The sequence below is a fragment of the Phaseolus vulgaris genome, chromosome 4, assembly GCF_000499845.2.
Source record: "Phaseolus vulgaris cultivar G19833 chromosome 4, P. vulgaris v2.0, whole genome shotgun sequence".
Taxonomy (NCBI): Eukaryota; Viridiplantae; Streptophyta; class Magnoliopsida; order Fabales; family Fabaceae; genus Phaseolus; species Phaseolus vulgaris.
This window is the reverse complement of record NC_023756.2, coordinates 5043044-5115132: the sequence shown is the minus strand read 5'-3', so window position 1 is coordinate 5115132 and position 72089 is coordinate 5043044. Positions and strand designations below refer to the sequence as shown.

Sequence of the window (72089 nt, the reverse complement as noted above, 5' to 3'; positions counted from 1 at the left end):
TCCACAATTAGTTTGGTTCTGACAGATATACACTTGCCCCCTAGGCTCGAAAGGTGCCAACCTGAAGAGTGTAAATGTGATGGTTGTACTTACCGATGTTGGATGTGACATCGACGACGCCGAAATCTCGACAAGACGATTGCCATGATTACTTAAATTTTTTGGCGCTAAGAAATAATGATCGTTGGATTGAGCGAGATCTAACAGTTGAGATCAAAGAGATGTTTACTATTCCTCTTCTCAAGCGCCTATAAATAGTGGTCCCCACCACTCGTCCATCACTTGCTTCGCTTCGACCTTTGAAACCCCCAACAATCTAGCGAGGTATTTTCCCTTCATTTTAAGAGGTTAGTCATGTCTTCCTCTAACTCTTCTACCTCCAAATTGTCTTTTTCTTCTTCTTCCTCTTCTGGTTCATCCTCAACCGAACCTTGTCGGTCAGGACGCTTGAAATGTTGCCCCCCATGCCTCAACATGAGGAGGTCGTGCCTTCTAGTTTTAACTCAGTTAGGGCTAACGATTCAAACACTGTTGTTGACCGATCGAACCCTACTCGGGAGTCATCCCATTCGGGATTTGATTGGGTTGATCCCAAAGTCACTAGTTATTTTTCCCTATTTAGGGATTCCTTTTCTATCACTTCTTTCCTAGATAGAGTGTGCCTTTTGAAACCTGATGTCGTTAACGACATCCTTGCTATTGACTTGTGTCATTCGGTCGATACCGTTTGTATCGGTCGGGCTCCTTCTGAACTCCCCTTTTTCTTCACATACTTATACTTCTTTTTTTATCTCCATATAGCCTTTTCCTTTGACGAGTTTATGATGGGTGTCCTTCGTACGCTTAATGTTGTTCCTTCTCAACTTCATCCCAACTCTTTGGCTTTCCCTTAGGCCTTTGGGCTTACTCTTCATTGTTTTCTTTTAATAAGAATAAGTATAAATTAAAATTGAAAAATAATTTAAATCATTAATTTATTAAATAAAAATAATATTAAAAAATTATTTAATTTTTTAAATTAAAAATATATAAATAATTAATTACAAATGATATTCAATTTTTTTTTCTCAAATATGAATTTTAAAAAAAGTGAAATATAAAAAATCCAAATTGAAAAGTGGTATTAGTAAATTAAATTTAAACATGTAAAAATTAAAACAATAATATGACAATAGAATTAATACACATGCAACTATTTACTTACATCATTACAAACCCTAAAAATACAATTTAAAATAACATTTAACATAGATTATTATGTATATATCTGACTGCCATTATAAATATAAAATAAAAATCACATAAAATCAAGGACACATATTACTCATACATAATCTATTATATAATTATTACACGTAATCTCATATATAATCAATTATATAAGTAAACATAATACCTTATCTGGAACATATGCACCACCACGTGAACATAAATGCTCTGAAAATTAATTTGATTTGCAAAGAAGAAAACTAATCTATGCAACAATGTTTCCATTATGGGAATGTTAAAAATTCTGTACTAAGAAAGTGCCCTTTGGCTTTATGCTTGGCATATGAAAAACAGAACATCATAGTTAACATTAGTTGCTGAACATAAACATTAAATGGACATGCTTTTCCTTATCCATATTTCATTCTACAAACCATTATTGCTTCATCCCAGTTAAAAGCACATGCTTGTCCATATTATATCTCATTCTCCAAACACTCTCCTCACACTACAAGAAAAAAATGCAGATGAGTAATCCTGCAGAGAAAAAGCCACACGCTGTGTTGATCCCATATTCAGTTCAAGGCCATATCAATCCTTTGTTCGGATTAGCAAAGTTGCTTCATCATAGAGGCTTTCACATCACCTTTGTCCACACCGAATACAACTACAAACGCTTGTTCAATTCAAGGGGTCTTAAAGCCTTTGATGGTTCTCCAGATTTTCATTTTGAGACAATCCCAGATGGTCTTCCCCTCACAGATGAAGTTGTTAATGTCACTCAAGACTTAGCGCCCCTTTCTAAATCAGTGAGAGAGAACTTTCTCCTACCCTTTCGTGAACTTCTTGCTAGACTCCATGATTCTGCCATTGCTGGCCATATACCTCCAGTTACTGGCTTGGTTTCTGATTATTCCTTGACTTTTACTACACAAGCTGCTCAAGAAATAACACTCCCTATTCTTCTATTTTCAACAGCCAGTGCCAGCTCCTTATTGTCTATTTTGCAAATCCGTATTCTTTCTGATAAAGGTCTAATATCACTCAAAGGTATGCTTTAAAGCTCTTTCTTTTAAGAAAGTGCATGAATAACACGAGTAATTCGGTTCTGGTTTCTCGAAATGAAGTAATATATTAACAATTGATATTGTGTATATGTGCCTTTAAAATAATGTCTTTGCTGAGATATCATATCAGTTGTCGATTTTCCTTGATAGATTGATCTACTAAATATATTACTTTACTTTATCTTTTCTTTCTGTAGAAAAGTTTTATGGCATTAGTTATAGCATCCATTAGGTAGGACCATTGACAATCTTAATCTGAATTGAAATAATAACTGAAGGTAACAAAATCCTCGGAAAACTTATTTCAATGTTAGCCCTTTTTACTATTTGTAACTAATGGATACATGCAAATGAAGAAAATTTTCATATGTAATTATGTGGAACTTGTAATTATTGGCTTTGTAAACATGATTGCATATGAGAGTTATTTGGACACCAAACTAGACAGGATTCCAACCATGAAAAACTTTAGACCGAATCACTTTATAAGGACAACAGATCCAAACAACTTTATAGTAAAATCTATCATTGATATGGCTGATAGTGTGCTCAAAGCCCCTACAACTGTTATAAATACTTATGAAGAACTTGAGACTGAGGCATTCAAGGCTCTCTCTTCTATGCTCCCTTCTGTTTGCCCCATTGGCCCTTTCCCTTCATTTTTAAATCAAAGTCCACAGAATCATTTGGAATCTTTAGCTTCCAATCTCTGGAAGGAAGATACTGAGTGCCTTGAATGGCTTAAGTCCAAGGAACCTAATTCTGTTGTTTATGTGAATTTTGGTAGCATCACAGTTATGTCTCCAGAGAAACTTTTGGAGTTTGCTTGGGGTTTGGCCAACAGCAAAAGACCTTTTTTATGGATCATTAGGCCTGACCTTGTGATTGGTGGCTCAGTGATTTTGTCATCTGAGTTTGTGAATGAAATATCTGATAGAAGTCTAATTGCAAGCTGGTGTTCACAAGAGCAAGTGCTGAATCACCCTTCAATTGGTGGATTCTTGACTCATTGTGGATGGAACTCAACAATTGAAAGCATTTGTGCTGGTGTGCCAATGGTGTGTTGGCCATTTTTTGCTGATCAGCCAACAAACTGCAGAAATATTTGCAATGAATGAGGCATTGGAATTGAAATTGACACTGATGTGAAGAGAAAGGAGGTGGAGAAACATGTTAATGAATTGATGGTGGGAGAGAAAGGAAAGAAGATGAGACAAAAGGTGATGCAGTTGAAGAAGAAGGCAGAGGAGGACACTAGATGTGGTGGTCTTTCATTCATGAACTTGGACAAAGTGATTAGTGAAGTGTTGTTTAAACAAAATTAGATTAAACAACTTTTCTTTTTCCTCTAAATCTGAACTGTGATGAGTCATTTATCTTGGATCTGTTGCTTTGTGAAGCAAAAATAAGTTGGCTTCATCACAACAATAAAAGAAAAGTTTAGTAAAGTAAATTAAAAATTATGCACAACCATCATTTTTTAAAGTTTTGTTTTAAAATACAATTTATTTATTTTTCCTTTTTTTGTGAGTTTCTTAAAAAAATTATTTATAAAACTAATTTTTTTTCTCAAATTAAACTATAATTTCTTATTTTTTATGTGTATAAGTTTATATTATTAGTGTTACTTATGTTTTCTAGAACTATTGTGCATAAAATTTACACAATATATACTTATTTCTTTAATTAAAATCATTAAAGAGCATTAACTTTCAAATTTGATAATATTGTTTATAATTACAATATGGTTTAATTTTCAGATAGTTGATTTTATACAATGCTTAATTTATTCTTTAGAATATATACTACAATAAATCTCGTATTCCAATAAATATAGTTCGCAATTTATCTATTTAAATATCTATAATAAAATTTCAACATATGTGTAGTTTAGTAAAATGTAATCTTAATGTTAACTTCTAATTGATAAATACCAAAGTGTTTTGGCAAGGTTATAAACAACTTTGCACAATTAATTTGTTTACAAGAGGATTAAAATCCTCTTTGATTTTGCATATAAGAGAAAAATTAACTATTTTTGTTCTAGTACATAAATGATTAAGAGAATTATTACTTTTTTCTTCGATCGGTCGATCTTTTTTTCCCTCCACTTCACTTGACAACTCTACTTCTCTTTGAATCACCCTTGCTACTCCTCCTCCCCTGGCCTCCACTCCTTCGTATGCTCTTGGTCGGGATGGTACCTACAAAAGGTATTCCAACACTTAAGTAAGTTCTCGGTATTCGATATAGTTAATATGTGATAATGACATGCTTTTTTCTCAAAACTTGTGACTTTATATGATTATCATGAGCCCATTTTTATTGGGTGGGATTAATGTTTGGATCATAATTAAGAGCACATTACCTAATTCTTAATCACTGTTTTAGACGTGTTAATCTTCTATCGAGTTTGACGGGGATTTACTCATGTCGGTTGACATAAACTGGGTACTGAATCCTCCATGATTCGTCCGGTTCTAACCGATACACTTGCCCTCAGGCTGGAAAGGTGCCAACTTGAAGAGTCTAAATGTGCTGATTGTACTTACCGATGTTGGATGTGACATCGATGACGTCGAAATCCTGACAAGACGTGTGTCAAGATTACTTGAAATGTTTGGCGCTAAGCAATATGATCGTTGTATTGAGCGAGATCTAACGGTTGACATCAAAGAGACCTTTACTATTCCTCTTCTCCAATGCCTATAAATAGTGGTCCTCTAGCACTTGTCCATCATTTGCTTCACTCTGACCTCCGAAACCCCTTACAATCTAGCGAGGTGTTTTCCCTTCATTCTGAGAGGTTAATCATGTCTTCCTCTAGCTCTTCTACCTCCATATCGTCTCTTTCTTCTTCTTCCTCTTTTGGGGCGCTTGAAATGTTGCCCCCCATGCCTCAACATGAGGAGGTTGTGCCCTCTAGTGTTAACTCAGTTAGAGTTAATGATTTGGACACTATTGTCGACTGATCAAACTCTAATGGAGTGTTATCCCATCGTTTGGAATTTGACTGGGTTGATCCGAAATTCACTAGGTATTTTTTCCAATTTAGGATTCCTTTTCTATCACTTATTTCATAGATAGAGTGTGCCTTTTGAAACCTGATGTTGTTGATGACATCCTTGCTATCAACTCGTGTCATCCGGCTGATAGCATTTGTATCGATCAGGCTCCTTCTGAACTCCCCTTTTATACTTATGCTTCTTTTCTTATATGCATATAGCCTTTTCCTTTGACGTGTTCACGATGGGTGTCATCCAAACGCTTAATGTTGTTCCTAAGAAAATCCCAACTCTTTGGCTTCCCTTTAGGTCTTTGGGCTTACCCTTCATTGTATTCTTTTAATAAGAATAAGTATAAATTAAAATTGAAAAATAATTTAAATCATTAACTTATTAAATAAAAATAATATTAAAAAATTAATTAATTTTTGAAATTGAAAATATATAAATAATTAATTACAAATGATATTCAATTTTATTTTCTCAAATATGAATTTTAAAAAAGTGAAATATAAAAAAACCAAATTGAAAAGTGGTATTTGTAAATTAAATTTAAACATGTAAAAATTAAAACAATAATATGATAATAGAATTAATTATACATGCAATTATTTACTTACATAATTACAAACCCTAAAAATACAATTTAAAATTACATTTAATATGGATTATTACGTATATATCCGACTTCCATTATAAATATAAAATAAAAATCACATAAAATCAAGGACACATATTACTCATACATAATCTATTATATAATTATTACACGTAGTGTATGCAACATGTTTCCATTATGGGAAAGTTCAAAGTGCCATTGGCTTTATGTTTGGCACATGAAAAACAGAACATCATAGTTAACACATTAGGTGCGGAACATAATTATCCCATTTAAATGCACATGCTTTTCCATATCGATATCTCATTATCCAAAGCATTATTGGTTCATCCCAGTTAAAAGCACTTGCCTATCTATATTGTATCTCATTCTCCAAAGCACTCTCTTCACACTACAAGAAAAAATTGTAGATGGGTAACCCTGCAGAGAGAAAGCCACACGCAGTGTTGATCCCATATCCAGCTCAAGACCATATCAATCTTTTGTTCGGATTAGCAAAGTTGCTTCATCTTAGAGGCTTTCACATCACCTTTGTCCACACTGAATACAACTACAAACGCTTGCTCAATTCAAGGGGTCTGAAAGCCTTTGATGGTTCTCCAGATTTTCATTTAGAAACAATCCCAGATGGTCTTCCTCTCACAGATGAAGTTGTTAATGTCACTCAAGACTCAGTGTCCCTTTGTAAATCAGTGAGAGAGAACTTTTTCCTACCCTTTCGTGAACTTCTTGCTAGACTCAATGATTCTGCCATTGCTGGTCATATGCCGTAAGTTACTTGCTTGGTTTCTGATTTTTCCTTGACTTTTACTACACAAGCTGCTCAAGAACTAGAACTCCCTATTGTTCTATTTTCACCAGCCAGTGCCGGGTCCTTATTGTCTATTATGCACTTTCGTACTCTTTCTGATAAAGCTCTAATACCACTCAAAGGTATGCATTAAGGCTCTCTCTTTTAAGAAAGTGCATGAACAACACGAGTAATTCGAATCTGGTTCCTCTAAATGAAGTAATATCAACAACTGATATTATGTATGTGAATAACAAATAATGTCTTTTGCTAAGATATCAGTTGTTGGTTTTCCCCGATAGACTGAACTAAAAATATTACTTTACTTTATCTTTTCTTTCTGTAGAAAAGTTTTATAGCATTAGTTATAGCATCCATAAGGTAAGACCAGTGAGAATCTTAATCTGAATTGAAATAATAACTGAAGGTAACAAAATCCTCGGAAAAGTTATTTCAATCTGCCCTTTTTACTATTTAACTAATGGATACATGCTAATGAAGAAAATGTTCATCTGTAATTATGTGGAACTTGTAACTATTGACTTTGTAATCATGATTGCAGATGAGAGTTATTTGACAAATGGGTATTTGGACACCAAACTAGACTGGATTCCAGGTTTGAAAAACTTTAGACTGGAGGACCTACCTGACTATATAAGGACAACAGATGCAAATAACTTTATGTTAGAATATCTCATTGATATGGTTGATAATGTGCTCAAAGCCCCTGCAACTGTTATAAATACTTCTGAAGAACTTGAGAGTGAGGCATTGAAGGCTCTCTCTTCTATGCTCCCTTCTATTTACCCCATTGGCCCTTTCCCATCATTTTTAAATCAAAGTCCACAGAATCATTTGGAATCTTTAGCTTCCAAACTCTGGAAGGAAGATACTGAGTGCCTTGAATGGCTTAAGTCCAAGGAACCTAATTCTGTTGTTTATGTGAATTTTGGTAGCATCACGATTATGTCTCCAGAGAAACTTTTGGAGTTTGCTTGGGGTTTGGCCAACAGCAAGAGACCCTTATTATGGATCATTAGGCCTGACCTTGTGATTGGTGGCTCAGTGATTTTGTCATTTGAGTTTGTGAATGAAATATCTGATAGAGGTCTAATTGCAAGCTGGTGTCCACAAGAGCAAGTGCTGAATCACCCTTCAATTGGTGGATTCTTGACTCATTGTGGATGGAACTCAACAATTGAAAGCATTTGTGCTGGTGTGCCAATGGTGTGTTGGCCATTTTTTGCTGATCAACCAACAAACTACAGAAATATTTGCAATGAATGGGGCATTTGAATTGAAATTGACACTGATGTGAAGAGAAAGGAGGTGGAGAAACATGTTAATGAATTGATGGTGGGAGAGAAAGGAAAGAAGATGAGGCAAAAGGTGATGCAGTTGAAGAAGAAGGCAGAGGAGGACACTAGATCTGGTGGTCTTTCATTCATGAACTTGGACAAAGTGATTAGTGAAGTGTTTTTCAAACAAAATTAGATTAAACAACTTTTCTTTTTCCTCTGAATCTGAACTGTGATGAGTCATGTATCTTGGATCTGTTGCTCTGTGAAGCAAAAATGATGGCTCAAGTGTTAGTGAAACTTATGTTTACAACATATTTAAGCTATCTATATTACTTTTGTCTTTGAAAATCACATTAGTGCTTTCTTAGACTTCTTATTTGCAGTTAAGATTTATGAAATGGAAAAATTGCTTAAGCACAAGTTTGTTTTATGTCTATTCAGGAATTTTAAACAAATACGGTAAGATATTCTTTGATGCGTGTTCTATTATACTGAGTATTAGAAAGTTAGATTGATCATATATATTAAGTTCACTTATGTCCCACATCAGTTACAATCCATATTTAAAATAAATATTTTTTTATTGACTTAATCAATGAATAAGTTAAAAAAAACTTTAGTCTATAAAGTTTTCATATAAAGTGGATTAGAGTTACACTGAAGAGTCGAAATAGTCAAAATGAGTTTGGTTTATCACAACAATAAAAGAAAAGTTTAGTAAAATAAATTAAAAAATAATGCACAACCATCTTTTTTTAAAGTTTGGTTTTAAAATACAATTTATTTGTTTTGTTTAAAAAAATTATTTCTAAAATTTATTTTTTTCTCAAATTAAACTATAATTTTTTTATTTTATGTGTATAAGTTTATATTATTAGTGTTACTTACGTTTTCTATAACTATTGTGCATAAAATTTACACAATACTTATTTTTTCAATTAAAATTATTAAATAAAATTAATTTAAAAATTTGATAATATTGTTTATAATTATTGTACTATTAGGGATCAGACCATCACAAAACCGACCATTATAAAAAAATTATATTACGATAAATGAATCATTAACTTAGGATAAGTCATATGGAAGATTAGATAATACACCCTTTAATCGTTATGCATATCTTAACTTCGGCCAGACAGTAAAAGGGTCCATCGAGACTGTATAAATAAACACAACAATCAAGACAAAAATACATTATTATTGTATTTATTGCATTTGAATACCGAACACTTACGTAAACAATAAATAACCTTTTGCTAGGACATTTCGGACCGGTCAAGAGTTAAAGCACGATTGCTAGGAGAGAAAGTTGAAGGAAAGTACTACAATCGAGAAGAAGGAATTAATTGTTCATTGGGTAGAGTTACAATTTCAGTCCCTTTTACAAGAACAATTATAATATTTTTTAATTTTCTTTTCAGTTCAACATCTTTTACAAAACAATTACAATATGATATAATTTTCTCAAAATTTATTTATTTAAATATGTATAATAAAATTTTAACACATGTGTACTGTAGTAAAATGTAATGTTAATGTTAATTGATAAATACCAAAGTATTTTGGAAAAGTTATAAAGAATTGTGCACCATTAATTTGTCTTTTCACAAGACGATCAAAAACAGGTAAATCAATCAAGCAAACAAATGAAAACCAATATCAAAACAAAACCTTGGCAGCGTGATCATCAGAACCAGTGATTAGATACGGTTTGTCACCATCCTTGGCCACGTTAGACTGACACAGAGGGTGTTAACAAAACTTTCTCTAAGTTTAAGTATCGTACAAGTATCATTCTCCAATTAAAAACAGAATATCATAGTTAACACGTTCGGTGCTGAACAACATTGGTTCATCCCAGTTAAATGGACATGTTTTTCCTTCTCCATATCTCATTCTCCAAAGCATAATTGCTTCATCCCCGTTGAAAGCATATGCTTATGCATATTGTATCTCATTCTCCAAACACTCTTCACACTACAAGAAAAAAATGCAGATGAGTAACCCTGTAGAGAAAAAGCCACATGCTGTGTTGATCCCATATCCAGTTCAAGGCCATATCAATCCTTTGTTCGGATTAGCAAAGTTACTTCATCTTAGAGGCTTTCACATCACCTTTGTCCACACTGAATACAACTACAAACGCTTGCTCAATTCAAGGGGTCTTAAAGCCTTTGATGGTTCTCCAGATTTTCATTTTGAGACAATCCCAGATGGTCTTCCCCTCACAGATGAAGTTGTTAATGTCACTCAAGACTTAGTGCCCCTTTCTAAATCAGTGAGAGAGAACTTTCTCTTACCCTTTCGTGAACTTCTTGCTAGACTCCATGATTCTGCCATTGCTGGCCATATACCTCCAGTTACTTGTTTGGTTTCTGATTATTCCTTGACTTTTACTACACAAGCTGCTCAAGAACTAGCACTCCCTATTCTTCTATTTTCACCAGCCAGTGCCAGCTCCTTATTGTCTATTTTGCAAATGCGTATTCTTTCTGATAGAGGTCTAATACCACTCAAAGGTATGCTTTAAAGCTCTTTCTTTTAAGAACGTGCACGAATAACACGAGTAATTCGGATATGGTTCCTCGAAATGAAGTAATATATTAACAATTGATATTGTGTATATGTGCGTAAAAAATAATGTCTTTGCTGAGATATCATATCAGTTGTCGGTTTTCCCTGATAGACTGATGTACTAAATATATTACTTTACTTTATCTTTTCTTTCTGTAAAAAGTTTTATAGCATTAGTTATAGCATCCATTAGGTAAGACCAGTGACAATCTTAATCTGAATTGAAATAATAACTGAAGGTAACAAAATCCTCTGAAAAGTTATTTCAATGTTAGCCCTTTCTACTATTTGTAACTAATGGATACATGCAAATGAAGAAAATGTTCATATGTAATTATGTGGAACTTGTAACTATAGGCTTTGTAATCATGATTGCAGATGAAAGTTATTTGGACACCAAACTAGACAGGATTCCAGCCATGAAAAACTTTAGACCGAATGACTTTATAAGGACAGCAGATCCAAACAACTTTATAGTAAAATCTATCATTGATATGGCTGATAGTGTGCTCAAAGCCCCTGCAACTGTTATAAATACTTATGAAGAACTTGAGACTGAGGCATTGAAGGCTCTCTCTTCTATGCTCCCTTCTGTTTACCCCATTGGCCCTTTCCCATCATTTTTAAATCAAAGTCCACAGAATCATTTGGAATCTTTAGCTTCCAATCTCTGGAAGGAAGATACTGAGTGCCTTGAATGGCTTAAGTCCAAGGAACCTAATTCTGTTGTTTATGTGAATTTTGGTAGCATCACGGTTATGTCTCCAGAACAACTTTTGGAGTTTGCTTGGGGTTTGGCCAACAGCAAGAGACCCTTTTTATGGATCATTAGGCCTGATCTTGTGAGTGGTGGCTCAGTGATTTTTTCATCTGAGTTTGTGAATGAAATATCTGATAGAGGTCTAATTGCAAGCTGGTGTCCACAAGAGCAAGTGCTGAATCACCCTTCAATTGGTGGATTCTTGACTCATTGTGGATGGAACTCAACAATTGAAAGCATTTGTGCTGGTGTGTCAATGGTGTGTTGGCCATTTTTTGCTGATCAGTCAAGAAACTGTAGAAATATTTGCAATGAATGGGGCATTGGGATTGAAATTGACACTGATGTGAAGAGAAAGGAGGTCGAGAAACATGTGAATGAATTGATGGTGGGAGAGAAAGGAAAGAAGATGAGACAAAAGGTGATGCAGTTGAAGCAGAAGGCAGAGGAGGACACTAGATCTAGTGGTCTTTCATACATGAACTTGGACAAAATGATCAGTGAAATATTGTTGAAACAAAATTAGATTAAGCAAGTGAAATGTTGTTCAAACAAAATTAGATTAAGCAAGTGAAATGTTGTTCAAACAAAATTAGATTAAACAGCTTTTTTTTTTCTTCCAAATCTGTACTGTGAAGAGTAATTGATACTCTCTTGGATTTGTTGCTTTGTGAAACAAATATGATGCCTCAGGTGTATGTGATGTGACACTTGTATTTACAACATGTTTAATATACTAAGATATATTTTTACCACAATAGAGCAAATACAATAATAAGTATAAATACATTTATTTTAATGAATTAAATATTCAATTTCTTTACTACCATGATGTACATCTTAATTTTTGCTCAATTAGTTCTTTATGATTGCAGTAACTTATCTTCGTAAATTCCTTTAATATTATTACTTTTTTTTTAATTCTTGATCATTATATTAAAAATATGTAAAGATAATATCAACATTTGCTTTTATAATTTTTGTTGTTCCTGGTAGAAATATAAGTTTTTCTTTTTTATAATTTTGAAACCCACAATTAAATTATGTTTAACCATGATATTAATATTAACAATTTACACATTTAAACTAGATTATACTGTGAATTGTTAAAATTGAGAGTAATATTTTCTATATGTATAAATTTTTTTTGAAGTAAATATTTGTTGGAAATCTCTTATTTTTTAAAGAATATCTCTTCCTTTAAAAAAAAACTCACAAATTGACTATTGGAAGTAGGATATTTATGGATATGTGTCTTAAGATTTATTTTTTCTTATATATTTTTATCTTGTGGTTCTTTTTCAAGTTGAGTAGATCACCATCATACCCTAATGAATCAAATTAATATTGTGGTCGTTTCATAAAGTGTTAAAAAGAATATTGGATAAATAAAAAATATCTGTAAACATATATTAATTTATAATTTTAATTTTAGAATATTACGTGGAATATATATATATATATATATATATATATATATAGAGAGAGAGAGAGAGAGAGAGAGAGAGAGAGAGAGAGATAAAAATTAAAATAAAATAGAGTATAAGGAAAATGTAAAAATTAAAGATTTATTATACTTGAGAGACGTACTTAGTCTATACTACATTATCACATTTTATATATAATTACCATTTAATTTAATTAATATCGTAATTTATTATTGCTATTAAAGAAAACTTAGGTTAATGAATATTACAAATAAGAGTAATATTTTTTACTTATTAGTTATAAAAATAAGCGGAATCAACTCATCATTTTGTAAGAAAGTGAAAGTGAACGTTGAATTAATCTAGTTTATAATCATATATAATAAAAAAAATTCCATCACAATTGTTAATTTTCTCACCATCGTCTCAATTAATTCTTATTTTTTTAATATCTCTTACATAGAATAAATTATGTTAAAGTATTTATTTATGTAATTTATTAATTATAATATTTAATAACCACTCTTAGATTATTTTTTAAAAATGTTAAAAAAACGCGAACACAAGCCTACCTTTACTAGTAATATATAAAGAGCTTTCGGCAGATTTTCTGAGCATCCCTCGCAGGGAATCCATCAATGAGTTATTAATGAATGCTTTATAGGCTATTCCAAATTTAATAACCTCAAAAAAAAATTCAATTTAGAATTTATTCATATCGATAAATTACTGTGTTCTTAAAATTTTTTTATAAATAAATATAATTTATCTATATATCATTCTTTTTAATATTTAATTTAATTTTTTCATATTTTTTTGTATTTTTTTTAATAATATTTTTTTATCTAATGACAGATGATTTTTGTTATTTGAGGTGTTAACATAACTTAGATGTCAAGTTGAATAGTGATACCTAACATAATTATATATATATATATATATTAAAATATATTTTTTTTCTTTTCAATTTTGTGCTTGAGTCAATATTGGTGAAGATTAATGATAATTTAAAATAAGTTACTAATTATCTCTTAATAAATCAAATTTGAAAGAATTATTTTCCCATATGATGGAAGGAATTCTATGATTGAAATGGTTGAAGTGTTAGATATTTTATGTTCATGTTGACTAATTTAATTTCATTTTACATTACATGTTATGTTTTTATTTGTATAAAAATTAATTATATTTGTATTAAATTATATACTTTATATATATATATATATATATATATATATATGTATATTTAGATATTTCTATTCTAAAAAATACTGTATTTCATATTTATGGATGGCGAATAAACTTATATATGTGCGAGTAATATTCAAACCCATATTGATGTTCACACATATGCATTAATATAGATAATATTTCACTTTTTAAATTAGATAAGAAATAAGAGATAAAAAGACTAAGATAAGTATTTAAAAATTTGTCTTCTACTGTCCGCATGTCCATTCTCATTATAAATTATTAAAATATTTTTATTTTTTAATATTTTAGTTTAAAATTTATATAATTAATTAAAAATTTAGATTGAAGTATTTGCCAGACAAGAACAACAAATCCAAAATCCTATGGTAAAATTTGCCATTGAACAAGTTGCAGAAAATATGCAGAGCTTCTGATATTGTTTTAAATACTTGTGATGAACTTACGAGTGATGCATTAAATGCTCTATCCTCTTCGTTTCCTTCTATTTAGTAAATTGGATTTGGTAATTTTAATTTTTTTCACCTTTACTATTTATCCAATTGACCCTTTTTCCTTTTTTTTAAATCAAAGTCAACATAATCACTTGTCATTTTAGGTTGCAATTTTAGGAAGGACGATAGGTTAGAATTTGAGTATATTTTCTATTTTGGAAAAACTATCATTTTTTCTTTATTATTTTACTACACCATTTTTTACCTTAGACAACGCCTAAAAAGCGTTTCCTAAAGTAGAAAAAGCGTTGCCTTAACTTTAGGCAATGCTTTGGCAACGCTTTTTCAGACGTGGAATATGCAGTCGTGGGCTTAGGTTTAGTCAACGCTTTTTTGTAGTCGTTGTCTTATACTGATAGAATATGCAACGTTTTTCAGAAAAAAGTTTAGGCAACGCTTTTTCTCATAATGTTTAAACAACGCATTTTTAGTGTTGCCTATTGTTTAGGCAACATTTTTTTAAATGTTGTCAATTGTAAAGGCAACGCTTATTTACATGTTCTCAGTCTTTTTAAGCAAAACTTATTTACATGTTGTTTGTCTTTTAGGCAACACATTTTCAATGTTGCATATTGATAGAATAGGCAACGCATTTTCAGTGTTGCATGTTGATAAAATGGGCAACGGTTTTAGGCAACACTTATTTACTTGTCTGTCTTTTTAAACAATATTTGTGTACATGTTGTAAGTATTTTTGGACAACACTTTTTTAACGTGAAAAATTATGAAATACATATTAATTTATAAAATTACGCAATATGCAACATTTTCAAACTACTTTAAAATGTAATTTCATTGTATATCCCCCTATTTCAAATCTGAGTTTTGTTGCTTAAACACGAATTTCACAATTGCTTCTAAACCCTCAACCTTTTGAGTTAGGGAGTTCACTTCAATAGCATACCCTTTATGGATAGCGACAATTTCTTGATTCCTGGAGCTCTTACTTTAATAATATTTTAGGCATCATAAGGGATATGAGCTTGCTGAAGTAGGTCTCCACCTCTGTTACACCTCTACCTCTGTTACGCTCCTCATCAAATTTTCTATTTCTCAACTTATTCCTCCACATTGCCAACATTATAAACTTTTATATTTCCCTACTTACCACCCAACACAGTTCTATAAAACCAAATCAATTACACAGTTTCATAAAACCAAATCAGTTATTCTTACAAATACAAAAATTAGGCACGATTCATTGAAATTTCTAAAGACACAATTCAATTTACACACAATTAAAAACTGATAAAAATGCTTATAGAATAAAATAATATCTGCTAAAAACATAAATAGATTACTTACCTCAAGCCCTTGTCACTGAGGCCATCTAGCTCCAAAACTCCCACTACCTGAAACATGACAACAATACAGAATGTGAAATCACATACCACAACTCATTACGGAGCAAAGTGCAGGAAAATGGAATAGAAATTACAAGAGAACCCTAACCTTGTTTTTGAGAAGAACCGTAGAAGAACAAAATCAAAGGAAAAACAAATTGTAGATGAAGGAGCCACAACAACGGAGCATGAGCATGGGTACGCGTAAATTGGAAGAAGAACCACGAGCAAGAGTAAGCATTTTTCATATTTCAAAGGTTTGAGGTATTTTCAGATTTCAAAGGTTTTGAAGTATTTGAACAGGGTTGGGAACGTAGGGTTTATGAGACATTTGGGAAAGTTAGGAACGTGGGGTGGGATTTCTGAAATTAAGTTGGGAAAAATGCTGCTAATAATTTTTATTTTTTTAAATATGTTTAAAAGTTTTGGAAGTAAGGGTGTGGAAATTAGTGATAAAAGAAAGTTTTGGAATCTCTATAAAAAATTTGGAATTAGTGTGTGGAAATTAGTGATAAATGAATATTATATGAAATATTAAAATTAACATTTGATAAATATAGTTAAAATATTATTTAAAGCAACTACAGGTTAAAAAATATGTTTTAAAATATTATTTGAAATACCTACATTTTGAAAAATGTTGCTTAAAGTATTTCGTAATATTTTAATGTTAGTCTACATTTTAGAATTGTTACTTAAAATGAATAGGCAACATTTTTTCCAACTATTTTGAGTAAGTGATAAATAAATATTACTACATGGGCAACAATAAAAAAACCGTTGTCTATAACTACTTTAGGCAACACTTTTTTAGTCGTTGACATGTCAGCATGGCCTAAAGTAGTGTAGTGTTTATTTAATAAAAATAGGTTGTTTCTTACAAAATAGATAAGGATGAATATAATTTTCTATTTTTTTATACTATCTATTAAGTAAATGAGATTATTTTTAATAATTATGTTTTATCCATGGATAAGGACAAACATAATTTTGTAGGTCTACAAAAATAATTATTGGGATTCATTTGTGAATAGTTAAATTTTTGTAGTTACAATTTTTTTTATGTTTATAAAATATTTCTTTTGTTATATTTGTTTTAAAATATTGATAGATGTACAACACAAAATTGATACACTAACTTGACATTGCTTTTGTGTACTCTTTCGTTCATTGGACTTGAAGCATTGTTTCATGGAGTAGTCCTCTGTGACATCCATCAAGTTATCACAGTGTTATCTTATGTGGTTCCGTGGAAGGTTAATATTGTATTGGTTTTTATATTGAGTGTTTTTTTGTTTGTTCTTTTGCCTGAGTTATGCTAAAAGTTTTGAAGACCCAATAGTTTTTGTGATTTTGTAAAAACCATGGATATGAGAAGCTCATGAGGTGTTCGATGAAATGTCTAAAACAAGATTAATGAAAATTCAATTTGAAACATGTTAACACCTATATATGGACAAGTTTGAATTTTGAACATGGAGGCCTATCATATTGTCAAAAGATTTGTACAATGAGGCAACACCGTAGGAAAGTGCTTTAATGATGATTAAAAATACCAGACGAAGACGGTTCAGGAATCGTCTTTATTTTGGGTGTCCTTATAAATCAACAGTTTATAACGAAGGTTCCTAAATCGTCATTACAAAAAATTATAACAACACGTATAAACAATCGTTGTTATAAATTACTTTTGTGTATCCTTTTATTGCTTTTTTGAAGACGGTTCTAGGAGAACCATCGTTATAAATTGCTTCTCATAGTGAATTGGTGCAGTTTCTTTGTTTTATTGAAGACAATTTCAGTCTAAACCGTCATTAAAAATGTATTTTTTTAAAAATATTGTTGGATTATTTTATATATATTGTACTCATGTGTAAAATATCAAATTTTCAAAACAATAATGCATATTATATCATAATTTAAATATGGAAAACTACACACAATAAATTAAGTACATATTACATTCTACAAAATGTTCTACAATATATGAAAAAGTTATATTTTTTTCTAATCATTCATCTATCCTAAGGTGTTATACATGATTACAAAATATTTTGACCATGTTGTCTTTACATACTCCAATGCTTCCGAATCTAGCGGTTGTGGGTCATTGAAAAACTACATTTTGATTTTTTTTCTTTTTAATTAGTGCATGAATAATAAATCCCAAATTTTAAAGTGTTTTTGTATTCAGGTATTACCTGATCCCAACCTTTATAATTCTAGCTCGTACAATAGTCGACATCCACTGCATAACATAATAATCACACTCATAATTTCCAGATTGTCTATTGCACTGCAAGTTAAAATAAATGTTATTAAATGAATGAATGAGACACATTAAAGTGAGTGAACAAATATACTTTAAATACCTTAAGGTGCATCCAAGTGAGTTTTGTAGCATTTGCACTTCCCCTCCCACTTAACATGTTATATCCAGAATAAGCACTGAAATATTCATGTTAGAACACATAACATTATATAATGTTTAAGTAATAATAAATGTTAAATAAAATTGTCGTACCTATCTATAATGTGTTTAAAATAGTTAGAGTTTCTTATGCAAGGAGCAAAACCATGTAGCGGTATGATCATGAACATATATGATCAATAGTTGTCAATGATGCCTATACAACAAATCAGTTAATTTCTCTTATTTCAATAATTTAGTATTACTTATTTAATAAATATGGACTTACTCATGGATATGCGAAGCAAAATAAATTCGTTTTCCTCAATTCTTTAAGACAATGGTGATGTATGTTTGTGTTTCTGACTTCTTGCTTCCAAGTGATTGAATGAGTTGAGGGTCTAAAAACTTGTATGTATCTTGTTTCCCTTCATTGAAGCATAATTAACAAATATACCTAAATTTCAATAAGTTATTACTAATATATATAATAAATCCAAAGTATAAAGATTTTAATAATTGAACTTACATGATCCATAATTGCATAACTGTTATGTTAATCTTCTGATTTCTGGATTCAAGGTCCAACAAATCAGGCAAGTGAAAGTACAACGGTACATCATTATGCCTTCCAAAAACATTGGCATCCCATGGAACCTCTACGACAGTTGTATCTAAAGTGGTAGCAACTTCCACCAATGCTACCACAGGATCATCAATGGAATTTTTTTTTCTTCTTTTGCAGAGGCAGTTATGTCTTAGGTTTCTGCTACTCATCAACAAACAAAAAAAATAATTAAATTAGTTAGAATATAATATATTTGATATATAATCCTATTAGTGCAAAGATATACTGTAGAGTCTCATATAGGTCTAACGAGATGTCTAGGCCAGGCAATGAAAGTATGTAATGCCTCTCCTACAATAGTCACCTCTGATGTCAGCACATGAACTCACCATAAAGGATCTTCTCCACCGTGACCTTTATCAAATTAGAAGGAAGAAGAACATTGTGTAACATTGTGACCCCTTTATAACATTTACCTAGGGCTACAAATCGGGTGAAAGAATCATAATCAAAATATAACTTATATCGGCTAGTTGAGCCAAAGTCATCCCCCAATAGACCAACCGCCGAACAAGTCCCTTTAGTGTTGACTCTCTTAATAGGAGGCGAGACATCTTGTACCATAGTAGGTGGTTGTTGAGAGAGTCGTAATAAACTTCAGATAAATAAATTTCAGATTGAACAAAGTATAAATAAACTTCAGATTGAACAAAGTAAAAACAATTACATACCAGAATATCTTGCCAAATCATGTTTTTCTTGTGCTCGGTGACATAATCCCAAGAATAAGTTAAGATAGAGATCCTTTCACGAGCAACTACTCCGAGATAACTACTAAAATTATTTGCATTTAGCCTAGTGGCCACACCAGTGTTGACATCAATAGGCAATGATATTTTTTTACCTTTATTTATCTTCATACACATAATCTTTAATCTAGTAGTTCCTTTACTAGTTCTTGAAAGAGAAACTTCATCATTTGCCATGTTCTTGTAAACAAATATGATAAGCATCAAGAATATGAAATATAATAAAAATTATATATTGTAAAACTAAACCTGAAACACATGCACAAACAAATATATATTCTTTAGTCATGATCATTTCGAGTTGCATGTACAACATTAGCAACATCCTCGTACTCTTTATTAATCGTCGTTCTTGTAAGTCATTTAATCTCACAAATGTCATTGCTTGGTTCTTCATCTTCTAGGTCATTATGTTGCTTTTTTCCATGTAGTACAAAAAAATCAGTGTTCAAATGTAGGATCTTAGATATAGAAAACTTGGGAAGCTTTATATGCCATTATGAAGGGTTCGTTATGATAACCTATCTTTCGAAAGTCAACCAAAGTCATTCTTGATTCATCAACTTTGACACCAGTCTTATTGTCAACCCACTTGCATTTGAAAACAGGTACATAAACTTGGTATAATTAACTTCCCAAATCTCTATTATGACACCATAATAAGGCATTGATCCCACAACATGATTTTGATCTTTTGAAGTTGAAAACTGCATGGACTCTGCCTCCAAAGTGACTCCACTATTTTGCAATGTACTCCTATCATCTTGAGACTTTGTGTAAAACAACCATTTACTTCATAGTCAGAACAACATAACACATCAAACTTTAGACCATTTGCAAGCCATGTTAATGTTTCAGATGTTGATGGATCATTCATGATTTGTTGCTTAAACCATGACATGAAAGTTTTGTTATGCTCAATTAACACCCATTTTTCTGATTTCCTTGGATTCTTATATTTGACAATGTCTTTGTGTGTATCTAAGTATGGTAACACCTCATCAGTGTTATTCAGGATATACAAATATGCTTACAGAACCTCTTCTCTAGATTTGCTTATGACATGTACACCTTTTGAAGATTTACTTATCAATTTACGAGAGTGCCAACATTTTTCAGGAACTCCTATAGATTTGGCTTTTGACAAGTACTCATAACAAAACTCAATATATTCTTTTTAAATGTATCTTTCAATAATGGAAGCTTCCGGACGACATTGATTTTTCACATATCCCTTCAAAGTCTTCATGTATCGTTCAACTAGATACATTCATCACATATAAACTGACCCACACAATCTGATTTCTCTTACAAGATGAACAACTAAATGTACCATGATATCAAAAATGGATTTTTGAAAAAATATTTTAAGTTGACACAAGACTACAATAACTTCTTCTTCAAGTTCATCCAACTTCTAAGAGTCAATCTGTTTACTACATATCGAATTGAAAAATGAACATAGTCGAGTGATTGTATGCCTAACATTTTTTGATAAGATTCCACGAATAGCAACCAGTAGTAATTGTTGCATTAGAACGTGACAATCAAGACTCTTAACATTTGAAGAGTAGCCTTGTGATACCTTAATACCTTTAAGACATTCACAAAAACTTGTTTTCTCTTTCTTCGACAAAGTGTAACACATTGCAGGCAAGTATGTACGTTTACCAACTTCTCGAGGTGTCAATTCCTTTTGTATATTCATCTCAATCAAATTTAGACATACATTCACACCATCCTTTGTTTTGCCTTTAATGTTCAGAAGTGCTCCTATTAAACTGTCACACACATTATTTTCTACGTGCATCACATCTATACAGTGTCTGACATCTAACTTACACCAATATGGAAGATAAAAAAAGATTGATCTCTTCTTCCATATTTTAATCACAATTTTCTTTTTCTTCATTTTTCCAAAAGTCACATTAACATTTTTATCTTTCATAAATTTCAAGGCCACTTAAGGGAGTGGGACAAGTGTCATGTTCTTGGTATCCGTTGAAAGCTTTTTTAATCTACGATACATGTAGTACTTCGTTAGAAATCTACGATGCCCAAGATACACGATCTTTCTTTCGTGTTTTAACTGCTCATATGATGTCTTCTCTTTACATATTGGACATGCTTTATGACCTTTCACACTATAACCTGACAAGTTTCCATATGCAGGGAAGTCATTGATAATACAAAATAACATTGCATGCAATTGAAAAGATTCATTCGTAAACGCGTCAAACACATTAACCCCTTCATTCCAGAATAATTTCAAATCTTCAATCAATGGATTAAGATAAACATCTATGCCATTTCTAGGTTGTTTTGGACCAGAGATCATCATAGATAACATCATGTATTTGCGTTTCATACATAAAGTAGGAGGTAAGTTGTAAATCACTAACAAAACAGGACATGAAATTATTACTACTTAAATTTCCAAAAGGATTCATTCCATCAGTAGCCAATACAAGTCTTAAGTTTCTTGATTCTTTTGCAAATTCAGGAAATTCTTTACTACTTAAATTTCCAAAAGGATTCATTACATCAATAGCCAATACAATTCTTAAGTTTCTTGATTCTTTTCCAAATTTATGAATTTCTTTATCAATCTTCTTCAATTGCAAAAAATCAGTTGGATGACGAAGTAGTCCATTACATTTTCTATTATCTGCATGTCACCTAAGGTTTTTAGCGTCATCTGCATTTGCAAACAAATGCTTAAGCCTTCGAATTATTGGAAGATACCAAATGACCTTAGCAAGAGGACATTCCTTGTGAGTTCATCATTATATTCTTTTTTACCAACTTTAACTTTATGTGACAAACCACACCTGGGACATCTTCTTAAATTACCATACTCATTTCTGTATAAAATACAATCATTAGGACATGAATGTATTTTTTTATATTCCATTCCCATCGGATAAAGAATCTTTTTTGCCTCAAATCTCGATTGGGTAATGTATTTCCTTCTAGAAGCTTATCACCTTTTTAAACCTTAGTGACAGAAGCTTTGAGACAATTTTATATAAACAACCAACTAAAGAGATAAGCCTAAAATCACAAGATGTTATCAATATAAGAAATGGACAAGGACCAAAGCATTTAAAGTTCTTCTTATTAGTCTTTGCAAAAGATGAGGGCCAAGCCCAAAGCCCAAGCCCAAGAAAGCCCAAGTCCAAACCATGAGGAGCAAGGCCAAACATTAAATAAAAGAGCATCATTTGAATTAATTTTGTATAGGGGTGTGTGAATATTAAATAAAAAGTGTGAATAGTTAGGGGGGTGTAGACGCATTTTAGGAGGTGCTGAAAATAGGAAGTGGATCACACTTACTTCAAGACTAGGTGGCACCAATTTGCATTTGAATTTAGAGGGAACTTTGAGTTTCATTTGTGTTTCATTTCAGCCCTCTTCTATTATAAATAGAGAGGTTGGTCTCTTGTAAACTCAGATTTGGATAATTGATATAGAGAAACTCTACTCATTTTGAGAGAGCCTTTTGTGAGATTTTGATCTCCTTAGCATAGTCTCATCTTGTGAGCTTTTGGAGAGCTTCAAGTGGCGGCTTCCTTCACTCATCTTGGGACTCCATCACCAAGTGACGTGATCATTCTCCTAATCCATTCCAGTCGGCTCTTCAACCATCTAAGTTCCATTTCTTTCATCTCCTTGCTGTTTTCATTCTTAATCTAGAGTTCTTCATCTTTTTCACCGATTATTTTGTGTTCTATGTGTTGTCTTAAGATTTTGTTCGGTTCATCTTATTCATTTGGTGTTTTCAATTGGTGCAACTTGTTCTAGATTCAATTCTGTCCAGTTTGATATATTACATGTAGCAATTGTGTTTCTATTTGCGTTCTTGTTTTGTTCTTGTTTTCCTTTCAATTCCGCCAAGTGTTTGTGATAAGGACATGACATTCATGATGTATATGAGTTTGGCTCTTCATTTGGATGGCATTGTCCTCCATTGATTTGTCCTTAAGCCTCCTTAAAGTGTTGTTTCTTGTCAAGTGTCTATCCAACTCATATCATGTGGTATCTAGAGCTATGGTTGTGTGCAAAAAAAATTTTTGAGTTGCTGGACACTTTGATTCTGCTTTTGTGATTAGTGATTCTGTTTTTGTGTTTTTTGAGTATTTCTTGCTGTTTTAATTGTTGTTAATTCATTGTGGTTGAGTCATTTTAATTTTTGAATCCATACATGTTTTGTCAAGTCATGTTTCTCCTAATATGTCAACAATTCTTTGTAGTACTTTTCTTGTAATTTTAGTTGCTTGATTTTGTTTTTCTTAATTGAGTACAGTTTTTGTGTTTCTATTTTTGATCCTTTGATGCATTTTCTTTTTAGTTTTGAGTTCATGCTTGTGTATTAGATCTATACAAGTTCTTAAACATCAATTCTATTGTGTCTTTTGAAGTTTCTCAATTCTGTTTTTCATTCCAGTATAGGTTCCTCTATTTTTCATAAAAACGTGTTGACTATTTGGTTTATCAAAATTTCTGTGCTTACTGGAAAATTATGAACTTCTGGATTTAAGTACTTTGAAGTGACACAAAAGAGTGAAAAAAATAAGTACATCAAAATTCAATATACAAAAAAAAATGATAAATGAAATACGTACAGTGTGTAAAATTCTGACGCTGGAAAACGGTGATTTGGCACTAATTTTCGGAAATTTATTACAATTAATTGGCTTACTTTTTTGAGAGATTCCAATGCCAAATTTTAGATAACATCTTGAATTTCCAGTGGTTAAAATTTCACATTCCAGTTCGCTTTCTACAGTTACAGTTAAATCTTTAAAGTCACGCACAGTTTTAACAAAAAAAATTCCAGTAGCATTGTTTTTGTTTTCTTCATCTATTCTAGTACTATTCTTTAGGACTCCTTTGTGTGCTATCCTTTCATTGTGTGCCTTACTTTTCTTGCTTGTCTTTTAATTCATCTTCTTTTCCAGTTTTGTCGTATATTGCATTCTGTTTGGTTTAGCTTTTCTTGCTTATACTTTTTCTTGCTTGTCTTCTTTGTTTCTCTAGTTTTTGTGGTGATTTGTTCCTTGATTAAGTGTGGTTTGCTTTGACATATTTCACTTGAAGCTCATCCAATCCACAAGAGAGGCTTGGTAAAGGACAGAAAATTATTTTCTTGGAGTGTTTTGAGTGCCTTCTTTTGGCCTTTTCCAGCAAGCTACATTTTTCTTTATTTTGCTAACAAGTTTCCTTAATTGTTTGTTTCTGTTTTTGTGCCTTTTATTATCATGGATAATTTTTCTAGCAGCGAATCTTTTAAGCCTCACTCACCTCAAGAGGCAGCTGTCATTGAAAATTTTAAAAATGTAGACAATCAAATGCACAATATCTTGAGATGATGAGACAAATGGAGGCAAGGCTTCAAATCTTAGAAGTAAAACACATGGAGAAAAGATTGTCAAAACTTGAATTGAAGAACGAAAGATCTTCACATTCCATTCATGGAAGACATCATTCTCCTAGGCATTCTTCCAAATATTTTTCCAATGCTCACGGCCAACATCATGGGCATGTTTTAAAGAGTTCCAACACCTATGGGAGCTTTGAAAAAAAGGAAGAATGGAAAATACATAAACGTGAAGATAGACGCCAACATGTGATATTGCCTTATTTTCAAAGTGTTAAAGTACCTAGCTTTAGTGGTAATAGTGATCCTAATGTGTATTTAGATTGGGAGGCTAAATGTGAACAAATTTTTAAAGCCTATGGGGTCTATGAAGACCAAAAGGTGAAAATAGCCTCTTTAGAATTTTTAGATTTTGCCAAGAAATGGTGGCATAGCATTGTAATGGACATTGGATATAACAAGAGACATTAAGGAGACTTAAGGTCATCTCAATGGAGGATAATGCCATCCAAGAGAGAAGCCAAACTCATTGAACAATGAGTGTCATGTCCTTATCACAAACACTTGGCGGAATTGAAAGAAAACAAGAACAAAACAGAATGCTGAAAACAGAATTGGACTCAAGGAAGCTTAAGGAAGCTTAAGGAATCATCAATGGAGACATAGCCGTCCAAATGATGTTACAAACTCAAATAAGAGTGTTATCTCCTTGTGAACATCCATGGAACAAGATTACAAATCAAAACTGAACCAAGAACACAAAGCACCGAACAGAAACTTAAGAAACAACGTATGAACACAAAATTAAACGGTGAAAAGATGAAGAACACTTAAGAACTCCAGGCTACCGATTGAAAACAAAAATGGAGATGAAAGGAAGGAGACTTAGGTGATTGATGATCAGCTGGAATGGGAATTGGAGTTGCTCACGCCACTTGGTGATGGAGTCCCAAGATGAGTGAAGGAAGCCGCCACTTGAAGCTCTCCAAAAGCTCACAAGATGAGACTAAGCAAGGAGATCCAAATCTCACACAAATCTCTCTCCAAATGAGTAGAGTTTCTCTATATCAATTATCCAATTCTGAATTTACAAGAGCCCAACCTCTCTATTTATAATAGAAGAGGGCTGAAATGAAACACAAATGAAACTCAAAGTTCCCTTTAAATTCAAATGCAAATTGGTGCCACCTAGCCATGAAGTAAGTGTGATCCACTTCCTATTTTCAGCACCTCCTAAAATGCGTCTACACCCCCTAACTATTCACACTTTTTATTTAATATTCACACCCCTATACAAAATTAATTCAAATGATGCTCTTTTATTTAATGTTTGGCCTTGCCCCTCATGGTTTGGACTTGGGCTTGAGCCTCATCTTTTGCAAAGACTAATAAGAAGAACTTTAAATGCTTTGGCCCTTGTCCATTTCTTCTGTTGATAACATCTTTTTGATTCTCATCAATTATCGACCTTGGGTAACAAACAAATGAACAACACATTAGACCCCGTAGGCCATCTACCTCTAACCGCAAACTTGTTTACTACCGAGAGCATGTCCTCTTTTAAGAACTCCCAACGGAATTTAATAAAATTGAAGTTAAAGCTGTCAGGACCAGGACTCTTAGAATTATCACAACTCCAAACGGTTGATTTAACTTCCTCTTCAGAAAAACTCCTACCAACATATTATTGTCTTCATCTGAAATTGAATTAAAGCTAACATCCAGTCTCACAAGAATCCCTTCAGATTTGTCAAATCTAGCTTTGAAAAAATCTCTAACTTTGTCCTTAACCACCTCCTTATCCTCACACCACTGACCATTATCAAAAACCCCGTTTAGCACATTCCTATCCCTCCTCTATTTAATAACTGATTGGAAGAACCTAGTACTGAGGTTTCCCTATTTCATCAACTTTTGATGAGCTTTCTGGTGCAAAATCGCTTCTTTTATGAAAAAGTTTTTGTTTTGTTATGCTAGTAAAAACCCCCTCTTCTCACAACCTTGCTCGTCTAACTCACTCTCATCGTCACGTGTATCCAACTCTTGAATTTTCTTTTACAAATATTTCCCAATCTGATTGACATTTCCAAAAATATCTTTATTCCAGATCTTTAAGTCTACTTTTAGTTTTTTCAGTTTTTCTAATCGCTCCACCTGCACACTCTTTTGTTACATTTTTTTAAATATTTCTCAGCTATTATAATATGTTGGCTTCTACAAAGTCCAAAGAATTTTAGAAGTTCATCATTAAGTAACAATAACATCACTAATATTTTTTTATGATTTTCAACATGTTGAGAAGCCTTCATAGTGTGCACAAATCTCAATGATATTGTGGTTCAAATCAACTTCATAACAATCACCAATGTTTAATCATATCTCCTTAAGAGAAAATCCTTAAATATTTGAAAGTTGGCAAAGTTTTGTTCTATAAGGATTGCACCGTAGTCACAAGGATATGCATGATATTACCATTACATAACAAAAGTTTATCCTTTCTCTTCACAACAAAATTTTTATGCATGGTCAATGTCCATCTCTAGAACAATCCAAGCCTAAACCGTAAACAGATGATAAGAAATTACTAAAAGATTGAATTAATCTCTAAGATAACCATACCCTTAGATTTTTAACTAATTGCTAACATATTTATCCATCATCTTGTTTATCTTTCACATCACCACCAGAACATATATGTATATATCAAGACTAATAATGAAAGTAAGTAGTTTATGAATAGATATAACACCAAATTGAATAAATTCCATTGATAAGTTAACATTAACTTACATATCTCAATGTTTTTCAAAGCTCTAGAACATGTAAGTTAATTTTAACTTCAGTCTTTCTGTTTTCTTTTCCTGGAAGCTCATTAAAATTGCTCAGTTTCCATCAAAGACTTTATTTAATCAACGGGGTAAAATTGCAGTGGGGAATTGGTAGTGGGCATGGTGATTGGACTGTTTAGTAGTTACTGGATTTTGGTGCACTTAGTGGTGGTGACGATGGACTTGGACTCTGAGTAGGTGGAGCCAATGGACTTGAAGGTGTTGGCGATGCACTTGGAACATGGGGAGATGGTGCCAATGGACTTGGAGATGGTGGTGAAAGACTTATAGGTGGTTGCACTGGACTTGGAGATGGTGGTGATGGCCTTTTAGGTGGTTGCACTGGACTTGGAGATGGTGGTGATGGCCTTCTAGGTGGTTGCACTGGACTTGGAGATGGTGGTGATGGACTTTTAGGTGGTTGCACTGGACTTGGAGATGGTGGTGATGGACTTCTAGGTGGTTGCACTGGACTTATAGGTGGTTGCACTGGACTTGGTGTATAGGGAGGTAGAAGTGGACTAGGAGTTGGTTGCACTGGAGTTTTGGGTGGTAGAGGTGGGCTTGGTGGAGGAATTGGGGTGGGAGGATGGAAAGGGTTTGGAGGTAGGAATGGAATTGGAGGTAGGAAAGGAAATGGAGGTAGGAAGGGGATTGGAGGTAGAAATGGGAATGGAGGTAGGGATGGGAATGGAGGTAGGAATGGGAGGGGAGGGAAAAAAGTATCTACTTCTGATTTTTCATCTGAAAGAGATGGGTTGGAAACACTTAGCTTTTTGTTGCAAAAGCTTGGTTTTTTCTTAGGCTTGAATGAGAAAAACCCAGCTGAGAAGATGCGTTCTCCTTCTTTTGTTGTAATGAAACTCACTGAAGAAGAGGTGGAAAGTACAGGCACATCACAGTGTGGCTCACTGCTACTAATGAGTTTGAAAGTGCATCCATTGATTATCTTTGCATGTCTCCTCACTTTGAATGGTAATTTCACTTTGAATTCACCATATTTATCTGTCTCCACTTCTTCCTTGAAACTTGGTGTTGAATGTTCAACTTTGCATTCTACACCTACTTTGGCACCTACTCATGACAAAACAAAACATCAGTCAAAACCACAAACACCTTAAGGGGGATATGATATGATATTTAAAGTTGAACAGTGTCATCAGGGGATCAAAATGAACCTGAAATGAAGTGGGTTTTGGGGGTGAAATCATGTTCAGAACATATGTCACAGATGACAATGCCTCCAACCACAACATCAGAAGAAAACTTGTTGTCTTCAACCTCTGAAACACTACCAGATATGAGACTGAACAACAAAATTGCAAGAAACCAACCCATTGTTATAAGGTTGGTGTTTGTGATTATAGGGGTTAAGGGTGATGCTATATATAATGGGGCTCTCATTCTATCAAACACAGTAATTGATTGTTATTATGTGAATTAACTTCAAACAACAAAGTCAATGCTCTCATTTAAAGAAATAAATTATTTAGTTTTTCCATTTTTCTTATTTTTTTCTTCAAAAGAAGACTGAAATGTCTGTCAAATTCTTGTTAAAGTTTACACTAAGCTGGTAAGTTTAAGAAGTTAACTTGTTATCGTATATTAATTGTAAATCATTATTACATTAACAATAAATTAGTTAATGAAAATACTTGTTAACGCGTTGTTTTTAAGAAAGTCGTGTTATAACATATTAATATATAAATAGATTGTATTAAGCTATTAATTATATTCAATATTTATTAATATATAACATTGATGTACTAAATTAACATATATATATGTGATATTATATATTTACATGATAAATTAATTAATACAGGCATTTATGATTTGTATTAATTTCTATGCATTACAAATACTTCTTTAATTGTGAAATAATATTTTACACCAATTTCTAAAACAATATTAACCTCTAACATATATTAGTTATAGATATATACATAATATGAATGTATTAATTAATGTATATATAGAAATTAATATACATTAATAATTATAAAATGTACTTTAAAAATGTACTTATTTACATAATTATTATAATTCCTTTCTTAATATTTGACCTTAAAAAAATTAAATTAATATTATAATATTAAATTATTGATAATATCATGTTCACTTCTACTATTATTTTTAAAATTATTTAATTAATATTTATAACAGTAAAAAAATATAAACGTGAATGCAATCATATTTGTTACTCAGATGAAGATGAGAATGAGTAAAAAAATTCATAACTTTTGTATAAAGATAAAGATTAGGATGCCTTTTTTTTATTTTAAAACTTAGAATAATGAAACCTACCCCGTCCTCTTACCAACAGTCAAACTTCTCCATAAAACTTTTAGAAATAAATAAAAAAAATTACAATTATTTTTTGTATAAAATAATTTATAAAAAAAATCTTATATAATGTATCTATTTTTTTTTAATTTTTGAATGAATTAATTTTCTTTTTAAATATTTATGATTTTTTTTGTCTAAACTAAGTATAAGTAAAAAGAGAAATATTAGTAAGGACTAAAAATTATATTGTATATATTATATTATATTGTAAGGACTAAAAACCTATAAAAGACAAAATAAATAAATATATAAATTATATGATTTATTTATATGTTTAAGCTTTTGAAAGAATTTCATTGTTTTGAACTTATTTTCTAAATACCGTTAAAGGTTTTTAGTTATATTAAAAATAACTGAAAAACTATTTACATGACACTGTTCTTTAATTTTATATTATTATCATCAAACACTCAACCACATATTGTTTTTCTCCGTAAAGTATTTTTATTTTGATTATGTTTCTAAATAAAAGAGGTTTTGAGAAAAGAATTCAAAGACTTTTTTTAAAATTATAATGAATAAAAGTAAATTTAAAATAAAATTTAAAAGATGAAACATATAAATCTTACTTGAATTTTAAGAGACTAAAAACATATTTAATATATTATTTCCTTTTATTTTACACTATAAAAAAATATAACATTCCTAATTTTATCCATATATAATAAAATAGAAGTAAAACAAGCATTATCTACTTAATATATAATATACACAACTATCTTAAAATTGTATCTCAAAAAAAATATCTCTTTTAATAGGAATTTTAATATATAGATAAAAAGTTTTAAAATTAAAGTTATTACATCCTCCAGCTACTCACTGAAAAACTCTAATACCTGCAATCTCATATGTTCTCTTGTACAACACGATCATCACAGATAAAGAAACAAGCATCAACATATAACATGGTAAGTTAACTATAAAAAAAGTTTCTATATCATTTCAATTTCAAATTAATAAACATAATTCACCAAGTCTCATACAATTTCACAAACCATCAAGTGTCTATTAAAATTCATCTTTCACATGTCAGACTTCTACGGACTCACAACACATAAACATTTGACTCTACTTCCGGAAGACTCATGATTTCACTACAAGAAAATCATGAAATAGAAACTAATTTCTAGAAACCAAAATAATTAGTTGCAATAGTAACTAAATTAGATACCATTTTAGAAACTAAAAAGAAATTTGGTTTCTAAATTAGTTTCTATTATTTTCTATTATTGTTAAATAGTTTCTAAATTGGTATCTAATTAGCAACTAAGGTTTTAGAGACTAAATTTAGAAACTAAATAATTGGTATCTAAAACCTTAGTTGCTAATTAGATACCAATTTAGAAACTATTTAACAATAATAGAAAATAATAGAAACTAATTTAGAAACCAATTTTTTTGTTAGTTTCTAAAATGATCTCTATTGTAACTAATTATTTTGGTATCTAAAAATTGGTTTCTATTTCATGATTTTCTTGTAGTGTTTGACTCAGACTCATCTCAATATCATCTCTCCTAGTATGACAGGGTTAATATAATAGGTTAAGTTAGTTATCTTTCAAACAACTTACACATTCATATGAACCTACTTCAACTCTCACCACCTGAATAACTTCATCTATATGATTCTATTATCTCAGGAGAGTCAAAATATATTCTTCTAGACAAATCCCTAGTCAATGCACATCCTAACAATCTTAACACGGTATTTTCTTTCTTGAAAATACTATGTATTGATTAAAATTCATATTCTAAATCTCACAATATCCAGCATCAAACAATCAAGTCATAACAATGTTTAGACTTTCCAAAATACCCAACAATTCATTTACTAATCATATAAATGTCTAATTAAAGAGATTTTCAATTAAATATACATGGAATAAAAGTTTACATAATTTATAAGTAAAACTATACAAAAATAAATAATTCAACCTTTTAAAAGCAAATAAAAAAAAGTTTCTTTTAGAGTCTAGATTGAGCTAGAATTTGCTACCTTGAGCGAGAATCAACTCGAGAGCATCCAGAATTTCATTTTTAGTCTAGCTTGAGCTAGAATTTGCTAACTTGAGCTAGAACCAACCCGAGAGCACCCAAAATTTTATTTTTCTTCTAGCTTGAGCTAGAATTTGCTAGCTTGAGCAAGAATCAACCCGAGAACACCCAGAATTTCATTCTTATTCTAGCTTGAGCTAGAATTATCTAGCCTGAGCGAGATATGCAGAAAATTGTTGCATATGTGCTAGATTCTAAATCAACATTTCATCCAATTTATAATTTTATAAAATCTACACATTACATTGACACTTCCTACTCAAAATTATACAAACACTCTTATTAAGTCATTAAGTTATTATGTCAATCTATACATATATATATGATTTCTAAATTAAAATTATTTAAAATAAAAAAACAACCAATTCTCATCAAACATTTCGTTTAACTTGATTCTACAAAATATTCAAATACATTCTACAACATCTACTATATCTACCATTTCACATTTCAATTTCAATCAATTCCCAAACAACTCAAAACAAGAAAACCTGTAAACAAAATTTTTGAATTGGTGACCACGTCACCTCCAAATTCAGATCTTCTAGCCTAGGGTTCTATTGAAAATTTAAACTAGCTTACCTTACCTTTACTTGAGCAGATGCTCACAAAGGGCTCGAAACCTACCAAAAGCTTTAAGAGTAGTTTAACATGCACCACTGAGTCCTAATAAAAAAATCTAACTATAACACTAGGACTCTGATGTAACAAAAACTAATCCTAAAACTAGAAAAAGCACATGCATAAACTATGATTGAGACCTACCTACAAGTTCAAAATTTGACTCAAAGAAAAGAGCAGAAATTGAACTTACTCTATCAGAGATTCTGATAGGGCAGTCTTGTAGATCTTACTGTCAGGAGTCTAATGGCAGACTTCGATCGTCAAACTGATGAGTGAGAATGTTAGAATCTTAGAGAGAATAGAGAGGGAAAGAAAAAAAGGAACTTCTAGAGAGATAATGGTTCTTTTGAAATGAAACTTTAATAACTAAATTTTCTATTTATATGTTCTTTTCATTTTAATAATAAAATATTCATGTGTCATTTAAAATATACCATTTCTACTCTAAGATAAATTTCTAGATCCTTACAGAAATTCCATTCACAATATAACGTAGACCTAATGGACACAACTAGAATGGACTAAGCCCACCCTACCAAGACACTAATACATTAAAAAAAAAATTAAATCCGTTAAGGAGATGATATTGTAACACCACAAATAAAATAAATAAATAAAAAATTAGCATATATTTAAATTAAAAAAAATAAATATTAAAATTAATTAATGCAAGAAAGGCGTCAGCTTAGCTGACATAAGTTTTAATTTGAAAATAAAAATAAAAAACAAACTTTGAATGGGTTAAACTCACCCACGAAAAAAAAAATTTAAAATTGTAGTGTCGATCTAATGGAATAACTGAGATGATAGGCCAACAATAAAAAGTAAATGACTCAAGACAAATAAATGAACCCAGAACCTTCTCGCAAAACATTTTCCTACTTTCATTTTCTCTTCTCAATTTAACTTTTTCATTACTTTCCTTTTTTCCCTCTCAGTTTCACTTCGATCTTTGCTTTAATTTCATGCAGGTGCCTTGTCTTCCTTATCATGTAGAAAGAGTACTTATTTTTTTTTATATGTAACTTTTACATTGTTCAGTACGACACTAAGGGTGTGTTTGCTTCCAAGTGGGAGGAGGGAGTGGGGAGGAGGGAGGGGGTATTTTTTGTGTTTGTTTCCATGGTTTTGAGAGTGGGGGAGAGGATGGAGGAAAGGGAGGAGGATTTTTTTCTTTCTTCACAAAATGAAGAGATTTGTGGGGATTTAGTAGGATTATTACATTTTACCAAAATACCTTTGTGCGTGCATTTTATTTTAATATATAAAATTAAATATTACATAAATTTATTTATTATTTATAATTTCAAAAATATTTAATTATACTATTAATAACAACATATAATTATAAATAATAAAATAATAAAATAAAATTATAATATCAAAAATATATATAGTTATATAAAATAACAAATGAATATTATTTTCATAAATTTTAATGTATTTAATAAATTTATTTCAATTTAACACCAAAATATTTTATATTATATTTTTTAATTTTTTATTTAAAATATAAATAATTATGGATATTATATATTAAAAATATTTAATTAATTCAAACCTACACACAAAAAATCATAATTTATTATTTAAATATTTTTTAATAAGAAGGATAATTTTGTAAACTTACAATAAACCATCCTCACAAATCCACTCTATCATCCCTCAATTCAAACAACCTCACATATCCTCACACATTCTCTTCAATCCTCACAAATCCACTCCCTCCCCTCCTCACAAATCCCCTCCTCAATCCAAACAAAGCCTAAGTGCGATATAATTTTAAATCGGATTTTGATTAAAACCTCATTCTTGTGGCAGAGGATTATAGAAGTGGTGGTCATGAGGTAGAGAAGAAGATCTCTTTACCAATTATCGGATGAGTTGTTGGATGCATTACATAAATTTTGTAGTGGTATTTTATGTATAACTTAGTGAATATATATATATATATATGCTAAAATATAAGAAAAAAAATTATCATTATTCAATTCCCTTCTAAGTCATTATGAGCATGCGAATTCTTATACTAAATACTCTCAATGCAATTCATGATCTTAAAAGTGTTTCTATGAGGAATAAGTCTTACCATTAGAATGACTATAAAATATAGACAACTTGCAATTTGTCAATCTTATTCAATGTTATTATTTCAAAAATGCATTTATTCTTAATTTAAAATTATACTTATTTATTTATGAAATCAAGAATATTAAATAATTCTAACTGATATTTTATCATTATGAAGTTAGGTCATTTTGGTTATATTTATATTTGGGTCCAAAAGTAATAAGTGTATATTATTCCAAATGAACATGAAGTGGGTTTTGGGGTTTGAATCATGTTGAGAACATGCGTCAGAGAAGACAGTGCTCACAATCACAACATCAGAATGAAACTTGTTGTCTTAAACCTTTGAAACAACTATTGGGATATGAAACAGAATGTCAAAATTAAATGTTCTCATCTTAAAAAATTTAATTCCTATTTTCCTTTTATTTTTCTAGAAAAGAAGTTGAAAATATGTAACATTTTCTACTTACTTTTTTACTGTACTAAAAATTTAATATTTATTAATATATAACATGCATGCATGTACCAATTAATACATATATATATATATATAAATTTATTTATATCATATTTTATATTTACATGATAAATTAATTAATATAAACATTTATTATTTATTAGTTTCTATATATTACAAATATGTTTTTATTATAAAATAATATTTTATGGCAATTTTTAAAAGAAAATCATAACTCTACCATATTAACATATATTAATTATAAATATATTAATCCGTAATATGAGTGTATGGGTAAAGTATATATCAATTGATATACATTAACAATTAAAAATGCACTTAACTATAAAATTATATCCGTACATTTTCATAAAAATGATAAGTCTAGCACATTAATTTATTTATGTATATACATAAAAAATATTAATTATAAATTTGTAAGCATTTGTTTTCTTATAAAATATAAATTGCTGATAAAAAAATCAAATGGTCTTCTTTGTTCTAATAGAATTTCTTAACTTTTTATTTCTAATAAATATTTGACTTGATTAAGATTTTTAGCTTCAAAATTACTCATATTTAAATTTTTATCCTAATTTAGTCAATGTATTAATTTAAGGCAAATTTTCTCTTCACCTCTATATCTTCACCTTCCACCTTCATATTAATTGTAAAAATTTGGTTTTAACTTTTTAAAAATTTTAAATAATCATAAATGAAAGAATAATTTCACTTTTTTTTTACATGAGTTGCACCTTCACACCCTCTTCTAGCTGTAACACTTTTATTCTTCTCCAGCGATAGTGTTTAAGAGATCAATTTCATCATGTTAGTGTGTGTGAAAAGATTAACAAGAAGATTTGTTGTATTCGATGTTCTGCAGTGCTATGATAATTTTTTTTTTTAATTTTGTACTTCATTTTTGCATTTTGGTTGTTTTTTTATATTGAATTTTGTGAATTCCAAAAAAATGGAAAAAAATAAACAAATGAGAACACCACAAAACATATCTCAACCACAAACATCACCACCAATCATCATCACAAATCATCACCACTCCTCGAGAATGAAAAAAAACATTACACTCTTCAACATACTGAAAAAAAAATATTGCTGAAATTAAAAACAAATATGGAGGTGCAAGAGAAAATGTATGAAGGTATAGAAAAAATCTATTTAATTAAAAGTAACAACTACCTTTGTATTTTTAAATTAACAGAGTGTTCAAACAGAAAAATCTAAAAAATTCTATGTCTATACCATTAATTTAAAAGTAAGTTATCATGATTAAATTAGTGCTTTTTAAAATATTAGATTGAAAACAACGAATTTGTTTTAGGTATAATTTCAATAAAGTTCAATTTTTAAAGTATCCAAAATTTATTCCATCTTACGTTTTTATTTTTTTAAGTAGAAAAATACTATCTAAATCATCTTTCTTCAATGTGGAGAGCTAAAATACTCAATGCAAAAACAAAATAAAGTATGTTAAGAACAAAGAAGTAAAAGTAATTATTGAAAATTAAGAGAATATGATAATTTATCAATAAAAAAAACTTAAGTCATTACAAAATCATAATTTATATCAATGAGAAGTAGAAAATCATTAACAAACACACTACTAATTATAAAATAAAATATATATTAAAATTTTTTATATTTTATATAATTAGTATTGTTTCACAGACTTAAATATAGATTATATTGATTCACATTATTAAGATATTCATGGAAGAATATCAATAGATGTCTTTAAGAATATTCATATTACATGGATTCACATTATTAAGATATTCATGAAAGAATATCAATAAATTTCTTTAAGAATATTCATATTAAGTATTTTTTTACTAACCTCCACTACATGGATCAGAACGAGTTTACACTGTATTTCTTACCTAGATCTTGACATGTGTTCCGATTTACTCTCCCATACTTCAACTTCAACATGTGGACGATACGACAAATATTCTTTAACTTCTAACCACTAATTGCCTTAATCTATGTGACTTAGATTATCAATGAAGCTAAAAATAATTATGTTAATCTTTGTTCAATACTCACAAACACTTATGATTCACGCATCATCCCTACTTTATGACCTAAAAATCTCACACACACATTAGTTTAAACATTCATAGGTATATGCATAACCTTATAATGTATGTATTGCATCATAAGCTTTGAAGTTTCATTCAATTCTTAGAAGAAGAAAAAACAATTATTTAAACAAATTTGAATCATTTTTAGAATACAACAATCTCATAAGTGTGATGAGTGTGGTGGCAATGGAGTTGGCGGTGGTTGCACTGGATTTGGGGTTAGGGGTGGTGGAAGTGGACTTGGTGGCAATGGAGTTGGCGGTGGTTGCACTGGATATGGGGACAAGGGTGGTGGCAGTGGGCTTGGTGGCAAAATTGGGGGAGAAGGTTGTAGTGGAGGTAGCAATGGGTTTGGAGGGAAATTTGGGAATGGTAGCAATGGGTTTGGAGGGAAATTTGGGAATGGTAGTAATGGGTTTGGAGGGAAATTTGGGGGTGGTAGTAATGGATTTGGGAATGGTAGCCAAGGATATGGAGGAAAAAAGGTATCTACAACTGAGTTTTTATCTGATGGAGATGGGTTTGGAACACTTTGCTTTTGGTTGCAAAAGCTTGGTTTTCTAATAGGCTTGAAGGAGAAGAAGCCAGCAGAGAAGATGTGTTCTCCTTGCTTTGTTGCAATGAGACTCACAGAAGAAGAGGTGGAAAGTGCAGGAACATCACAGTGTGGCTCACTGCTACTAATGAGTTTGAAAGTGCATCCCTTGATTGTCTTTGCATGTCTCCTCACTTTGAATGGTAACTTCACTTTGAATTCACCATATTTGTCTGTCACTACTTCTTTCTTGAAACTTGGTATTGAATGACCAACTTTGCATTCTACACCTACTTTGGCACCTACTCATGACAAAACAAAACATCAGTCAAAACCACAAACACCTTAAGGGATATGATATGATATGTAAAGTTGAACAGTGTCATCAAGAAAGATGATCAAAATGAACCTGAAATGAAGTGGGTTTTGGGGTTGAAATCATGTTGAGAACATGTGTCACAGAAGACAGTTCCCCCAACCACAACAGCAGAAGAAAACTTGTTGTCTTGAACCTCTGAAACACTGCCATATATGAGATTGAGAAACAAAATTACAAGAAACCAACACATTGTTATAAGGTTGGTTATCTCATAAACTTTCTGTGAATGTAGGTCTAAGGATAATGGTATATATAAGGAGGTTCTCACACTATTGGGACATGAAATAGAATGTCAAAATTCAATGTTCTCATCTTAAAAAAGTTAATTCCTTTTTTTCCTTTTATTTTTTCTAAAAATGAAATTGAAAATTCATTACTAGAAAATCATTAAATAGATATCCGTTTTAGAGACAATAAATAATATAATGAACTGTTATATTGGTTATATTGACTAAATTAGATATTATTTTAGAGATTAAAAAAAATATTGGTATCTAAATTAGTTTCTATTATTGATAAATAGCTTGTAAATTGGTATCTAAGTAGCTACCAAGATTTTAATTACCAATGGTTTAGATTATAAAGTCAGTAGTTAAGATATCGGTAGCTAATTAGATACCAATTTAAAAACTATTTATCAATATTAAAAACTAATTTATATATCAATATTTTTTTAACCTCTAAAATAGTATCTAATTTAACCAATATAACAATTAATTATTTATTATCCTTAAAATTGATTTTTATTTAATAATTTTCTTGTAATGATATATAACATTTTTTACTTAGCTTTTTTTTTGACTAATCTGAAAATTTAATATCTATTAATATATAACATGCATATACCAATTACCATATATATCATATTTTATATTTACATTACATTAATTATTATAGACATTTATTATTTATTAGTTTCTATATATTAAAAATATGTTTTGATTTTAAAATAATGTTTTATGCCAATTTTTAAAAGAAAATCGTAACTCTACCATATTAACATTTAACATATATTAATTATAAATATAATAATACATAATATGAATGTATGGGCTAATGTATATATCAATTGATATACTTTAACAATTAAAAATATACTTAACTATAAAATTATATTCATATATTTAAAAAAATTATATGTATAACTCATTCATTTATTTATTTATATACGTAAAAATTATTAATTATAAATTATTAAGTATTTTTTTCTAGTTAATTATCAAATTGTCTTCTTTGTTCTAATAACATTTCCTAACTTTTTCATTCCTAATAAATATTTGAGTGACTATGTTTCTTTTAGCTTCAAAATTATTCATTAAAATTGATATTTAAATTTTTATCCTTATATGTATAAATATAATATATATATATATATATATATATATATATATATATATCATTACACATTGAATCAAAACAATAATCATCCAAGAACACAATCAAACACGTCTAGATAAAGCACATGTATATTTACTTGGATGGAGACTTTAGATGATATTTTTGACTTAAGTGAAAATAGTTATGCTAATCGATGTTTAGGAAGCATCTTAATAATTTTATATGCAAGGAATCAATATAAATGATTTTTATACTAGCATCAATATCAATTACAGAACACCATATTATCATGATTAATCAAAATACAAAAGAGTGAGAAAGATATAACTCAATCCCTATTTTTCTAATTGAAGCAACAACTATTTGCCTTGTTTTCTTGTTAATCATTGTCATCACAATAAATTTCAATAAATTTTTATTATTCTGTTCTATATTTAGCAAATCTTCTACTTGAATATTCAACTGTTACTTGTGAGTTTGATATCCGTCCTTAGGGACATATTATTACTTCTGAAAACATGGTTCATTTACTGTAAAAAGTCATTAGATAAGCAAATATATGTGTAAGTGCAGGAGAGGTATCAGAGAAAGAATAAAGATTTTTATTTTTGACCATCCTTTTATAAATATTTATATATTCATATATGATGTGAATGAATAAGTTTGTATTTTGAATTATTATAAACTTTGTATAGACCCTTTCAATGAGTTTATAGTATAGTATGAAACTATATCTTTGTTGTCCATGTCCATTATTTATTTTACTGTTTTAATTAGTAAAAGTATTGTCTATTTTTTATTTTTATCATATAATTTTTTATTATTTTATTGTGTATTGTTAGTATTCTCTTTTAAATTATGATGTTACAAATATAATTTTATTATTAAAAAATATAAAAAATAAAATAAGAAACTAGATAAGTTATATGATTTATTTATATGTATAAGCTTTTGAAAGAATTACATTGTTTTGAACTTATTTTCTAAATACTGTTAAAGGTTTTAGTTATATTAAAAATAACTGAAGATTTATTTACATGATAATGTTCTTTAATTTTATATTATTATCATCAAACACTAAACCACATATTTTTTTCTTAAACTATTTATTTTGATTATGTTTCTAAATAAAAGAGGTTTGGACAAAAGAATTGAAAGACCTTTTTTAAATTATAATGAATAAAAATAAATTTAAAATTTAAAAGATGAAACATAAATCTAACTTGATTTGAGAGACTAAAAACATATTTAATATATTATTTTATTTTATTTTATGTATAACTTAGTTTATATATATATATATATATATACACTTTAATATAAATTAAAAAAAGCATTATTCAATTCACTTTTAAGTCATTTTGATTATGCGAATTCTAACACTAAATACGCTCAATGTATTTCATGATCTTCAACATTGTTTTTATGATTAATAAGTCTTCCCATTAGAATGAGTATAATATAGACAAATTATAATTTGTCAATCTTATTTAATGTTATTGTTTAAAAATACATTTATTTTTAATTTAAAAATTATAATTATTTATTTCATGAAATCAAGACGGTTGCAGGTTCTTGTGGCAGATAGCTGTTGGGTTATGAAGTAGAGAGAAGTTCTTGTTCTATTGTTGGTGTGGTTATGAAAAGAGGATGTGACTCCCGATCAGGTTTGTTGGTTTTTGGTGCAGGGTCTTGTGGTATATAGTAGGGGTGGCAATGCGGGACGGGCCATGCAGGCTGGCCTGCTGCTCGCTACCAAAAAGGGAAAGGCGGGCTCACTAGTCTAGTCCGCTAACCCGCTTTGACCGTCCGCATAACCCGCAACCCGCTTGGGCCAATAGCAGGGTAGGCAGGTTGGTCCGCTTCCCCGCGTAAATAAAAAAATAATTATTTAATTTTTTTTGTAAAAAAAATCATACCTCATACATCCATTATAGCAGTGTGGCCAGCCCGCATTGCCACTCCTAGTATATAGTTGTTGAGGCTATGAACAAGTATTGCGGCTCTCAGCAGGTTAGTAGGCAGGTAAGATTTCTTTAGGTTTTGAAGAAAACGAGTTCAATTTGAGTGACTTTTGTGGGTTTTGTTTGTGGGTGAGGGAATTTGATTTGTAAATGTGTTTGTGGGCTTTTGGATGTATTAGGAGATGTTTTATGTGTATTATTTTTTTACTAAAGACTGGTTATAAGGACCTTGATAGGGTAGATGGTGATTTCTTTTGATGTAGCTTACCATTCCTTTTAATTGAGGATTGATTTGGTGATTTGTAGAGTCTGGAGAATGTCTATAAGTCAGGTATTGAGCAAGTTGGCCTTGACCACTTTCTGATAAGGGTTGGGACACCCCTAAAATGTCTGTATAAAGGTTAAGACACCCTTAAAATATCTCATTTTATTTTATTTAAAAAAAGGAAGGAAGTATGCTCTCAAAATGTAAGGGATGAAAAAATAATTTCTGCTATCCTACAATATTTTCTTATAAATGTCACGCTCTTCAATCTCTACCTTTCTAGCTTCAACTTCCAACTCACTAGCTTCCTTCCATCTACCAACTTCTTCTTTCACTACTTTCTTTTCCATAAAAAAAAACTCCTATACCTTTTGGCAAGTTAGACAAAAACCAAGGTTAGTAAGAAAAAACGTTGTAATTAGGGAAATGTTATTTCGTACGTTGATGAATTAGGTGATTACATTTTGAGCCAAAATTCTCTCTTTCTAGAATTCGAATTTCGTCGTCGCAAACAGTACCACTCTAAAACAGTACCACTAGAAGTAAACGCACTCTAAAACAGTACCATCCTAGAAATAAACGGTACCTTAGTGTAGTGTTTGGTTCTACAATTTTCTTGCCTTGTTTTTATGTGAGAATCTAGAGGCCCTATGCGTCTAACCTGGGTTCATGATAAATAATAAGAAAATAGAAAATAAAATAATTCAAATAACCTAATTAATAAATAAGCCAAGAGAGAAAAGATTACTCGTTTTTAATTTTTTTTAATTTTTTGAAGAAAAATTGTGGAGGTGACACGTGTAAAAAAAATCCTAGAAGTAGTTCCTATCCTAAGTGTAGTATAGATAGATTACAATTATAAATGTGCATATTTTCAGAACAATTCAAAATTGAAAGATACAAGTCAAACAAGTAAAAGAAATTTAAAAGATTGAAGCTTTAAGATGTGAAGATCCTCATATTTATTACTAATAACTAATATAGCAAGAATGTATCATTTTTATTTTCAACATATCCTTCTCCATGTCTAATTATTTATATCATACCCATATGTGTGTTGTACACGATACAGAGCTAAATCAGATAAATTTCTCAATAAATATTCATGAAAAGAAGAAAATAATGAAGTAATAAGGTAAAATCACCTCTTTAACTCTTTTTATTTTCTTATTTTACAAATATTTGTTAAGAAATTTTTACATGATGAGTGGTAAGATCTGGTTAATCAGGGGGAAGTATTCTTGGAAGAAGCAGGGGGTGTGCCAGGGCTGTGAGGTGGAGGGAATAGAGGTGGGAATAGTGGAGGGAAAGGAGGAACAGGGAAGATTGGTGCTGGTGGCGGAGGTGGTGGTGGTGATGGAGTTAAACCTGGTATTACTATTGGTGGAAAAGGAGGAAACAAAGATGGTGGTGGGCTGGGTGGAGGCTGGAATGGGTTGGGAATGAGTGGTGCATGTGGGGTTGGAGGAGGCTGGAATGGGTTAGGGATGAGCGGTGGTGGGCTTGGTGGCTGGAATGGGTTGGGAATGAGTGGTGGGCTTGGTGGTTGAAAAGGGTTGGGAATGAGAGGAGGTGGTTGAAAGGGGTTTGGAATGAGGGGAGGAGGCTGAAATGGGTTAGGAACCAATGGTGGTGGAAAAAATGGATTTGGAGGAAAAAAGAAATCTTCAGCTAAGTTTTTATTTGAATGAGATTTGTCTGAATTGGATTTGAACACTGTGGTTTGAACTTTTGGTGGAAATCCTGAAAAGGGTTTCACAGAAACATGTGGCTTGGGGTTTTGAACACTTTTTTGTTTTTGGTTACAGAAGTTTGGCTTTTCAATGGGCTTGAATGAGAACAACCCGGCTGAGAAAACGTCTTCTCTTTGATTTCTTGTCTTGAGACTCATTGAAGAAGAGGTGGAAACTGATGCCACAGCACAGTGAGGCTCACTGCTATTTATTAACTTGATAGTGCACCCTTTGATTCTCCTCACATGTTTCCTCACTTTGAAAGGTAGCTGCACTTTGAATTCTCCTTGTTCATTTGTCTTCACTTCTTTCTTGAATCTTGGTACTGAATTCCCATCTTTACATTCTACACCTACTGAGGCACCTGCACAGGAAGTAACCAGACATTAGCCACCAAATTCAAAGGGTATGACATGATAGGATATGAAACTGAACCAGGGCATCCATAGAAGAAGCAAAATGAACCTGAAATAAAATGGCTTCCTCTTGAGAAATCCAATTGAAAACATGTGTCACAGTAGACAGTGCCAACCACAGAAGCAGAAGGAAGCTTCTTGTCATGGTTAGCCTCAGAAACACAACCATATGTGAGGCTGAGAAACAGAATTACAAGGATCCAAGACATTATTCTAAGGCTTGTTTTTTGAGAAACCGTGTCTATGAGTGAAGACCAATTGGTGGTTGTGCTTCCAAATAAATAATGAGGCTCTTGTTCCTCTTTAATGTCTCTTTCCCTCTATATGATATAAAGACAATCGAAAACAGAAGCCAGACCAGGAAAAAAGGTTAGTAATTCAATCATGCAAAAACCACCCATAGATAGATGTGTGAAGAAGTGATTTGTGGTCTGTTTTACCACTTTGCTGGTGGTGTAAAAGTTGGGCAAAGATAAGCTCTCGGTTTCTGTTTCATAAAAAAAAATCTGTAAAAGATAACGATGATGCATAAAAGTAATATAATAATACACTTTGGTTTGGATAGTGTAATAATACAAGAAAATTTGCTTGGATGTTTGTTCCTTTGTTGGTGTGGGAAATGACAAAGGTTTGGTCCTGTTGGTTCACGAGACTATATAAGAAAGTAACCACATAATTTGTGAGAATGACATTTGACATTACAAATGACAAACACGTAGGAAATATGTCTTTGCTGGAGTCACACTGAGAGCAAAGACAATGCTTAACATGACACCTGTGAAGTTGTAGATGTCAGAGGGTGAGTTTAGACAAACTAATGAACTGTGTTAGGATGACCTGTGAGGTGCATTATTTATGTGATGCTGCATGTGACAATGCTGCTAAAATAAAACTATGATAGTTTCAAGAGTTTATGAAGAACCATTTTCTGATTTGAAGTCAAAAGTGTAGTGCAATAATTAAGTGGGTTTGATTCAATTATTCAAGTTTCTTTTATCATGTGAGTTGATAAATCTGCATATTCTTGAAGTTTATGCATGAGTTTTCATATTATCTGAACTTATCTGTGATTGTTTGGATGAGTTTGGTGTTTTGTTATGATCCAAAAGTGATGTTTTCTAAGACTTTGTCTATTTGTTTGCGGCTTTCTGCATAAGTTTATAAATTTATATATGAATAAAACCCACAAGTTCATTGTTCTATTTTTTAGAGGAATTATTATCAATAGAAAGGACTTGGTAGAGATATCTTTGAATTTAATAGAATATAATTAAAAAACATTACACACTTTTATTTATTATTTCCTTTAAGTTCATAAAATATCCACCAATAATTATTTTTTCGAATGTATATGAAATGTTGGTCATAAAAAGTTTATGTGAAAAAGATGGGAAAATAGAGTTATGTATTAATGAAAGGTATGTGGGAAAATATGAAAATCTAGTTGTCAAATTTGAGGAAGTCGTTGTCTTTCACGGGTGTTTTAATTCCAATCATGGCAAGTCTTTTGCATCATTATTAGTAGCCCACCAACATTGTCAAATTATTTCTTTTATGATAGAAATGGACAAACATATGGAGGTACTCACTTTACATTTGTTTGTTTTTATTTTTTGAATAAACCATGTTAGACACTATTATATTATGAAGTTTTAACATTTCAATTAAGTTACTCCCAAAACTTAAACCATTATCTCATAATGCTAACAAAACCTACCTAAATTCTGAGAGGTTGTAATGATTTCTAAAAACAATCGAACTTTACAACTGAAATAAAGTATCGAATCAAAATAAATTTAATTTATTATCAACCTAAATGTTAGCAAGAAACCTATTACTTTCATGAAAGATGCAAGACAATTTAGAGTCCAAACTGGAGTAAACTCTCATCATTTTATTCCAATGAGATTTAAGAAGTCAAGATACAATAAATGAATTCTAGAAAGCCGGACACACCAAGGAGGATTACATTCCAATCAAACTTTAAAAGAAAAAATCTCTGAAAATCTCCACAACAACAAACATTCATCTAAGTATATAACAAATTTTGAATTTCCATATAGGCAGAAAACTACTAATATATACACCTAAGCTATCCATGAAGATACCCCCACTAACAGCATGTCCCAGATTACTTCTTGCTACACCATGTCCATTGTTTAATCCGGAGAATACATAGACCTTAAAATCTTTACTATGAAAGTAAGATTACAATATTTGTTTCTCTTACTCTAAGAGTAACACTTAATCTCATCTAATAAGGATGAAACACAATATCTCTCTAGTCTCTCACTATGGTGGATATCAACTCTCTCATTTATCTTTATGTTGTTCTTCTCACTTGCTTGCATCTCTTCCTCACAAGTTCCCTATATATAGAGAATGAGAGGAAGACTTCTTCATGAGAAGATAATGGATAATTAATGTTTGTTACATTTTCAATATACCTTGAAAATATTATCTATAACTTTCTAGGTTGAACTTCATAGTCTTCAAGAGAGATATAATGCCAAGACTTTGGAATGACCATCATTGAATATATTCAATGGATCAATTACCAAGATTCATTGGTCATGGTGTTGATTTTGGCTTAATCCCAAGTCCCACATCAGGGTTCATTGTTTGGGAAGGAGATTTGAGGGTTATAAATTAAACTCTCCTCTTTCACTGTTATATATCCCAATTTGTAATATCTTCCCCCATAATAATAAAACTGAGTTGTTTTTGCTGTGCTCGGAGATTAGGCTAAATTGGCCGAACTCCGTTAACAATTTTCTGGTGTGTTTTTTCCTCTTTATCTCTTTTATTATTCCGCTTTATTTATTCAATATTATTTGTCGAGTAGCTCTGTTAGGGTTTTGTTTTAGTGGGAAAATTACCCGTTTTTTTCCAACAAGTGGTATCAAGAGGCAAAGGTTCGCCCTTGGGTTGTTTGAAATTGTTTGTAATATTGAATACAATATTTTGAGTTTGTGATGGCAAGAGGTTGTCAACAAAGTCAGACAAAGGGGAGAAGAGGGAGGTCTAAGTCTAAAGGTCGAGTCGTTGTCAAAGATGAGTGTGCTTTCTGTCCTGAGAAAGGACACTGGAAGAAAGATTGTCCAAAACTGTAGAAGAAAGGGAAGGCTCCGCAAGATGCAAATGTTGCAAAATGCAAAAATGATGTGGAATCAGATATCTCTTTAATTGTCTCGCTTTCAGCATCATCGTATCCAGATGAGTGGATATTGGATTCAGGTTGTACCTATCATATGTGTCCCATTCGGGAATGGTTCTTTGAATTTCAAGAACTCGATGGCGGGGTTGTTTACATGGGTAATGATAATCCATGTAAGACAGCTGGGATAGGTTCAATCAAGCTGCGGAATCATGATGGATCCACCAGAATTTTGCGGGATGTACGGTACGTGCCAAAGTTGAAGAAGAATCTCATCTCATTGGGGGCTTTAGAATCTAAAGGCCTAGTTGTGACGATGCGAGATGGAATTCTTAAAGCAACTTCAGGAGTAATGGTGATGTTGAAAGGCGTGAGGAAGAACAATATGTATTACTATCAAGGTAGTACAGTGGTGGGGACAGTAGCGACAACAACTTCTAGCTCTAAGAAGGATGTTGAGGAAACGAAGTTGTGGCATATGAGGTTGTGACATGCTGGAGAGAAATCCTTGCAAATTCTTACCAAGTAAGGATTGTTGAAAGGTACGAAGGCTTGCAAACTTGAATTTTGTGAGCATTGTGTTATGGGAAAACAACGAAGAGTGAAGTTTGGCACTGCAATTCACAATACCAAGGGTATTCTGGATTATGTGCATTCAGATGTGTGGGGACCTGCCAAGACTCCGTCAATCGGAGGTAGGCATTATTTTGTCACTTTAGTGGATGATTTTTCCAGGAGAGTTTGGGTGTTTACTATGAAGAACAAAAATGATGTGCTTGAAATTTTCCTTAAGTGGAAAGCTCAAGTTGCGAACAGAATGGAGGAGAATACAAGAGTGATCCGTTCCTGAAGGTATGCCAAGATTGTGGCATAGTTCGGCACTTCACTGTTAGAAAAACACCACAGCAGAATGGGGTGTCGGAGCGTATGAACAAGACACTTGTGGAGAAAGTTCGTTGTATGTTGTCTAATGCTGAGTTAGGCAGAGAGTTTTGGGCTGAGGCTGTGACATACGCTCAACATCTCGTCAATCGTTTGCCATCATCTGCTATAGATGGCAAAACCCCGTTAGAGGTATGGTCTGGAAAACCTGCAACTGATTATGATTCTTTGCATGTTTTTGGTTCTATTGCATATTATCATGTGATTGAATCAAAGTTGGATCCACGGACAAAGAAGGTTCTTTTCATGGGCTTTAGTCCTGGAGTGAAGGGATACCGTTTGTGGTGTCTAGAGGCAAAGAAGACGATTATCAACAAGGATGTTACCTTTGATGAATCTTCCATGTTAAAGAAGGTAAATCCATAAGGAGCTGATAGTACTCCACAACAGGTGGAGTGTGCCCGGAAGCAGGTGGAGTTTGAGCCGACAGTGGTGAACCCAACACGAAATACCACAAGTGACTCTCCTATGGCAGAAGAAGAGTCAGATGAGGAAGAGGTTCCTACCCAAGAATCTCAACAGCAATCAGCACCAATTGCAGTTAGAAGATAGAGACGAGATATTCAGAAGCCTACTCGTTTCATGGATATGGTTGCCTATGCACTTCCAGTTGTTGATGACATTCCATCCACTTACCCAGAAGCCATTCTGAGTTCAGAGAGTGGTAATTGGGTAGGTGCAATGGAAGAGGAGATGCAGTCTTTGAAGAAGAACAAGACGTGGAAGTTGGCACAATTACCAAAAGGTAAGAAGGCAATTGGGTGCAAATGGGTATTTGCAAAGAAAGAAGGATTTCCTAATAAAGAAGATGTTCGCTACAAGGCAAGGTTGGTTGCTAAAGGCTTTGCTCAGAGGGAGGGAATTGATTATAATGAGGTATTTTCTCCAGTTGTTAAACATTCCTCCATTCGAATTTTGTTGGCCTTGGTAGCACAGTTGAATTTGGAGCTAGCTCAACTTGATGTAAAGACCGCGTTCCTACACGGGGATTTGAAGGAGGAAATCTATATGACTCAACTAGAAGGATACAAGGTTGATGGTAAAGAAGATTGGGTTTGTAAACTTAGCAAATCGTTGTACGGACTGAAACAATCTCCGAGACAGTGGTACAAACGATTTGATAATTTCATGAAGGATCGGAAGTACAAGAGAAGCAAATATGATCACTGTGTGTATTTGCGCAGACTTGAAGATGGTTCCTACATTTACTTACTCTTATATGTTGATGATATGCTGATTGCAGCAAAGAGCCAAGTTGAGATTGAGAAGTTAAAGGCTCAGTTGAGTAAAGAGTTCGAGATGAAGAATTTGGGGGAAGCCAAGAAGATTCTCGTCATGGAGATAAACAGGGACAGGGAGAGGGGAAAACTTTGGCTGTCACAGAAGCAGTATTTGCAAAAGGTACTACAACATTTTGGTATACACGAAGATACAAAACCTGTAAGTACCCCACTTGCTCCTCATTTAAAATTGAGTAGCCGTTTATCTCCGACGACTGATGAAGAACGAGAATACATGGTTAAAGTCCCATATGCAAATGCAGTTGGAAGCTTGATGTATGCAATGGTGTGTACAAGACCAGATATTTCACAAGCTGTGAGTGTTGTTAGCAGGTACATGCATAATCCGGGCAAGGGACATTGGCAAGCTGTGAGATGGATTCTACGGTACCTCCAAAATACCTTAGATGTTGGATTGACATTTGAGCAAGATGAATCACTTGGTCAATGCATAGTTGGATATTGTGATTCTGATTATGCAGGTGATTTGGATAAGCGACGGTCTACAACTGGCTATTTGTTCACTTTAGCAAAAGCGCTAGTTAGTTGGAAGTCTACCTTGCAGTCTACGGTGGCTTTGTCTACGACAGAGGCAGAGTATATGGCGATTACAGAGGCTGTGAAGGAAGCAATTTGACTTCATGGGTTGCTTAAAGACTTGGGAGTTGGTCAGAAACAACTTGAGTTATATTCTAACAGTCAGAGTGCTATTCATTTAGCAAAGAATCAAGTCTTTCATGCACGGACGAAGCACATTGATGTTCGTTATCACTTTGTGCGTGAGATTCTCGAAGAAGAGGAGATTGTTCTCTAGAAGATTCACACTACGGAGAATCCTGCAGATATGCTCACCAAGGTGGTTACAAGGACCAAGTTTGAACACTGTTTAGACTTGGTTAATATCTTGCACATTTGAAGTTGGCGCCCGGAGGCGCAAATTTGAAGCACTGCAAAGTTTGTTTTTGTTATGTTTTGAGAAGATTTGTTTTAGGTGGGACTTGAAATTAAGCCAAGGTGGAGATTTGTTGATTTTGGCTTAATCCCAAGTCCCACATCGGTGGTTTCATTGTTTGGGAAGGAGATTTGAGGGTTATAAATTAAACTCTCCTCTTTCACTGTTATATATCCCAATTTGTAATATCTTCCCCCATAATAATAAAACTGAGTTGTTTTTGCTGTGCTCGGAGATTAGGCTAAATTGGCCGAACTCCGTTAACAATTTTCTGGTGTGTTTTTTCCTCTTTATCTCTTTTATCATTCCGCTTTATTTATTCAATATTATTTGTCGGGTAGCTCTGTTAGGGTTTTGTTTTAGTGGGAAAATTACCCGTTTTTTCCCAACACATGGTCCCTGTTAAATTAAGAAGGGATTCCCAACAAATATCCCGCTTCTCGACTTAATTAAGGGGTATCAATAATCTAGCTCCCCTACAATAGTTTGTTAGGTTCTTAGCTGAAATTGCCTTAGTCAACATGTCGGACTAGTTGTCATCTGTATGAACCTTCTCTAGCTGCAACTCTCCACCAAAGCATTTCGTATCCACTGATATGCTTTGTTCGATAATGAAATGTAGGATACTTAGCTAGGTGGATTGCACTTTGGTTGTCACAATGGAGAACATATATGATACAAACCACATTGACAAGAAGATGATTAAGGACACAACAGACATTTCACAATTATGTTAGTCATCTCAGCATACAAGACCAGACCCCACCAAACCTCAAGAGAGCCTCAGCAGAAGAAGAACCAGACATAAACTAGAATATTAGATGTTCTTCCTTCTAGTCTTTTCACAAGACAAATTTATGTAAATAATTTGGTCTCACTTTGGGGGTGTAAATAGAAGAATAAGCTAAAGTAGGGTTCACTTAGCATAAATTGGGTTTGTGCCAAGCCCACCTTTCATGACAAGTGCACATAGGTTTAAGGTTTTTTGACCTACCTTTTAGAAGACTTCTCACAAATGACATCCCTACCCTTCTCACTCTTGCTCCCCCAAGTCACTCTCGTATATAAAGGGTGTCTTACCTCATGTAATTGACATTTTGAATTTTGAAAGTAAAGAAACTTTGTCATAGTGTTTAGTGAGTTGAGTCTCCTATTATCTTTGGGTCTTATCTTGAGTGCACAACACCTCAATTGGCGTGACCACACCTTCATCATCCTAAGTTTCTCTTTCCTTTCATCTTTTTATTTTTCATTCCTTTATGTTCTTGTGTTCATCTTTGTCTATTCGGTTTCCATCTTCGTTACTTCCTTGATATGTTATTTAATTTTGCACCTCTTCATCATCATCACCATATAATTGTGTTTTCTCTTTGCCCTCTAAAAGTGAACCTTCACACTTATTTAACCACTTGGTTAAGTTCATATCTAGTAGGAATCTTCTTTGGGTTTCTCACCATATTTTTCTTAAAATAAAAAACCATAAACAAAGTGCAATTCATAAAATGTGCAATCTTAAAATCAACTCACATCAATATCTTTATTGAACATGACTCAATTCATGCAAGAGATTTTTCATATATTTTACCTCTTTTCTAGGTTCAGATGCGGCAACGTACTCTGCTTCAGTTGTTGATAAAGCAACATATCTTTGTAACTTGAATTGCCAAGATACAACTCCCCTTGCAAAAGTAGTTAGAAACCCTGATGTGGATTTTATGAAATCTACATCTCCAGCCATGTCTACATTTGTGCATCCTACCAACATAGGATCTTCATTACCAAAACATAAACATCTTTTGGTAGTTCCCTCAAATATCTCAATATCCACTTTATTGCATTCTCCAGTGCTCTTCGCCAGGATTGGACAAGAATCGACTCACAACACCAACTGCATGGGCAATATTTGGTCTTGTGCAAATCATGGCGTACATTAGGCTTCTTACCCAGAAGAATAAGGCACTTTGCTCATCTCTTTCTTTTCTTCTTCACTAGTTGGACATTTCATTGTACTTAGCTTAGAATGTTTGGCAAGTGGAACACTGACATGTTTTGCCTTATCCATGTTGAATCTTTTGAGAACTTTCTCAATGTACTTCTCTTGTGATAGCCATATCAACTTCTTGGAGCGATCTCTGATCACCTTCATCCCAAGGATTTGCTTTGCAGGACCTAAGTCTTTCATGACAAAGACTTGCTTGAAGCGTTCTCCAAACCAGCAATCTTGGTTTTACTTTGTCCAATGATCAACATATCATCAACATATAATAGTAGCATAATAAAGTTTCCATCTTCATACATCTTGATGAACACACAATGGTTAGTAATTGTCTTCTTGAAACTGTATTTGGTCATGAAGGATTCAAACTTCTTATACTACTATCTAGGTGCTTGCTTTAGACCATACAAACTCTTCTTCAAACGACACACTAAGTGTTCCATGTTAGCTCTAGAAAAGTATTTGCCATGGCCTGATATTCTGCTTCGACAGATGACCTTGACACGTTGGATTTTTTCTTAAACTTCCAGGATACCAATGAATTTCCAAGGAAAATGCAATAGTCGTTGATTGATCTCCGAGTAATATGACATCCTCCCCAATCTGAATCGCAATAGGCTTTCATCTTAATATCATTATCAGATGGAAGTAATAGTTTGTTGACTATTTTACGACAAATGTATCATGTCAAAAGTAATAATTTGTCCTTAAGGACGGATATCAAACCCACAAGGAACAATTAAATTATCAAGTATAAGATTCACTAAAGAGAAAACAAAATAATAAAGTTTGTTGTGTATGATTGCAAGAATTGTAAAGAAAGCAAAGTAAAGAGTTTGTTGGTTCAATTGAGAAAATTGAGATTGTGGTTCATCCTTCTTACTCTTTTGTATTTTGAAAAGCATAATAATATTCTATCATTTGATTGATGTTAATGCTCAAAGGTAAGTGTTTCTCTCTATTTTCACTGAATCATAACAAATCACAGTTGCTTTTCATTTCATCTTCATATAACAAACATAATAAAAGCATGAATCTTAAGGTCTTTTACAGGATATAATGAGGTTAGGCTTCCAAAAAAAGTATTGGGTTTTCATATAAAAATGTTCATTTCAAGAAGAACATACCTACAATCCAATTATAGTACATATGTGTTATCTAATCACCATTTTCTTTTGACTTCGCGCTTTTCCTCATTTTCTTTCTACTTATTCATGATTTCAACATGAATTTTTTACATTCTTTTTTCATCAATAGGAATAGATTATTCTTATTTCCAACAACTGAATTATTTGAACTCTAAACAACTAGAATCAACCATTTCATTTTCTATATGTATTGCATCTATGTTCTCCTTCCTTAAACATGCCAATGGGTAGCAAAATATATCATTAAAGGCTTAGGGTACAAGAATAACACAATTGTCTCAATCATCTTCATGCTCTTTTATGATGTAAAAAAATAAAAATTAAGCAACCATAATTGTCAATTCAACAATAAAAGTCTCAAAACTCTTTAAGGTTCGCATATTCACTTGGTTTAATGGGTCTTCATTCCTTATTGTTTTGCCATTCTCTGTTCTAATCACTCATCTTGTTAAATTTTCATGTATCACAATTTCAACTACATTTGAATAGGAATTCAATCATATTTTCTTTTCCAACTTGTGTCTAATTCATTTCACTATTTAATATTTAAACACAGTCTTTTTTTCCATAATTCAAATTTAATATTGTAGTTCTAATTTATTTAAGAAAAATAAAACTAGAAAATCACTCAACAATTAAAATAAAATTGAAAATGATTCAAGAAAATAATTCGAGCATAACAATACAAGCCATTTAAATAAAAATAACAAAATGAGCAAATAGGCAAAGAAAATTATTCAAGAATAAGAATACAAGTCATTTAAACAAAATAATGAAATAAGCTAATAAACAACTGAAAAATAAAACAAAAATTAAATAAATGAAAAGAAAAGAAAACTAGAAAGAGAAAACTATATTTTTGCTCAATCTTCTCTTTCCAGGAAGTCATCCAGTTGTATTAAAGTTTTCATCTACAGTTGTAGATGACCTTGCTTCAATTGATGGAACTGCCCCCCTGAATAATAGAACATGTCCCCAAACCAAAATACATAAGCCTCAAATTTTTCTAGAGGCATATAGGGGTTGGGTTGCCTTGAAGTTTGTACTTTTAGCCGTCAAACTCATTCAAGCGAACTATTTGTCTTGCTTAGGCGAGATTGTATAACTGGAATCTCGCCTAAGCAAGATTCGTCTCGCTTGAGCGAGATTACTCCAGAGACCACCCTTTTTTTTATTTAACTCGCATCGACAAAATATACTACGTCTGGACAAGGTTCCCTACATAAAAATTTGGATTTTATGTTAACATTGACATAAGTTTTATTCAAATTTTTCACTTAATTTTAGGTTAGAGTAGTTGTTTCGTTTCCGTCATTAATACCAATGTTTTAGTTTAGAAAATTGTAATTTGAATATAACTATTATGCAAATCTATTTAAAGTCAAATATGTTTACTGATTTAATTTTTTAGTGTATATTTACATAAGTAACTTTAATTTGGAGGAAAAGATTTGAGTTAGATTTTTTTTTTTTTTACGGTATGAACACTCACTACAAAAAATATGTTTATTACCATGGGTCAAAAAGGGACATTAGCTATAATAAATGGACGCAAAAGTATAGTTATTAAAATTTGGAAGCTAATATGCTGACATAAAAATAGTGGTGGGTGTGTGGGACACAAGTGGTGTGTTTTTTTGCATAGGCCTAGCCTACATGCTCCCCACACAAAACTATATTTTATATTGTTTATTTAAAGAAGTGTGGGTTTAGCCTACATGGTGGCCACATAATTTTTAAACAATGGTGGACTTAGCCTACATGTTGCTCATACAAAATTATATTTTATATTGTTTATTCAAAGAAGCGTGAGCTTACTCAACGGATTGACCACACAATTTTTAAAAAGCGTGGGCTTAACCTTCATAATTTTATTACATATTTAAATTTAATTTAAATATATATATATATATATTATGTTTGCGTGGGCTTAACCTACAAATTTTTTTTTTATTATTATTTATTATTTATAGTTTCAGTTGTGACTGTTTGACCCACACAATTTTTTTTTCTTTTTTTTTAATTTATGTCCATATAACCCACGCTTTATTTTTTTTAATAACGAAGGCTTAGTGCACACTATTTAGGGTTCCTAGCATTACCTTCACTTTCTTTTGCAGCTAATTTTACTTTTTGGTGTAGTGACTATAAGAAAATCATTAAATAACAACTAAATTTGGAGACCAAAAATAATTTGTCATTATATTGACAAAATTATATATTATTTTAGAGACTAAAAAATTATTGGTATCTAAAGTTGTTTCTATTATTAATAAAAAATTATAAAGTGATTTCTAAATTAATATCTAAATTATCTATCAAAATTTTAACTATTAATATTTTATATTTTAAATTAGTCTATAAAAGACAACAGGGTCTACTTTAGAATATAAAGCAGTTAATAGTTAAAAGTAGCTCATGGTTATATACGAATTTATAAACTACTTTATAAATTTTTATTAATAATAGAAACTGTTTTAGATATTAATATTTTTTTAGTTTATAAAAAAATTTCTAATTTAATTAATATAGTAACTAATTATTTTGATATCTAAACTTAGTTTTTATTTAATGATTTTTTTCGGTGAAAATTTAGTTATATTAGATATTAATTGGAGTTTTATTTTTTTGTTTAGATTTCATTTAAAGTTGGGGAAATTTTTTCTACCTTACCAAATTTAAGAAATTATTTGTTATTAATAAAAATGAAAACAATTTTGACTTTCTTTAATAACAAATTGTAGATTCTATTTTGGTAATTCCATTGTGACCAAATTATTAAAGGTAAAGTAAGATCAGCATCTAAAATGTGGATGTAGCATATCATTTTAAAAGTAGCCGTACTAACATTGTAAACAAAATGTAATTAAAATGATCATATATAATATATTGATACATATTGATGTATTCATTAAAGTCAAAACTTTACTAATTAAAGCTCTTAAAGTATTAATACGTTGATTTGGGTAAAAAAAAAGTTAGAAGTTGATTTTATAACTTGATCAGTTGTAGAAAAAATAACATATCCAAATAAAATTAAGTTAGAATTTTCATAATTAGAATTTTATCGAACTTTAGGCAAGAACAAATAAATGGAATTATTTTGTTGCTTGCATGGTGAATCGTAAAAAGTTCCCAAGCAAGAAAATTGAAACCTAAGATCGACAGAGGCTAACAGAATTTGGAAATTGCTAAATAACGACACTTTGGAAAGTGTCACAAGTAACCAAAGTTTCAAAATTGTTAAAAATAACAGGGGTTTCAAAATCGTTAAAAATACGAGATTTTCAAAAGTGTCAGAAATAACATGATTTTCAAAATCATTGAAAATAACGAAGGTTTCAAAACTGTTAGAAGTAACGTGAGTTTAAAAAAACGACTGGATAGTAATTGTTATTCTAATAGTTAGTAAAAATCATCGATAGTCCGTTAATGACGCTGAATCTTCCAAAGGAAAAACAAATCGCAAGTAACAGCACTTAACCGGAGTTAAAACCGTAAAAATTTCTAATATAACCCGGTTAAAATTTATTTTTCTTGTAGTGAAATATCATAAATCATATTTATAAAAATGTTACATTTTCATTTCTATAGTTTAGAAGAGACCACATTTTTGTTTTAGATAACACTTATTTTAATATGGTTTACTCATTTTTACGGACTAACACTTTAAAACTATAGTTTAAATATCATCCGATTATAAGTCGTTGGTGATTCATACGTCACTTATAAAAGTGTTACATTTTTCACACTTAAGAGAGAGTTATATGTCTATAAACAAGTACACTTTCACCTAGAAAAAAATGTTACAATTTAAAAAATATACACTAAAATAACATCATTTTAAATTAAAGGACACATTTTTATTATTTTCGAGTACTTATATTAACTATTGTTTAAGCATTCATAATTCAAAAAATATAGTTTATAATGATTCATAAGTCACAACCTATAACAAAATTTATTTTTTGTATTTTTAGGTAATATTTATATATTTAAGACTTATGTTCATACTCATTTCAATGTTGTCTAAAATAATAAATGGTATGGTAAGAAAAAGAAAGTAAAAAAAAAAGCCCTCCTTATTTGGTTTGTCCTCACCTTTTGGTGTGCATGGGATTTGCTTCTTCAACGTTTTATAATTTAAGTTTCGCCATTCGTTATTTGTAAAAAATAACACTACTTGCTTGTATTTGATTCATAATTAATAAATATTCCATCGTTTGCATGCAAAAATCATTTGCACTATATATATAGTAGCATTCTTGGCCACGACATTTCTAGAAGAATCATCGGATTTGAAGGCACATCCTATACAAGAATGAGCAGTTATCAACTTACATAACACAAGGCTACACCATTATTCTCTATGTTTTCACATATAGATATATAGCTTATGCTTTTGGCATCCATCACATGCCACAAAAAACAGTGCCACACTGCTTTATCTTGTAAAATGATGCAGCATCCATGGTGGGATCAGAGTAGTGGTACCACCAACTGCTCGTGCTTCATCCACTTCCTGCAGTGCTGCTGCTGCTTCTAGATTCTCACTGCACCATTTTACACTTCTTATAACATGAAAAATGTAACATATAGTTATATAATGTGATACCAACATTTATACCAAAATTTTTGTATATGAGTTAGAATATTTCTAGAATTTCCATTTTATTTCATTATTTTTTGCTAAGAAAAAGATAGAAGCTGAGAGATGAGATACATACCCGAGTGTTAAAGAAGGAACAAGTCTATGTTGTGGTTGTAGCTCTAGAGGGCATGTTTGACCTAAGGTTTCTGGCACACATTGTGGAAGTTCAGCCACTGCCTTCCCTTTCTCCTTAATCTACTCATGAATGTAACAAACAGGTCAAGCTTTTTTCCTTATCCCTTCTCTTAATACAAAACTCATAGATTACAGAGGCACATGTGGCTTCTACCTTCTTTGTAAGTGTGCCATTTTGCTCTTGCAATTGCTTTGCCTGTCACATGCACACCAGAGATTTATATAGACACAGCTGTTTTTTTTATAGGTTAAATCATAAATTTAGTCACTACCAACCCAACCCAACATTGTTCTTTGTTTTATTTCTTCTACATAGAAAACAAAACAACTTTACATTTTGGTTTCCACTTTAAAATGTGTTCCCAAATTCATCCCTAACAAATTAAAGTATCACTATAAGATTTTTAATTTACCATCAAATTTGGTGCTTTCATTCATCAACCTTAATTTTCCCATACCACACAAAGATACTGATGAAATCCTTCCAACCATCTTGGAATAACTGTTACATTCCAAACCTTGTTAGATTTGAGCAAGATCTACATAATGGTGCTACAACTCTTCACAATTATTTATGGAAAACCATGAGTCCTATCTAGAGTTAAAGCAGGACAACCTCACCTACGTTCTGAATATCCTACCTTGTCCACATCTTGTTGGGCCAACATGTCCTTATTCCCTCACCTCAAACTTCCATTTCTTCTTCTACTTCCTCTTTTTCTAAAACATTTTTACTATAGCCATCACCTTGCAGCTCTAACAAATCCTACCCTTTTCCCTCTCAGCCTTTTCACTAAGATATATAACTATTTCTTTTAAGACTTTGAACCCTTGAAATGCTCTTTCAGGTTGATCAAAATTTTCCCTTTTACCAAATTCCCTGATGATTCAAGCTTGATTGTTTAACTGATGATCCACTACACTTCTACCTTTCTTTCCAAGCCATCTCAAGGACACTCTTCCCTCACACTTTCAAATTGGATGGCCTTTACAAGGCCTACTAGTCAAGATTCTAGTGAATATGGGTAACTCCAATTACATCCTGCAACCATGGTTAGTCATACATCTTCAACTTTTGCACTATTCTACCCCACCATTTTCAATCATGGTTGGAAATGCAGAAAGCATCCAATGTTCTTCACATTGCCCTAGTGTTGCCATCATCATCCAATCCTTTCCATGTACCATTCTATATATCTAATGCCTACCAAAGCCACAAACATGGCTTTGGGAACTGATTGATTACACTTTTTGGGGCCTATCCAAGGAGATTTATCAACTCCCATGTTATCTTTTGACCTACGTGGTTCTCATGTGAACCCTCCTAACTCTACTACTTCCTAACCTATATCCCTTTTCAACAAAATTTCCACCTTTTTCATAGTGATTCTATTGCATTCCTACTGACGTTTCCCCAACTTCTCACCCTTCTAATATTCCACCAGAATATTGAATCATAGAGCATCATATGTTTATCTTTCCACTTTCCAATGCTGTCAATTATCATACAGAACCTTTAGTTTTCATGTTGCTACAGTATCCTATTTATATTACAAAGAAACACACACACACACCAATATACATTAGTCAATCCCAGTCACCAACCCCAGTACCTTTTTCTGCAGATCTGAGATGGATTCATTCATAACTTGGCTCTGCAAAGTCATAATGATCAATTGAATTAGCCGCAGAAAAATGTTATGCATATGCTGATGCTTGTTTAATTTTCGAAATGCGTTTTCTCCAATTGTTTCTATGCAGATGATAAAGCAAAACCTTTTTAGTTCGGATGCGCTTTATAGCTGTGTCAAGCTGATGCTCCAAACTCTGAAGCTCTCTCAAGTTCAAGGGATCCAGATCTTGTCCCACAAAGTTCCTATATATATTGAACATATTATAAGTTATTTGTAATTTTTAATTTTTACAAAAAGTAAATGCTTTTGAAGCATCTAAAAATACAGAAATTATAAAACATTATTACATGTTCACGTGAATAGTTGAAATTAAAGATATTTAGTAAGATTTGAGTTTAACTAGCCATTTGTTGTGCACTTGTGTCTTCACTAAAATTTTTGCTTATTAAAAGAAATAAAACACGCGCTGAGGTACCTTTTGTGTCTAAAGAAATTTGACAAAATCACCTAAAATTTTGGTGACTTTTTATTGCATAGAAATGATCAATTGGAAAAAAGTGTAATATTAGAATGGTGTGAGAAAAAAAGACAAAAAGATTATATTTAGTTGAAGGACTACCAGCATAGCTCAAAGTTATTGTTAAGTTTATACCAGAAGGATCCATAATGTACCTTAAGTTTCTCTCTAAGACTTCAACTTTGCCGGTGAGCTTGAAGCATTGCAAGGACCAGTTGCCCTACAATAAAATGACGTTGTTTACTGAGAACATATGTATACACACACTTAATTTGAAACTAACTTCAGCCTATATTTTTAAAAGAAAACTATGAAGCACGTCACAATATATAGTTTAAAACAAACAAAAAAATGAAAATCATAACTAACAAAGGAAAACATAGCATCCCACTAAAAAGAATCCGTCTATCACTTGGTGCAAATTGTCCTTTAAAACATTTTTTTTAACAAAGGTTAGTAAGAAACCATTTTGGAAGAGTTATTAGATTCTTGAAGCACTTTTTTATGATCATTCCAACAATGACAATTTTGGGACAACTTCTGTCAGAAAGGTAGCAGTTGCAAACATTGTAATTACTTTTAAGTTGGGACAGAAGGCTTTTTTATCACAGTTCTAGTCTCCTTGGATCTCTACACTCCACCTTTTGAATTGGAACTGCTACCTAATCTTACACAATCCAATGTGTCCACTGTTTATAATATTCGTAGAGATCATTTAGATCAACCCTTGTCTTATTTGACTTCTCACTTTTCTTGAATACCACTAACCTCATGACATCTTTAACACTCTCAATGTTTTGGAGATACTCCCTTATAGACACTAGACTTAACCTCTTCAAATAAAAAATGTGATTTAAATGAAAGTACAATGAATAAGAACAACTTAACATGAGTACAAACAAGTCAAAACTCAAAATTGAGTGATTTAGTGTATGTAAAGGTGAGTGATATCTTAAAAGCTTCTATAATTGAGAGTCCTATGCTGAAGACTCGTTTCTCCTTCTCTCCGTTTGTACAACCTATTGGATAAACATGTATATTCCTTTCTTACTTTTGTCCATGCATAGCTTCTCCCTACTACTACACATAGTCACTTCAATCTTGTCATTCTTAGACTTTATCCCTCTGAACATTTCTCTTTTACACTGTGTCTGCTACAGAGATCCTTACCTTGTCTTTCTCACTTGTTTGGAAATTTGCTAATTATTAGATCACTATCTTTTAACTTCTGCCATTCATAAAACAGGAAAACATATTCTTTCACCTTTTTAGTGCAGTCTCGATCATCTCTTCAAAATACTTAAGTGGTGAAAGTCTGGTAAAGTTGGTTTAAAATTTGATTTTGAACATGATTACCATGTTTGATAAAGAACTTTGTTTTCTTTTTCTTTTTACAAAAATAGTCTTTCTTTTTCCATGTTTCAATATACTAGCCATAATTGAAGAAACGACTTTACTATCAAAGATATTATTAGAAGTCAGGAACTTTTGCTAGTACATGCAGGTGATAATAATGACAAAAAAATCTCATTATAAGTGGTAATTGATATCAAATAGTAACAAACAAGGTGTAAGGTCTATGTAAGATTGATGATACGTATAAGATTAATGATAAATAACAAGTTACTATGTGAATAAGTTAAAATAGATACTGAATTCACACTTAATATATTTTTAGCTGACCAAGATATGTATATAACACTAGCTTAACCTCTAAAAAAAAATACAATCCAAAATTTTGTTTTCACTAAAAGAAAATTATTAAATAACAACTAAATTTAGAAATTAAAATTAATTAGTCACTATATTAACTAAATTATATATTATTTTAAAAATTAAAAAATTATTGATATCTAAAATAATTTCTATTATTAATAAAAATTTATTAAATAATTTCTAAATTGATATCTAAATTAGCTACCAAGATTTTAACTACTAATATTTTAGATTCTAAATTGGTCTCTAAAAGACTAATTTAGAATATAAAGTGATAATTAGTAATTTACACCTTGGTAGTTAATGGATAGATACTAATTTAGAAACTACTTTATAATTTTTTATTAATAATATAAACTATTTTAGATATCAATATATGAGATATATTAGAAAAGGTAATTGAGTTGTGTTTTCTATTGTGCCTTATGTAATAGTATTATTTGGCTTCTTGTAGACAAGACCGTGGTTTGTTTTTCTTCTTGTATGTTGTTGAATGCGGGAGGATCTTGGTTTGTGTTTTGTTGGCAGGAAAGAGTTCTTTCCTTTGATTTATTAACTACAAAAATATTGTCAATTTTTTTGGAGCGGAAAGGATGTGTGCAGGGTCAAAGTTTCTGGGTTGATCTACGAGGAGAGAAGAATCAATATGAAGGAAATGAGCCTTGTTGAAATCAAAGGAGGAAGTGGTTTGGGCTTTTGCATGAGGTTCTTTTGGTTCTTTATAGAACTTATTATTTGAATTATAGAGCAAGGTTTTGAATACCATGTATTGTCTTAATGAAATTTTAGATTTGTAGGTTATGCTTGAGGAGTTATTCTTTTCTGATGTTTTATTAGTTGAAGAAGTAGAAGTAGATGGTATTGTTAGGATCTATTATAAGGGTTGAAGTATCCTGAAATATTTTTTATTATTTTATTTTTTCTTACTATTAAAAAAATTAATCAATATAATAATTAATTATTTTGATCTCTAAAATTATTTTTTTATTTAATAATGTTTTTGTAGTGTTTCCTTCTCTTTACTTCCCTCAAAATCTACTCCTTTCCATTTTAATTTCTAAGCAGGTAAATAGTGAGTACTAATATGTTTATTTCCCACCACACTCACAATGTCAATCTTTCTTTGAATCTTCCACTACTAAAAATATGACTATAATTTTATTTTAGGTTCTCTTAATCTCATGTTGATGGGATTTTAAGTGCAAGTTAGCAAATGAGACTTCACTCACTACTATAAACAAGGCTTTTAAGGATGGTTAAAAAAGGATTTTAAAAACAGTTATATACCTATATTTTTTTTTTTATCAGCATATAATAAATAAAATAAAATGAGATACTTCAGGGGTGTTCCAACCTTTATACAAAACCTTAAACACAAATTTCCTAACACCCTACCAACTAGGATCGAACAAAAATTGATATACCTATAGTTATAAACAGTTATATAACTATGTTTGTGAGGTTTCCTTACAAATTCTACATGGGGTGATGTTATCTTGTCTCCCTACCTAATATCAGAATGAAACCTAATTTTACATTAAAACAAAATGTTAAATAACAAAACTTGTCTCTTCCTGTGATCTATAGCTCTATTATGCATTCCTTGTGAATATCTAAAGAGAATCCTACACCTCTCACTGTATGCACTATAAATAGCCTCTTTCTTTAGCAGCCCTAGCTTCCTACTATAGTCAGTTTCCATGAGATTTTGATTTCTCTTTTTTCATAGTGTGATTTTGGTTCTTCAGTTTTAAAATTACATATTTTTTATTGATTCATTAACTTGTCATCAAACACTTAATAAAAATATTAACCTATAATAGTCTAAACACTACAAGAAAATCATCAAATATAAACCAATTTTTAGATACTAAAATAATTAGTTGCAATAGTAACTAAATTAAATACCATTTTAGAAACTAAAAGAAAATTTAGTTTCTAAATTAATTTCTATTATTGTTAAATAATTTCTAAATTAATTTTTATTATTGTTAAATAGTTTCTAAATTGGTATCTAATTAACAACCAAGGTTTTAACTACCAAATATTTAGTTTCTAAATTTGGTCTCTAAAACCTTGGTTGCTAATTCGATACCAATTTAGAAACTATTTAACAATAATAGAAACTAATTTAGAAATCATTTTTTTTTTAATTTATAAAATGATCTCTAATTTAGTTACTATTGTAATTAATTATTTTGGTATCTAAAAATTAGTTTTTATTTCATGATTTTGTTACAGTGAAATAATACACATGAGGTTCGTGTATACCTATAAATGTATCTTTCAGCTACATTAACACTTTCATTAAATATTGAGTCACAAATTATCAGATGAATCCAATTCACACCTAATTTAAAAAATGAAAAAGAATAAATTGCAGAATTAAAACAGAAGATTAAAATCACATACCAGCAATATAATTGAGCTATTTAAGTACAGTGAAAGCACAGAATATTCATGTGTTGGCAATGCATTATTAACTAGGCATATAGATTTTGAAAAAGCTATGATTTTAGGAGGTACCTGTGATTCATCACCATCTTCAACAAGTTGCCCTATGTGGGCATGTCTCTCATATCGTTCAAGGACGTTTTCCATACTGTCATAATAGGAACAATAAAACCAATAAAAAGATTAATACTCTAAAGTTTCTTATTCTATATTCTCTTAAAATTACAAAATAAATTAATTAAAAAAATGTGACACTCTTCTGTTTAAGACTGTAAAGAGATATTATTTTCATTTTATATACTTTATTTGAGTCACAATATGATATCTTCATTGTTTTCCATTATTACTAAAATCATCTTTGCATACTTAGGGTAGGGTACCCTCCAGTTAACCTATGAGTTCAGCCTATGAAACTCAGGAATTTTCCAGAATATTCTGCAACAGTGCACTTTGACCAACAATGGTGCTTCTACCAAATTATTTAGTTAAGTATTTTTTATTGGATATAATGTTTTATTAGTTTTTATAAATAGCACTTTGTTTTATTGTTTTACTCTACATTTATTTAAAATCAACATGATGCTACTAAAAAGAATTTGTGCAAACATAGTTTAGTAAGATATGTTTACAGTTATTTTATTTCTTTGATAATTCAATTTATAAATAAATATATTACTGTTGAATTCAATTCAATTCAACACCTCACATAAGACGCAGATATCCAGATATATAGGTGTGGTAGGTAGTTGTTTTGTACTCTTCATTCTTTTAGAATTTATGACTAAGTACATTAAATTTGCACGTTTTGCAACTTTTAAATTTAATATTAACTCCAGTACCAAATAAAAAAAAAATCATAAATTAATATATATGTAAGGACAGTGGCAAAAAAACAGTATATATATTTATGACTCTTCATCTCTTTGGGTTTTAGTAATTAACAATTAGTCATCATAATTTTAAAAACTATAAAACTAAATGGTTTCCACTCCTATTCATTTACTTCCTATTTCATATGTTAATATATATATATATATATATATATATATTAATACATGCCTATAAAGTTTAGCCAGTATTTTATTAAATAATTATTGATACTATATTTCATTTTTTATCAATTGTATTTCTTTTTAAATTCATATATATTTCCCAACAGTTAAGATTCAAATAGAAAAAAATAAATAAAGGTGGAATCAAATAATAATAATAATAATATAGAAACATATATAGAAAAAATAGCATAAAAAAATGTTACATAAATTATATATATATATATATATATATATATATATATATATATAATTGTCTCTTCTATGGGTATGCATTCATGCAATACTTTTAAGTGATATTACCATTTTTTCTTACCATCTCCTATCACACATTTTTTTATTGCATAACTAACATTTCTCTTCTCTATTTCTAGAAAAAATATTAATGGAAAGTCCAATGCTACTGAATACTTAAATAAGAAATACCTAGAGAAATATAAATACATTATAGATGTGATAGAAAAATATAGATAAAAAGAAATAAAATGATTTCATGGATACCTCTTACATATAGATTTGACATCGAATAAGTGAACCACAATAGAGAAAGAAAAATGTTAATATGATATATAATATGATGTTGTGAAAAAAAATGATAAAGATTAACTAGCCTCTATTTGGTAAATGTTGTGGTAGACATGCATGAGAAAACAAAAACACACACAGATAAATAAAATGAATAAAGAGAGAGAGAGAGAGAGAGAGAGAGATTATATTTAATAATTTTTAAATCACTTCAGATCTCTGCATTAATTTTATCTTTTGTAATTCTTGAAAACGAGTTTAGAGTGATTCTTGTGATTAGAAAAAGAGATGGTAGATATTAACAAGGTATTTTATATATAGATCTATGTATCATCACTCGTTTTTTATGAGTAAATACACAGAATTTTATTCAAACTTAAGCCTGAAAATGGTACGAAGATTAAATGTCAGCTTTTTGAATTGCTACGTAAACCTGCACCTACCATATCAGTAGTGTGCAGAACAATAAACTCTCTCTCTCTCTCAACAGCCATTTTTGAAAAGATTCTCCACACTGCAAACGCAGTGTCTGAGAAACCAACAAAAGTTAAATACCTGATAGCAGATCCAAAGAGGGCCCTCAGAACATTAAATGCTTGCTTAGGTCCAATTTCAAATCGTTCTTTTCTGGGTAAAACTTTGGAGGAAGAACTCCATAGTCCAAAGTTATCCCTTTTTCAAGGAATGGTTTTCACAAAAATGGAGTCAGAAACTTCTTTTGAGGAACCCCTTTGGCTTCTACATGTACATAACTCTTCATGCACGTCTTTGGTTGAGAGAGAGAATCGTTCAGAACACTACAATGCATGGCGGCAGCACTTATTGGCTTGCCGGAGAGGGCCCTTCATGGCCATAAATACTTTCAAACTTCAAGAAAAAGATTAAACAAGAATGTTAAAGAACCCTTTTACATTGTTGTCTACTTACAGATTACTTTTTTAATGATTATGTTATTGGCTCATGAAAATACCGATGATTAACATTTCTAGAAAAATCTGGTTCATGGCTTTTTAATCTCTTTTTAATTATGTTTTTTTTCCCTCACAATACTCAAATTTGATAATTTATTTTGAGAAATCCAATCTGCTACTACTCAAAACAAACAAACAATTTATTTATTATGTTGGTATCAACTTTAATATAGATAATCCAGAAAATAACAAATTTACCTAACGAGACATTTACAATAAAATGACTACCTAAAATTGTAAATGTGTGAAATTGTACTATGAAAACATGTTTCAAACATGTCTCAAACATGTCTCAAACAAGTGATAACTTAGATAATAACTTAATTACATAATTAGTAAGTATAACACGATAAACAATCTATAAATCGTGATTAAAAGAAGATTGAAGTCTACTTAAATTTATTCTAGTTATCAACACGATTTATATAAATAGGGAAATAGTCTAAGGTCATTAGTATTATATACTTCGATTAGAGCAATAATTGATTTGAACGGTAGAGTATAATTCCAAACATCCTTGTCCAGATCGACACTAAGAATCGAAGACTAAGATCAAGAGTTGAAGACAGAGATCAAGAGTTGGAGACCGAGATCTAGAAACGAGATCGGGTTACAAGTACAAAAGACAACACAAGATTTACACAAGTCCTTTTGATTCTACAAAAACATTTTGGTGTCCACAATGGGTCTAAAGAAAACCTAGCAAGAAGCCACATGGTAACCATGTCAAACATGATAAGTAACAACAAATGTATTCGGAAGAAAACAAAAATCGTCATGGTGATTCAATGACGTTGATAATAGAGCTTAGAAAAGAGATCTGAGATCCCCATCTCGACTACTCAGAAACACCGTCAACAAGCACATGACAACCAAAATTAGAACTTAATCACATAATTAACAAGCACAACACATTAAATAATCAATAAACTACAATTAAGAGGATACTAGGACCTACTTTCACATGATTTGTATAAATAGATAAACACGTTAAGGTAAGAGATAATTAATCATTCTCTTTTACTACATATTCTCTGATTAGATCAAGAATTGATTTGAACTCTTTACAATACCAAGATCAAGAGCCGAAGATTCAGATGAAGAGTTGAAGAACAAGATCCAAACCGACATGAAATTACAAAAATACAGAAGAGAAGACATGAATTCTATATATTGTTTCGGCCATGAAAGAACAGAAACCATTAAACTCATTCTGACTCTACTTAGTGTTGTTATGAAGCTTCTAGAGAGTATCAAGAACAAAAGAAACCTATAGTGTGTATATACAGTGTGACACATAAGGGACCTAGTGCAAAAGATGGAATTCTACTTAATAGGGTATTGATTAGCATGGGAATATATAGACCTACAGTGACAGCTCTCAAAATTTGAAAAACTGCAACCTTTTCACAAGACAACAACTATTTCTCTCTAAGAAACTACTCTTATATGAAAAACTAGATAAATCGAACATTGATAATTGGTGAGGATAACTTAGAGGAATTACCAGATTTTTAATTATAATTATTTACGTTAACGTCAAGAGTAAAATAGTGTCATCAAAAGTAGAAACCAAAAGAAGCCATTTCCTTTATTACAGATAGATATCATTGATAAAGCTTCCATTTTCTAAAAGCATTTGCTTTTGTTTTTCTCGGGAGATTTTATTAAAGGTGATTAATAGGTTTCTTGTCAGAAATTAGTTATATACAATGATAAATATTTCATACCATACCATGATGACAACAAAAACATGCATAACACTCGTAGGTATTTGTTGATTATCGACAGATTTTTTAAGTTGATCCATATTAAGATTCTTTTATTTGACCAAAAGAAAAAGCTTCTTTATAGAGGTTCTTCTTTATCATAAGAGTCTATTTTTACAAATCAATTGAATATTTGATTGAATTCTGAATGAATTTTTTTTTTTATTATTATTCATTATTTTATGAATTTCATGAATTCTAAAAGAAATGAGTTGAACTTCATTTTCTTAATAATTTAATTTTGAAAATCATGAATAAAAACCAATTTTTAGAGATTAAAATAATTAGTTACAAACATTGCAAAACATTATTTTAATTCTTTTCACTCAAGTTAATGTGTGATTAAAATATATTACATTTTACAGGATGAAGGGCTTAAAATAAATCATAGTGATTACAATTATTTATCAATTGATTCCTCACATTACAAAACACTGGTTTTCAAATTTGACATTTTGAAAAACTTTACTTTAATCCGTTTCATTGTAATTAATGTGTAGGAAAAATTAAATACATTTTACTAATAGAAGGGTTAAAATAAATGATAATGACTACAATATTATTGATTAAAATGAGAGTTTATTCATTAAAATGTACACATTTATTGAGAGAGAGAGAATCTTTGACCGCTGTAACATTCTCAGGTAAAAAATGCAATTATATGAAACAGGAAAGGCTTCATACATTCTGTTCAATGTATATTTTTTGGGATTCTAAAAATTAACAGAAAATACAAATAGTTAAGTTAATATCTTTTGTTTACTTTGATATTTATAAATTAAAGGAATATGGGAGATTTCGGAGTAATGTTTAGTCGTTATTTAAAAAATAATATCATGAAATATACTGTAGTAAATTTATGAGTATCTAAAAAGAAACATGTGTAAGAAAAAGTTCCTCGATCTGCAGACATCATGCATATTTTATATACAAGAAGTACATAATCCTTTTTATGAGGTATTAAATTATGACAAAGGGAGATAAAAAAATTATATTATAAAATTAGGATGTATAAATAATATAACCATTTTTGGTTGCTCTTCACATCCATGAATCCCGAAACTCTTCTTACAAAATTCAATTCCTTTAACTTTTTCTCTTCCAACAATAAAGTGTAGTAGGCAAAATGGCATGGAAAACTCTAGGGTACTGTGAAAATATTTGCTTCGTGGTGGATTTGTGTATTTATATGGAACTAACAAGACAAATTGTACTATATAATAAATATCAACAATATATTGGAACTCAGCATTTAACTCCAAGTCCAACATAAGTCAGAGGTTTATTACTGTGTCTGTTTGACCCAGCAAATCATGCAATGTATTCAAAAGCTTTATGAAGTAAATATAAACACAATCACAAAAGGAATGTAATAAAAAAAGCTTAACCAGAATTAGACCAAACAAGAATGAAAACACAAGATCAGCATATTAGAAAGTTGAACAGTGCTAAACATATAATATTTCACTCTTCGGGAAGAAACCAAGTACCAAAGCCTTAAAAAAAACAATCCACAGTGCGATTTTCAATGCAGGGTTAATGTTTTTGGTAACTTGCCAACCATAATTATATATGGTCATTTAAATTATATTTATGCGTGATTTCGTACAGCGACAAAGATACTGGCATGAACTGCAGGTGTGTTTATAGTTTAAAAATCTTGGTGAATAACACTCTTCATCAGGTTGACTTTGAAGCAACGAAAAAGGTGGAATCATGAACATACAAAAAGAGATAGTTAATTAACCAAATAACTGATTAGTTCAGATGGATTATGCAAAGTGTAGAAGTTCATGTATATAGGTAAATAAATGATTCAGCAAATGAGAGACATGACAGTGAATCGAGAAGAAGCCAACAAGGAATGAATTGACAGACAGAAAAAGGAAAAACAGAAGAAACGAAAGAACACTAACGTGGAACAGTGAAAAGGTTGTTTTGTTTGGTTAAATAACGAACCTGGATTCAGAGGAATACTCGAAGAGCTTCCCTTTGGCATTGAAGACAATCAGTGCCACTTGAGCATCACAGAGCACAGAGATTTCATTGGCTTTCTTGCGCAGACCGGTTCTTCTTTTGGAGAAGGTGACTTGGCGGCTGATTTTGTTCTCGATCTGCTTCAGCTGAACCCTCCCTCTCCCCATCTTGAAACTTTCCCAATTAAGGAAGAGGAAGTGAGAAAAAAGGAGAGAAAAATAGAGGGAGGAGCAAAAAAGGAAACCCTAGAGTGAGTGCAGAGCACAGAGAGAGAGAGTTATGATACCTAAGGAAGGAAAAAAAAAGATGAAAGGAGAAGAGAAAGTGGGTGGAATGCGTGATGAATTGGGGTATATAATAGCATGGTATCTTTCTATATTTGTGGTGTGCTAAAACAGTTCTAAAGTGAAGATAGTTTCTTCCATGGAGGAGAAAAGTAAAAGGATAATGGAAAAATTATGGGAGAAAATAAAAGGAAGGGAGAGAGAGGAACGAGGTTTGGGTTTGGTACAGTGCGGTGTCCAGTTGGTATTGGAGGAGAAGGAGCGGGTACGATGCGTTGTCGATGAGGGATTGTTGGAGATAGACACGTCGTTTGCGTCTCTGATTGTGACACTACCGTACGATGTTGTGGGGTCACCTTCCTTACATGCGCACGCCAACATGGAACCAAATACCTCTTCACTTCACTCTTCTAATCATATATATACTTAGCTACTCAAATATAAAGTGCTCTCTAAACTTCATCATGCAATTTATATACAATTAAGAACTTTTACTTTTGCTCATAAAAAATAATTAATCACTTTTACTTTGCTCATAAAAAAAAACAGTTATACTTGTTTGGTATCTCCTACATTCAAAAAAATTTATATTGTTTAAAAATTGAAAAATAAAATTACTTATTTATATATATATATATATGTATTATAATGAAATTATAAAATAAAGAATAATTTTAAAGATAAAAAATAATTAACCATTATATTAATTAAATTAAATATTAGTTTAAAGACTAAAAAAATATTGTATATAAAATGATTGTTTTTATTAATAAATAGTTTTTAAATTAATATTTTAATTAATTATCAAAATTTTAACTATCAATTTAAAATTTGATTAGT

At 31.1% G+C, this 72089-nt stretch overlaps 6 protein-coding genes and 1 pseudogene across 9 annotated transcripts; 3 read left to right on the top strand and 4 right to left on the bottom strand.

Moving 5' to 3' along the window:
• Positions 1-1671: 1671 nt before the first annotated feature.
• LOC137836386 (7-deoxyloganetin glucosyltransferase-like) lies at positions 1672-3601 on the top strand (annotated as a pseudogene).
• A 2642-nt stretch (positions 3602-6243) lies between these two features.
• Positions 6244-8585, top strand: LOC137837031 (7-deoxyloganetin glucosyltransferase-like). The gene is made up of 2 exons (XM_068645852.1): positions 6244-6833; positions 7253-8585. The coding sequence occupies exons 1-2, from the start codon at positions 6788-6790 to the stop codon at positions 7984-7986; spliced, it is 780 nt and encodes a 259-aa protein (XP_068501953.1). The 5' UTR covers positions 6244-6787; the 3' UTR covers positions 7987-8585.
• A 1224-nt stretch (positions 8586-9809) lies between these two features.
• LOC137837030 (7-deoxyloganetin glucosyltransferase-like) lies at positions 9810-12079 on the top strand. Of its 2 annotated transcripts, XM_068645851.1 has the most exons (3): positions 9810-10513; positions 10947-11863; positions 11925-12079. In XM_068645851.1, exons 1-2 carry the CDS (start codon positions 9985-9987, stop codon positions 11852-11854), a joined length of 1437 nt encoding a protein of 478 aa, XP_068501952.1. In that variant the 5' UTR covers positions 9810-9984; the 3' UTR covers positions 11855-11863; positions 11925-12079. The 2 variants fall into 2 exon arrangements, with proteins under 2 accessions (XP_068501952.1, XP_068501951.1); XM_068645850.1 differs by having other exon boundaries at positions 9843-10513; positions 10947-12079.
• Positions 12080-27714: 15635 nt separating this feature from the next.
• Positions 27715-29166, bottom strand: LOC137836385 (vegetative cell wall protein gp1-like). Its single transcript, XM_068645114.1, has 2 exons — positions 28978-29166; positions 27715-28873 (listed from the first exon to the last, which is right to left on the bottom strand). The coding sequence occupies exons 1-2, from the start codon at positions 29135-29137 to the stop codon at positions 27936-27938; spliced, it is 1098 nt and encodes a 365-aa protein (XP_068501215.1). The 5' UTR covers positions 29138-29166; the 3' UTR covers positions 27715-27935.
• An 8453-nt stretch (positions 29167-37619) lies between these two features.
• Positions 37620-38573, bottom strand: LOC137836902 (uncharacterized). The gene is made up of 2 exons (XM_068645682.1): positions 38404-38573; positions 37620-38296 (listed from the first exon to the last, which is right to left on the bottom strand). The coding sequence occupies exons 1-2, from the start codon at positions 38561-38563 to the stop codon at positions 37620-37622; spliced, it is 837 nt and encodes a 278-aa protein (XP_068501783.1). The 5' UTR covers positions 38564-38573.
• A 4305-nt stretch (positions 38574-42878) lies between these two features.
• Positions 42879-44915, bottom strand: LOC137837029 (pollen-specific leucine-rich repeat extensin-like protein 1). Its single transcript, XM_068645849.1, has 2 exons — positions 44139-44915; positions 42879-44037 (listed from the first exon to the last, which is right to left on the bottom strand). The coding sequence occupies exons 1-2, from the start codon at positions 44296-44298 to the stop codon at positions 43166-43168; spliced, it is 1032 nt and encodes a 343-aa protein (XP_068501950.1). The 5' UTR covers positions 44299-44915; the 3' UTR covers positions 42879-43165.
• Positions 44916-57724: 12809 nt separating this feature from the next.
• LOC137837028 (agamous-like MADS-box protein FUL-L) lies at positions 57725-71385 on the bottom strand. Of its 3 annotated transcripts, XM_068645847.1 has the most exons (9): positions 71252-71385; positions 70948-71139; positions 64744-64819; positions 60657-60721; positions 60127-60226; positions 59964-60005; positions 58505-58546; positions 58292-58410; positions 57725-58135 (listed from the first exon to the last, which is right to left on the bottom strand). In XM_068645847.1, the coding sequence occupies exons 2-9, from the start codon at positions 71130-71132 to the stop codon at positions 58009-58011; spliced, it is 756 nt and encodes a 251-aa protein (XP_068501948.1). In that variant the 5' UTR covers positions 71133-71139; positions 71252-71385; the 3' UTR covers positions 57725-58008. The 3 variants fall into 3 exon arrangements, with proteins under 3 accessions (XP_068501948.1, XP_068501947.1, XP_068501949.1); XM_068645846.1 differs by having other exon boundaries at positions 70948-71289; XM_068645848.1 differs by having other exon boundaries at positions 57725-58117; positions 70948-71289.
• Positions 71386-72089: the final 704 nt, after the last annotated feature.

Bases quoted from the DNA above. Each gene is read 5' to 3' on its own strand.
- LOC137837031 (XM_068645852.1), top strand. From the start codon at position 6,788: ATGCACTTTCGTACTCTTTCTGATAAAGCTCTAATACCACTCAAAG. The intron at 6,834-7,252 runs GTATGCATTAAG...TCATGATTGCAG, and splicing joins AGCTCTAATACCACTCAAAG to ATGAGAGTTATTTGACAAAT.
- LOC137837030 (XM_068645851.1), top strand. From the start codon at position 9,985: ATGCAGATGAGTAACCCTGTAGAGAAAAAGCCACATGCTGTGTTGATC. The intron at 10,514-10,946 runs GTATGCTTTAAA...TCATGATTGCAG, and splicing joins AGGTCTAATACCACTCAAAG to ATGAAAGTTATTTGGACACC.
- LOC137836385 (XM_068645114.1), bottom strand. From the start codon at position 29,137: ATGGGTTGGTTTCTTGCAATTTTGTTGTTCAGTCTCATATCTGGTAGT. The intron at 28,874-28,977 runs GTTCATTTTGAT...TGTCATGAGTAG, and splicing joins CAAAACCCACTTCATTTCAG to GTGCCAAAGTAGGTGTAGAA.
- LOC137836902 (XM_068645682.1), bottom strand. From the start codon at position 38,563: ATGTGTTGGTTTCTTGTAATTTTGTTTCTCAATCTCATATATGGCAGT. The intron at 38,297-38,403 runs GTTCATTTTGAT...TGTCATGAGTAG, and splicing joins CAAAACCCACTTCATTTCAG to GTGCCAAAGTAGGTGTAGAA.
- LOC137837029 (XM_068645849.1), bottom strand. From the start codon at position 44,298: ATGTCTTGGATCCTTGTAATTCTGTTTCTCAGCCTCACATATGGTTGT. The intron at 44,038-44,138 runs GTTCATTTTGCT...CTTCCTGTGCAG, and splicing joins AGGAAGCCATTTTATTTCAG to GTGCCTCAGTAGGTGTAGAA.
- LOC137837028 (XM_068645847.1), bottom strand. From the start codon at position 71,132: ATGGGGAGAGGGAGGGTTCAGCTGAAGCAGATCGAGAACAAAATCAGC. The intron at 60,227-60,656 runs GTACATTATGGA...CAATATATATAG, and splicing joins GTCTTAGAGAGAAACTTAAG to GAACTTTGTGGGACAAGATC. The intron at 58,547-59,963 runs GTACTGGGGTTG...TGCATGTGACAG, and splicing joins TCTCAGATCTGCAGAAAAAG to GCAAAGCAATTGCAAGAGCA.